We start from the raw sequence: 71,868 nt of genomic DNA on the forward strand, positions 1-71,868 counted from the left end.
ATAAGGTCAACAACCACAGGATATGCGCGGCGCACTTCACGGACCGAGCGACAAACAGGCCGGGAGAAGCTATTCAGCGCATTGGCCATTAGAGCAGTTAGAATAAATGTTTTTTACTTGTGCGTACATGAAACACCATCCGCGTTTTGTTGCGTTCTATGTATAATGGTTTCCACTGTCTGCTTCAATTCTGGTTTTCGCGAACGAACAACACAATAAAGTGAGTCCAAAGAACTGTTGTGTTGCAAGTGGAATTATTTTTTTAAATGTAACTTGGGCACGTGCTTGTGTGATAGTAATAATTAACGGGATTGCGTGTATGAAAAAGCAAAAAGAACCTACAGCACACAAGCACGGTCTCCTGTCCTGCCTGGCCCAGCCCGACTAGAAAGGAGCGCGCCGGGGGTGAGTCTGGTAACGCCAGTGGCAAAGAAAAATAAAAAAAAGATTGTGCCGTGGACACCTAAAGAAATAAAAAAGCACTGCACAAAGCATGAGGGGAGGGGAGACATGCGAGGAGGTATAGGAAAATCATGAGGGAAAGGAGAAGCGAGCAGAGCAACGTTATCATAAAAAAAGTAAGAAAAAAAGTGCTATAGCGAAAGAAAGTCAAAAATTATTGTGTCGCTTTTTTTTTCGCCGCCGTAGTACCGTCATCCGTTCGCTAGGTCCCAAGTGAAGTGAGCCTTGACGCTAGCGTCGACTGAGCGTCTGCTATACGTGAACCAATGCCTGGAGGTATAGGAAGATTCACCCCCTGATAATGTCACGTTGGGTGAGGAGACGCGCAGCGCCCCTTGCAGCGACACAACGAACACTACTTCCTCGTGGTCGGCGCGGATGGCCGTGGTGATGGAGAAAAAAAACCTCTCTGACTGTGTCCGGCGTCTGCTGCTGGCCGCTTGCGCTGACTTGTCAGATGCTGGAAAAAAAGTTTTGCGTCAGCTTGGTTTGCGCTTAAAGAATAAAATGCATGTAGACCATTCTGGTATAAATATTGTCGCATAAAAAGCATGTCATACTACATACAAATATTGAAACAAATAAGAGCAAGAAACTAGCACGCTTGAAATTTCAGGCGATCAGCAATCGTAGCCATGCGCGCATGGAAAGAGCAGACGATCTGCAACCATACCCATGCGTGCATAGAAAACAGTACTTGGTGCTTTTTCAAGTTCCTGGCATAACGTAAAACGAGAATTTGTTCCTTTTTATTTATTATCATGAGCCATAAAAAGTGCCGATCAGAGTATGCGATACATAGGTACCGTGCGAGGAAACAAAATGTAACTATATATTTTTTGCAGCACATTTGGACAGACGCAGACAGACGGAGTAAAGTCTGCCGCTTGCTTCGAGCAGTGAGAATCATCGCTTTGTCAGTTCTGCAGTTCGTCCACTGCTCGGATCCTCTACGATGCTAGTATTCACTTCCTAAGCGTTAACTGATTTTCGAAAATGGGGCGCCGATGCTTCGTTCCAAACTGCAAGAGCGGATATCAGTCCTGCACTGAAAAGGTTCGAACTTTCAAAGCCCCAAATGACCACGAACGCCTGCAAGAATGGGCAACAGCTATTGGAAGAGAGGACTGCGAACTGGCAGCACGCGATTATGTCTGCGAAAAGCATTTCCCCATTGAAATGGTCAGCAGGCGTAAATACTACGCTGAGCTTGGAGGCGCAGTCGTCCTTGACCAGCCGAAAAAGCTATTGCTGCTCCCTGGGGCGGTACCTTGTCTTCTTCCGGAGATTTCACCTGGCTTGTGCCCAGCAAGGAAACCAAAAGTGGATCGGAAGGTCACTAATATTACCAGTGAAAGCAGTACCAAACGTGTGAAGGTGGACAGTACTCTTTACGAGTCAGAAGTTGTCGTCGAAGACAGTAACAACCTCCAAACTGCTGCAGGTGAGCTCGGTCGCGAATGACGTGTGCATGTCTGAGCTGTCGAGTCATTTGCGCACGAACTCTCCACTGCAGCCAAGTTACGACGTACGTAATTCTGCTGCTGCAGATGTGCCATTGCAGAGAATAGAGGCATGCGCTTCGTCCACTGTAGCAAGCTGGCTGCAACATCTGTCCAGTGAAAATCAGATACTGATGCCGAGCCATGCATGGAACTACCACAACATCAGCGTGGAAGGTGTGGAATGCCTTTGTTTTGTTGAAATGACGAAATGTACCACTTTCGCACTCAAAATCATGGAATTGGTGGCGTGCCGAGAGGGATACCGAGCAACGAAACGTGTTCTCGGGCACGAAGTAAGCAGCGTAGTTGTTGGAGTACGGTGTGAAACCCAGCAGACAACAGATATTACGGTGTGCTTGGGGCATTCGATAAGCAAGTCATTTGTCGTGGAGGTCCTGCGCGAGAAAGGTTCCCAGGCATTCAGTTAATGTGTGCCGCGTGTGACATGCCAGGGTTCTGGAGACACAACAGGTGTCCTATACTTCTTGACGGTGCAAAAAGGCAATGCTCCTGATGTAAAACATTGTCCAACACACTACGCATTCACAAGAAGCGAAAGGAAAACAGAAGAGTCCAGAGGGCTGTTAGGTTACTTTTCAGTGGCCCCAGTGTGCCGTACAGGCTGAAATTAGATATATTTAAGAAATACCATGCTGCCTTGTACTGCAAAACAAAAAGCCTCATGAAAAGAAACAATACACTGAATGCCGCTCTTGAAGCGAGCAAGAAGAAAATCAAATCGCTTGCCGACTATCGAGTGCTGGAAGCAGCAAAAAAAGTTCCAGAGAATCACTGCGTGCTTTTTACGGAGTGCTTAGCAGCTGCAAAGGTCACGGCAAAGCAGTGAAGACGATAACACAGATGACTGGCTTCTGCTCTGCCTGCTTCTACATATCCACACGCAATGCGGATACCGATTTCTGAGAGACAACAACATCCTACCATTACCCTGCGTCAGGACAATCAGGAAATTTCCATTGTAGGAATGAAGTGTGGCTTTGTCACAGATTTTTTTCGCCACGCTAAAGGAAAAACTGGAACCCAAACCCAAATTTCAAAAGCATGGAATGCTCCTTTTCGATGAGATACAGGTCCGAGAAAGGAAGTGCGTCAATTCCAAAACGCTTACATACACCGGCCTTGTTGACCACTGTCACGGAGGAAACCAGGCCAAAAGTAGTGCTGATACTACCGGACTGGCCAATCATGCGCTTGTCTTCACGTTTATCCCCTTAGGGGAAAGCTACACTCAACCAGTCGGCGTGTTTGCCTCACGAGGACCAATGAAGAGAACAGTGCTAAGCCAGTTGGTGCTGCAGGCTATCATACTGCTAGAAAATGCAGATGCAATCGTCGATGACATTGTTTGCGATGGAGCGAGCACAAACAGGATGTGGACGGAACTCGACATTGATGGCAAACTCGGTGCTAAGAACTCCTATGATCACCCAATGATGCAAGGAAGGTGTATGTCTTCTCCGATGTACCGCACCTCGTAAAGTGCATTTGTAACAGGCTCCTGAAGCAGCATTCCGTGAAAGTGAACGGACAGTGAGTGCTCTAGTCTTGCTATGCCGCTGTCTACAAAGAGGACTGCAAGAATGCAGGATGCTTGAAGGTTCACCCTAAAGTAATGCATCATCATATTCACCGATCACATATAGAGCTCATGCGTGTCAAGCTAGCCACTCAGCTGTTAAGCCGTTGACCTTGGGGCTGCTGGAGTGGACTTTGACTTAGAAGAGCAACTGGCGACTCACCTGGTCTGTTTCGTCTTTCTAGGACTGTCTACCTACTGCAGGTATATTGGACATTTAGCTACTACTACCCGTGAGTGTCATGTGGACCTGAGCAGATAGTTTTTTTTTCAATCTCTCAAAGAAATATTAACCCCCGTATTCAGAAATGTGCCTTAACTTGAAGCCACGACTTGACTTGAACACGTCCGAGACAGGCATTGCGTTTCATAGACTCTCCGAGTGCCTTCCTTCATCAAGTCGTCGCCAAGTCACGGTGCGGCACATCTGGGAGCGAGATTACAATAGCAACTGAAATGAAATATCTTTCTTGTAGTCATAAATTATGCCAACCAAAAAGCACTAGAAGTACGCACTTTTGGTCATCCATAACATCGAAAAGAAAGAAATAATTTCAGAGAAACTGTAATCCAACGTGCGCAAATAGACACTACCATCCAAGCCAATCCACAGCAGCTTCCACAAGCAGAAAAGCAAACATGGAGTCTGGAGCCGCCGTTGCGTTGCCTACCTCTCGTAAACTGGTGCTGCGTTTCACAGCAGAAGTCATTGTTGATTAGTTTGGTAAATAAGTATAAAAAGAGATTGAATGCAAGAAAACAGACGTTGCATTACTGAGTGCGAAGACAGACGCATGGAAACGGCTGTGCACGAAGGACAAAGCCCAGCACGGCGCAACTGCTCACGACTTCAAGCAATTGAAGAAGTGCTGGGGAAACATCAAACAGGAATGGAAAGAAGAAAAATCAGAAGAGAAGCGGAAGATCTTGAAGACAGGTAAGCACTCTCAAAGCAATGTTTGCTTGTGTTGCGTGTGTGCTCTTTTTCTCATAAGTTTTGTGCGGTGACGGCATGGTGTGTATCAAAAGCTGGCATGCTGGCAACTCTGGGCTGCTCACCAAAACTAGCTTTTTCGTGTACCTAGAATGGAAGTCGAAATTCCCTAGTCAAGCCGACCAGTTTAACGGGCGAAGTGAAACTCGCTGTGCATATCTTTTTCGCTGCTGCCCATATGATTAATGATGGGCCCATGTATGCGCATTGTTCTGATCATATTTTCTTTGTTTATTTGTTTTAGCCAGGATTGCGTTATCTCGCGGGCGCTCACATGAATTCATCAGGAGATTGTTAGGACTGTCAACAATGTCATCTTCAGCGATGCCTTATGGACTCGTACGTGGCATGTGCAATCATTTGGATGAATCGTCTTGGTGGTGACGATTGTTGACCCTTATTGTGTAAGTGGTCGATTCTGCACGATTGAAATTAAAAAATTGAAATTATGGGGTTTTACGTGCCAAAACCAGTTCTGATTATGAGGCACGCCGTAGTGGGAGACTCCGGAAATTTGGACCACCTGGGGTTCTTTAACGTGCACCTAAATCTAAGTACATGGGTGTTTTCGCATTTCTCCCCCATCGAAATGCGGCCGCCGTGGCCGGGATTCGATCCCGCGACCTCGTGCTCAGCAGCCCAACGAGGTCGCAGGATCGAATCCCGGCCACGGCGGCCGCATTTCGATGGGGGAGAAATCTGTTATTCACATTAACCTGTGTGTGTGTTTATTTGACAACAAATTTAGTTCGCTCCACGGCCAAGCTTCAGGCTCTTTCTGTGTTCTCAAATTGCGCTATCTGTTCATATCTGTGCACCCACTAACTTCACGATTCCAAATAGTCATGTTAGAAACATGATCTTTCCGTTTTCATGAACCAGTGAGCTGTTGCCGGTTAGAGCTACGGGAAGTTCGTGTGGCAGGTTGAAGAAATAAGGTGACTTGCAATGCACCTGTACATTGCCATCACGTTTGTGAATGCAGGTTATAGGCTGACTTTATTTGAACTTGTGAATCGATAAGTCGCGCAATGTGTGCTGCTATGAGATGCAGGATATGCAAAGGCACAAACGAAACTGAGATCGAGTTTTCTCAGACGTGCAAAATTTTAAAAACAATCGGTTCAGGTCTGACTGCCTTGGTCATAGCTGGAACCATGCAGTGCTGATGACATGCTGATTGCAAAATTAACTGCACCACAATTAGTTTAGCAACTGCTTTGCGGAAAAGATAGCATTACATTTGCGAAATGTGTTGAGCATCGACAAGAAAGACCTACAGAACGGTGATTTGTGCACGGCAAGATATGTCAAGGACGATGATGATGATGTGCGGCAAGGGCCAGTTATGGCCAAAGAGCGCCATGCCAGTGTTTGTTGTGAGTGTGCAGTGGAGCGATGAATTCTGAGAAGTAGATGCAGTGTGGCTAGAAAGGGGCCTAAAAATAATCGCTGTAAAGTGTGTAAAATATACATGTACTAAAATCATGGCAATGACTAATGAGGTGTACTATGAAATGAAGAATGCATTGAGAAAGAATGAAACAATATTTAAAATATTTAAGATGCAGTAATTGGCAAGAAGCACTACTGCCTAAACAGAGCCCTTGAACCACAAGGGCCTGGAGGCATGTGTTATAAAAACTCACAGCGGCATCCTCTGGAAAGAGGATGTGCTATGAACTTATTGGACTAATTACATGTAGGAACACATCATTCAAGAAATCGACGACTGCTGTGGCGTTAAAAAGTGGTTCTTCACCAAGAAACATGATAGGATGAAGAGGGACATGATACCGGTACGCTTGAAGAAAATATTTCTTTCTCTCTGTTTCGGCTTCCCGACACTCCATGAGGACATGGAGGACGGTCAGCCTCTCACCACATCTACCACAGGTTGGTGGTTCATCACCAGTAAGCAGAAAATTGTGGGTGCCATATGTATGTCCTATTCTTGGATGACAAAACAGGACATCAGTTCGTCGTGCTTTAGCTACGGGGGCCAGAAACCTAACTGTGGTTTTATCAAGTATAGCTGATTATTTCTTTCTGCATCCCACAAGCGTTGCCAGTGGCTTAGCAGTTTCTTTTGCAGGAAAGGCTTCAAGTCTGTTGCAGGAACAGCACCTGTAGGGAGATGTAATGCCTGAGATGTAACTGATGTGGCCATTTGGTCTGCTTGAACATTGCCCTCGATGCCTCTATGGCCAGGCACCCAGCATATAATCACACGCTGGTTAGATATATACGCTTTGCATAGAGTGGAATACAGCTCAATTAGTACAGAATTTGTGTGTTTACAGAGTGTCATATATGCAGACTCCCAAAGTCTCATGAAAGCCTTGAAGTCAGTCTTTTGAAGTTTTGATTTCTTTATATGCTTTACAGCTGACAAAAGTGCATAGGCCTCAGCCGTAAAGATACTTGTTTCCGGGTGGAGTACACCGGGTTCCGAGAAGGATGGGCCGACGGCTGCATAAGAAACTCCGGCATTTGACTTAGAAGCGTCTGTGTAAAACTCTGTGCACAAGTACTTGGACTGAAGTTCTACGAAATGCATTTTAATGCGTGCCTCTGGTGCGTGTTTTGTGACTTCTATAAATGATGTGTCACAATGTATGAGCTGCCACTGCCACGGAGCTAACAGTTCCGCTGGAGCCATAGGGGACTGTTCAAGAATTGGAACACCCATTTCCTCACTAAGGTTTCTTACACGCAATGAGAACGGCTTTCTCGGATGGTCGGTTATGGAAGAGTGTGGCAGCGGTCACATCGTTTATTGTTGAATAAGAAGGATGTTCAATATTTGCTTGTACTTTCTCAGAAAATATGCAAAACTGCTGTATGACCGCTGCAGATGAAGTGACTACTGATTCAACTCAACGTAGAGGCTCTGAATTGGACTTGTCCTGAAAGCACCAGTCAGTCACGAGACGGATACCGAAGTGGTGAATGGGGTCTAGTATTTTTAATGCACTTGGCGTTGCAGAATTATAATTTATACACCCGTAATCAAGGCGTGAGAGGACCTTTTGTAGAAGTTAAGCAAACACTTTCAATCACTACCCCAAGTCGTACGCGACAGAAGCTTTAAAAGGTTCATTGTCTTCAGGCATTTTGCCCTCAGATGCTTAAGATGAGGAATAAATGTGAGTTTAGAATCTAAAATGATTCCTAAAAACTTGTGCTCGCTGCTCACAGAGACCGCATCTCCTTTGATTCCAATAATTGGGACTGGCGTTACGCCTCTCATGTTAGTAAAGAATACGCAAGTGCTCTTCTGGGCATTTACTTTAAAACCATTTTCATCTGCCCATCTGGACAATTTGTTTATTACAAGCTGCACTTGTCATTCGCAGATGGCAATATTGCATGACTTGAAGGCTATTTGCAAAATCGTCGACATAAACGGAATAAAACATTGTGTGTGGAATGACTGTGTGCAGGGAATTCATTTGTACAATAAATAGTGTGCAACAAAGCACGCCTCCCTGTGGCACACCGGATGAAGCAGCAACGCAAGCAGTAGCAGGCCGATCGCGACTCTACTGACCCTGAAGTCGTTACATCTGCAGATCGCTTACAAGATATGGCACGCGCCGCTGCGCAAACTACGCAGTTACTACCAGAGTACAAGTCGCCCACCTCCTCCTTCCCTGCCATGCTGCCTTCCCACTTACCTCCCTTGTACGCCATTTGACTCACCGTGGCACACCAATTTCATTCGCACATACAGCATACGGCGCGCAGGGCCGATCGTATCGCCCTTGGAATTTGTTTTTTCCGGCAAAACTGCCGTTTGGGGGGGGGGGGGGCGGTTCTGACTTATACAAAAGGTGCGACTGATAGACCAGAAAATACGGTACTGATAAATGAAGCCAATTTCCCTGTTCCCTTGAGGTTCCGTTTAAAGAGAGTCCACTATACGTGCAGTCTTTTTCCCTCCATAATTTCAGGTGCATCTGTGAGTCCTAGCCCTCTGTTCAGAAGAATTAGGCGATCCAAGGCCGAAAGTGTGCCGCCCTGACTTCATGCTCATGGATACTTTTTTTTGCATATGCCACTTTATAGAACTTGTTCAAGTATGCATTTGTACTTTCCAGGACAGTTACCTTGCATGCTGCTTGAGTGTTTTTTCTTTCAGGAGCTTGCAACGAGGGCAATAATGCATGGTGTCCCTTTCAATTTCCGAACCATCTGCCACTTCGTGAGTGTTACGAACAGATCCCCAATCGCTTGGTATGATGACGATGTTTGACCTCTCGTGGTTGCTCTGAGAGAAACAACTTTTATTGTGCCCTTGATAGGGTCAAAGGCGGCCAGAGTCGGCCAGAGTGGTGGGAGACAGCCCCACTCGCGGCCTCTCTTAGACGGCAGCCAGTCCTTGTAGTCTAGTGGTGTCGCGGCCATCCAGACGACCCAAAGCTGATCCTCCGGGTCGCTGCCGAGCAGCACAGCCTCCCACTGGTCAGCAGTGGTAAGTGTGATTGTAGGGTGGATGCCAAGTTCGTGATTGCGCATGATCTGTGGGCAGGCCCAGATAATGTGATGCAGGTCGGCAGGATGGTTAGAGCGGGGAGTAAATTTCGATGTATATGTGATGGTAGAGCTGAGGGTTAGGGAAGGTGTTTGTTTGAAGTAAGCGCCATGTGGTAGACTGTTTTTTGCTGAGTGAGTGGTGAGAGGGTGGGTATTTCAAGCGCGCCTTGCGATAGTATTGTAGGATCTCACCTGCGACTCCTGCAAGTTGGCTGATGCGGCCGCAAGGACCTGTCGAGGGCTGATTGCTGCTCTCCGCCAAAAATGGTGTGCGAGCCTGGTGGATGAATTCTTGGGCGGCGCTGTGACCAGCTTCGTTGCCAGTGAGACCGGAGTGGCCTGGGGCTCAGATCAACTGTACTGTGCGGTGCCGGTCGGGAGGGGTATGCTTAAGGATGTGAAGTGCTGGATGAGAAATGAAGCCTTTGAGAAAATTGCACACTGCTGTCTTCAAATCACTGATTATTATCTTGCATGCATGGAGGCGTATGCGTGTGCTATGGCAGCCTTTTCACTTTAACGGCGTGGTCATTTGGGCTGGTTGGCACATCTTGTCAAACACCAGGATTTTAGGGTGACACAGATAAGAGGCATATGAAATGCTGCCTAGGCTTGTATTGTGTCCTGTGCCACACTGTTCAACATTTTGCTGTTTGTAATGAGTGCTTTTTTTTGCCAGCATGCTTCTTCACTTTTTAAAGACACACACAATGCCAAAAGACGCAGTATGGCGGGCTTTAACGTGACTCGCAAATAGAATTATGAGGCACTGCTCACTTTCAATTGTTTTGTATAAGCATCGCAGATATGCTGACATAAGTGATCTTGATTTGAAAATATTTTTTGAACCTTTATGGAGAGGATATTGTCCACCCTTAATACAATCAAAGTTGTACAACAGACAAGCTCGCAGCTCGTGGAAGTACTTGCTGATGAAGTGTGCCCAGAGGGCCCAAACCTTCCTGGTCTGCCATTTTTTACCACAAGAGATGGTTGAATGGGATGCTTAACTCGGGGTCAACAAGGAGGCAGATCTTTGAATGGGGATGTAGCTGTCTGCCTTCATTTTCATAGTTTTCCGCAAAACAGGTTGCAGTGCGAGCTCAGACTTTTTCACTGAGCATTATCCACGTGCAGAACAATCCGTGGTGTGCTCGTGTGCACTTACACAATCTGCACTTAAAGATGTTTAATGTTAAGTGAATAATCCATAGCCGCGTTTACATGAATGCGACAGTGTCGCATCACATCGCATTTCTAGCGCATCGCATTCATGTAAACAGCGATAATGTGCTAGGAAGACGCATCGCATTAATGCACCAGGCGAGGGTAGATTTACAGGCGCGAGTCGACTCTTGTGAAGCATGTAAATGCAGGATCGTCGCATTAGGAATTATGGGAAGAAATTAGCTGCGGGACTGCCATGCTGGTGAAGCTGCGAGACAGCAGCGCCCGAAGCAGAAGCAAAACGGCGTCCCCAGTGACGTTGTCTCTCGCCGCAACATGCTCTGCACGAACGTATTTCACCGCCAAGGAAACAGCTGCTTTTCTTGCAATAATTTCAGAAATGAATATTGCGGAGCTGCTAGATTCCCACCGTCAGAGGAACCAAGTGCATTTTACGAGGGTCCATGAAGAGATGGTTAGTATTGGTTATGAAAGGACTTGGCAACAGCTGTGAACACATTGGAAGAATCTCAAAGGAAAATTCAACAAGGTGTCTTGCTGAGATATAAAAACGAGCGTATATCCAGGAATTTTGCCACCGATGGGTCTTAGCAGTCTTCACTGACTGGCCTTGCATTGGCTGAAAATGGGGCGCAGCTTCGGATAAAGCTATGGACGCCACAGTGCCAAGCTGCGAGAATGGAGCTCATTGATGTTGTGAAAGGCGCTGCCGGATTCACACTCATGTATCGAAAGAAAATTCTTTTCTCGCTAGGAAAGAGAGCTACAAATGTTGAGCGGCGCGGCACCATCTAAATGAAGATGGTTCAAAGAGATAAGCGCCATTCTGTGCCACCGTCCCATGGTTGAGGCCCACGACTATGGCATCGACAGCGATGCTGTCAGCGTCGCCGAGGAGGACAGCACAGGTAAAACAAGTGGAACGTTTTTTTTTTCGCGTGTCCATTCTCGCAGCTTGGCACTGTGGCGTCCATAGCTTTATCCGAAGCTGCACCCCATTTTCAGCCAGTGCAAGGCCAGTCAGTGAAGACTGCTAAGACCCATTGGTGGCAAAATTCCTGGATATACACTCGTTTTTATATATATATGTATATATTGTAAGCACATTTCACGTACTTCATCGTTCTCATTTGTATATAGCCATCATCATCCCTGTTTCTCTTCTTCGTGTTTGAGCCTCGGCCGTGCCGGTGGAATAAACGGGTCTGCCAGTGCTGCCTGTCCTGGTCGTCTTCCGTCTTTCAAAGTGGTGGAGGCGCGTCAAGATCCCGACGTCCTCCTGCGTTCCTGCCCTACCTGGAGCTACGTTCCGGTCGCCGCCTGCGCCCGGCCACCCCCACAGCTATGACCACCCCTGCGTCGGCCGCCGGCACTATCGCTACCCCTGACGCTCCTGCTCCTACGACATCGGCTGCACTGACATCGTGCACCATTACCACCCCTCATCGTGATCCACCAGTCTTTGCGGGTCTCCGCGGGGAAGATGTCGACGACTGGCTCGGCAACTACAACCGCGTGAGTTCGGCCAATGGGTGGACCGATAGACAGAAGTTGACTACCGTCGCGTTCTATCTGACCCACGTTGCGAAGACGTGGTATTTTAACCATGAAACTGACTTCACCGACTGGTCAGCGTTTACTACCAGCTTGCGGCAAATTTTCGTGTCTTCATCTGGCCGTTCAGAAGTCGCCAAACAGAAGCTCGCTGCGCGTGTTCAGCTTCCGCAAGTCATATACATCGTACATCGAAGATTTCCTGGCTCTATGCCGCCGCGCCAACGTTGGAATGACGGAAGCCGAACACATTCGCCATATTCTTAAAGGCATTGGTTCCATCGCATTCAACGCCTTAGCTGTCCAAAATCCTACCTCGGTTCAAGATATTACATCGACGTGCCAGCGCTTGGACGAGCTTCAGGCCCTCCGTCTTCACCGTGACAGCGACCTTCCCATGCCACCTCATTCTGATTTACGTGCTCTTATCCGTTCTATTATTCGCGAAGAACTTCAGGAGCAGCAACAGCGGCGATCCACTGTTGTTCCCGCCCCATCGCCAACGTTCGACTTGCGCAACCTTGTGAAGGAGGAGTTGGCAGCCATGACGACACCGACAACGTCTGTTGCCGCAGCAGCGTTCCCGATGCCCACATACGCGGAAGTCGCTGCAATGCCACCTGCTACTGTCCCTTCTGGGCCTCCTGACCTCACCTGCGGCCATTTGGCCTCTATGGGCGCCCGAGCACCTGCTGCACCTTCGTATACTCCGTGGTGTCCCCCTCGTCCGGTCTGCTTTTACTGCGGTATACGGGGCCACATATCGCGTTACTGCCGTCGCCGCCAGCTGGATGTAAGCCGAGGCTATGCCGATTTCGAGCGAGACGAGAACCGCCAACACGACGCTTACTGCCCAGGCCCGTCCGCTTTTACGCAGCGTCGTTCTCCATCTCCTCCAGCGTCTCCACGTCTGCCTCAGGGCTCCCGTTCGGCTAGACGACATTCTCCTTCTCCCTACCTCCGCTCTGCATCACCGCTTCGCCCCATCTCCCGCCTTGCTGACCAACACTCGGAAAACTAAGGATTGCAGTTTTTGGAGGGAAAACTGCGTCCTGTCGAACTTCGGAAATACCTCCTTGTCGCCCGGCCAATATGCTATCTGTAACTCTCGAAGGTGTTCCTGTGCAAGCTCTCGTCGATACTGGTGCCGCTGTTTCCGTTCTGCGTAGTGATTTGTGCTCACGGCTCCGTAAAGTCAGAACGCCTTATCTTGGACCCGTTTTACGCGGCGCTAATAACGTACCCATTCACCCCAACGGACAATGTACGGCTCGTGTTTTGATCGACGGCATTCGTCACCACATTGAGATGATTGTGCTACCCGCGTGCATCCATGAACTTATTCTCGGTTGGGACTTTCTGCATTCTGCCTCTGCTGTCATATCATGTAGGGAGAAAGTCGTCCACATCACAGATACCACGGATGTACCTATTTTGGAGTCTTCACCCTCCATCTTGAACTTGGCTGTCGCTGCAGATTACGTCCTGCACCCTGGTCACGAACACATTGTAGCTGTCACATCCGGCCAGCTAACCGATGGAGACGCACTGGTTACCCCCTCTTCACGCTGCACTTCACGAGGAATTCTAGTCGCCCCTTGTCTCGTCCGTTTTTTATGTGGCCAAGCTCTCCTGTACGCCTGCAACACAACCCCAGATCCTGTATTGTTGCCCAAAGGGATGACCGTGGCAACCTTCACCGACCCGCCACTGATCTCTGTCGCAGCGCTTTCCCCTTCTTCGTCACCAGTACCAACCTCAGGTTTGGATTCTTCTTCTCTCCGAGCCCTAATTGGTTCTGACCTAACCGCTGCCCAGTCGGATGCGTTACTCGCCCTTTTGGCTAAGCATAAATCCTGCTTTGATAGCTGTGCCACCGCATTGGGCCAGACTTCCGTAGCTGCACACCGCAACGAAACCGACGGTTCTGCAATTATACGCCGTCGCCCATATCGTGTTTCGCAGTCGGAACGGAAGATCATTGAAGACCAAGTTGATGACATGCTAGCACGAAATATTATACGACCTTCATCCAGTTCCTAGGCGTCTCCTGTCGTTCTGGTGAAGAAAAAGGATGGTTCCGTTCGCTTTTGCGTTGATTATCGAGCGCTCAATAAGATTACACGCAAGGATGTGTATCCCATGCCTCGAATTGACGACGCCTTAGATACACTACAAGGAGCGGAATATTTTTCCAGCCTTGATCTGCGGTCGGGATATTGGCAAATTCCCATGAACAAGGCTGACAAAGAGAAAACCGCTTTCGCCACGCCGGACGGACTTTATGAATTTAATGTAATGCCATTTGGCCTGTGCAACGCTCCAGCCACGTTTGAGCGTATGATTGACACTGTTCTTCGTGGCCTTAAGTGGAAGACCTGCCTCTGTTATCTGGATGACATCGTTGTTTTTTCTTCCAGCTTCAGCCAACACCTACAGAGATTAGACGAAGTCCTCCAATGCCTTTCAGATGCTGGTCTCCAGATTAATACTAAAAAGTGCACATTCGCCAGCAGAAGCATCAAAGTGCTGGGTCACGTCGTTTCAAAAGACGGCGTCCAACCTGACCCTGAGAAGATTGCTGCTGTGCTTCAACTCCCTTGCCCATCAAATCAAAAAACATTGCGCAGCTTTCTCGGCCTGGCGTCTTACTTTCGCCGTTTTATACGCAATTTTGCTACAATAGCAGCTCCTCTACATAAGCTCCTGGTCACCGGCGCCTCTTTCACATGGTCCGAAGACTGTGAGTCGGCATTTCAAGCCCTTAAGAAACATCTCACGTCCGGACCGGTGCTTCGCCATTTTGATGAGAGGGCACCCACTATACTCCACACTGACGCAAGTGCGCAAGGCATCGAAGCAGTGCTCCTGCAACGGGGTCCCGCGTCTAAAGAGCAGGTTGTGGCGTATGCTAGCCGGACCCTCTCGCCATCTGAACGGAACTACACGATCACAGAGCAGGAATGCCTGGCTATTGTTTGGTCCATTCAGAAGTTTCGCCCGTATCTCTATGGTCGCCACTTCACCATCGTAACCGACCATCATGCTCTGTGTTGGCTGTCATCTATGAAGAACATGTCAGGACGCCTGGGACGCTGGATACTGCGCTTACAAGAATATGATTTCACGATAACATACCGGTCTGGCAAATGTCATCATGATGTAGACGCACTGTCTCGATGCCCGCTTTCACCTTCTATCGATCGTGCACACTCCCCGTCTCTACCACGTCACTCTGACGCTACGCCTGCCGCCCACCAGCTCACGCTAATGTCACTGGATCAAGCTCAGCTTTCTTCACGCTCCGATTTAGCTTCCCTTCAGCACGCAGACTCCTACTGTCGAACTCTCATTGATCGCCTTCGCGGCCTAACTAAACCACCCAACAGCCGCTTGCGACGCCAGCTTCAGCAATTTCGCCTTCAAGATGGGGTGCTTCATCGTTATATTTATCATCCTACGGGTAACAAGTGGGTCCCAGTCATACGTCGCTGCCTTCGTCTTCGAGTTTTAGAAGCATTTCATGATGACGTTGCCGCCGGCCACTTAGGCTTACTCAAGACCTACGACCGCATCAAGACCCGCTGCTTCTGGCCTGGATTGTCCACAACGGTAGCCAAATACGTTGCCTCATGTGCGTTGTGTCAGCACCGCAAACGCTCCACATCCCCGCCTGCCGGTTTTCTTCAGCCTCTGCCATGTCCGACCGAACCTTTCGAGTGCGTTGGAATTGACTTATACGGTCCCTTGCCGTTGACGCCCTCCGGTCACCGCTGGATCGTCACAGCGGTAGACCACTTAACAAGATACGCCGAGACTGCGCCTCTTCGATCTGGTGCTGCTTCTGAGGTTGCTGACTTTTTCCTGCAATCCATAGTCTAGCGCCATGGTGCTCCTCGCGTTCTTTTGTCCGATCATGGCAAAGCCTTCATGTCCCACGTCCTCGAAGAAGTCTTGCGGCAGACTAATACGAAGCATAAAACCACTTCTACATATCACCCGCAAACCAACGGCCTTACTGAACGCTTCCACCGAACGCTCTCCGACATGATTTCTATGTACTTACGTCCTGACCACACAAACTGGGACAACATCCTTCCCTGTGTTACATTCGCTTATAATACTGCGACACAACGAACTACCGGTTACAGCCCTTTCTTCCTGGTGTATGGACGATCTGCCTCCTCCGTCTTCGACTCCAATATCTTTTTCTCTCCTGCTTCGCCTAACACCTCCCTCCCAGAAGAGTTTGCAGCTCGACTCGCGCATTGCCGTGAAATTGCTCGTCGCAACACCGCCGCTACCCAAGAAGAAAGAAAATGTCGCTGCGACAGTAAACGCCGCGACATCGCCTTCCATCCTGGAGACCAAGTCCTCCTATGGACGCCGGTTCGAACCCCTGGACTTTTCGAGAAATTCCTTCACCGGTACATTGGTGCCTACACAGTCCTAGAACAAACTTCTGCAGTGAACTATCTAGTCACTCCGCTTCACTCCGTCGAGGACCGCCGTCGTCGTAGTGCAGAAATTGTTCACGTCTCCCGCATGAAGCACTTTATTCCCCGTTCAGCCGATCTTTAGATTGCGGCCAGGTTGGCCGCTTCCACGAGGGGGGGAAATTAGTGTAAGCACATTTCACGTACTTCATCGTTCTCATTTGTATATAGCCATCATCATCCCTGTTTCTCTTCTTCTTCGTGTTTGAGCCTCGGCCGTGCCGGTGGAATAAACGGGTCTGCCAGTGCTGCCTGTCCTGGTCGTCTTCCGTCTTTCAATGCACATATATTCTTTTTTTTTTCAGATGCCTAATTGTGAGCGATGGTAAGCGGGCGACCTACTTCCGTGCTCATCACCTGTCACTTTAGCGACGAGTGACACTTTGACTGTGCAAATCTGTGTTGTCAACCAGTACCAGCAACGAGTAAAGCTGCATTCTCCGAATGAAGCTAGTTCACCTGATGCAATTGTGTTCTCCCATGATCTGGCATTTAAACATCTGAGACAAGCAACCTGATTTTTATGATTTCATTTATTGCAAACACTTAAGATATTTGCATCACTGGCAAACCGATGTTTTAGTGTGAAACTTAAAAGGGGCCACCTGTTAAAGAACAGGAGCTAACGGTCAGGCAGCAAAAGCAGTATGTGTGCATGCATACAATACATCTGTGCATATGCTATATTTATGTACATGAAAACAGGAACAGCAAAACAAGTAGTCTAGGGTTTGACGAAAACTGGCGAGGAAAGAACATGGCTGTATAAACGTACACTCACCAACTAAAGAACACAAAAACAACAGATTGACGTTTCGGTGCCCAGTACGGGTGTCTTGTTCACAATGAATGAATGGTGATCTTTATTATATATGCGGCGATAGACGTAAGGTGCTTGCGTACAACTCAGGGAGGGGGCCCCGTGTACGGTTTATTGTGTTAGTCGTGGATTGTATGCAAAATGATTCGAGAAGCAATCGCGATGATAATTTCTTCTCTCTTTCGATGATGGAAGCCGAATGCCAGTTAATACTGTGACCAGTCTTCTTGTGATGCTCTGCTAGGGCGCTGGAAACCGTGTGTCCTTTGGCTACATCATTGTGGTGCTGCTTTAGCCTTCTTTTAAAGTTTCCCGTCTCGCCTACGTAGCACGCCTCACAGTCCTGGCAAGGAATTTTGTAGACGACACCGGGAGATTTTTCTTTTTCGAGGCTGTCTTTGACTAGGACGAGTTGTTGTTTTAGTTTTCTTGAAGGGACGTGGCAGATTTGTACATCATAATCTTTGAAAATTCTTGATATTGACTCGCTCACGCCTCGTGCATAGGGGAGAGATGCCCATTTCCTTGTTCTCATCGGCCTGATAGGGGGTTCAGCAGCACGCTTTTCTTCAGTCACCAAGCTGGTGTTTGCAACTTGTCGTCACAGCACCTTGATACTGCCGAGCTTCATCTGCTAAGCCGCGGATTGAACTTCAATATTGCTACCACGCCAAGTATGCGGAAGATGGCTTGTGCAGTTGAAGAGGCAGTACGTCAAGTCGAGCCCTCTCTGCAAAGTGAAGCACGCACCCACGCTATTGTGGCTCTTTCAAAGCTTCGTAATGCTAGGACCTCAAGCATCAGCCAACCCAATAAAGCAGCCATGAAAAGACTGCAAAATAACAAAGCTATAGTCATCTTGCCTGCGGACAAGGGGAATGCCGCGGTTGTCATGAATCGGGATGACTACGTTTTGAAGATGACGGAGCATCTCCAGGACCTGATCACATATTCGAAGGTCAACCGGGACCCCACAAGAAAGACCGAGTCAGAACTTCAGAAGCTACTGACTGACGTTTTCAAGTTTGTGCCACCCGAAAAGAAGCACCTGTATAACAAGCTGCTGTGCCACAACGGCTCAGCTCCTGCAATATACGGCCTGCCCAAGGTTCACAAGCCCAATGTCCCGCTGCAGCCTATAGTAGACTACACTCGCTCTCCGTTGCACCGTCTCTCTGGCTATCTTCATGGTGTGCTCCGACCCCTCGTTGGACTTACGTTGACGTACGTAAAGGACTCCGCTGGTTTTCTCGACAAGGTCAGGAACGTGGCTTTAGACAGCGAAGACGTCATGGTCTCCTTTGACATTAAGTCTATGTTCACACGCATACCTGTGGATTATGCTGTGGACTGCTGCCGAAGAGCATTGCAAAACGACACATCTCTGCCCTCGCGCACCCCATTTGAAGTCGACGTGTGCCGCCTCTTGGGAGTTTTGCTTACGCAACACATACTTTTCATTTAATGGATCATTTTACAGGCAGGTGTTTGGAACGGCAATGGGAGCGTCGGTGTCAGTGTCTTGTGCCAACATTGCCTTGGAAGCCCTCGAAGATAAAGCCCTCATGACATTTCAGCCTGCTCCAAAATTGTTCCTGTGGTATGTCGACGATTGTTTTTACATTATCCGCCACGAAGACGTTACACCTTTTCTGCAGCACCTGAACTCTTTCCAAAGCGCAATAGAATTCACCGTTGAAGAAGAAGTTAATGGTCGCCTGGCTTTCCTTGACGTTCAAGTCATGCGTACTGCATCAGGCCTTTCAACAACCGTTTATCGGAAGCCTACCCACACAGAGAAATATCTGCACTTTGATTCGGCCCATCCCGTTGGACACAAACGATCTGTTGCCTCTACACTGTTCACCCGTGCATTCCGATTGTGTTCGACTACTGACGCACGCAGAGCTGAGTTGAAGGTGACGCAGGATTTGGTCAGCAATGGCTACCCCCACCAGTTTTAAAGACTGAAGAAAAGCGTGCTTTTCGGCAGCACACCTTGCGCGCTGCTGCCGCAGCGTGCAAGGTCAACATGTGACTAGAAAATAGAGGAGAAGGGTTCACTGCCATTTTATCCGCGTGGCTGAGACGTCGGCACTAGTGTGTGCTAGAATACGGTTGTCTAGAACACTCTAGTCGGCACGTACACGCTTGTTCCGGCACGATGCAGAAACGGCGACCTTGCAATTTGAGAGAGAAGGAAATTTCCGCCGCGGGTTCTTTTTTTTTTTTCCCGTTCCTTCGAGCGCGGCATTGAGGGGTCTCTCCTGAGCTTTTGCTCTATTGCGGTGTCGGAGCAATGCCGGTCGGAGGCGCCGCCGCGTTATTTGGCGCGCTGCTAAGAGCATTGTCGGTGCGCGGTATGTTCGAAATAAGCGTGTTCGAATTCGCTTGCTTCGCGTTGACGTTGAACGAAAGCACATTTTTCATGATAGACTCGCTGTGCAACAATTGTGCTCAGTGTTGACGTTGCGAGGCCTAGCTCCTTAGCCAACTCCGTCCGCTTCCTCTTGGGATCCTCAGCTACCTTTCGAAGAATGTCTAATTTCTCTTTAAAGGAGAGTGCTTTCCACTTGCGAGACATAGCTCGCTGCGACTAGGCAAAATGGCGCAAACACGAAGAACGCGGCCCAAAGCGCAGCAGCCACTCCATCTGACGGCTCACAGAAAAAGGAGGAAAAAGTACAAAAAGCACCAAAAAGCACCACCGCTTCAAACTCTTCGCGCCCAGTCCAACGCGGAGTCCGCGCTGTCTGGCGCCGCGCCTCCGCACCCAAAGAGAAGGAGAGAAAGCGCGTGACTGCGCGCTGTTGTCTTTCGCGGCCGTCGGTGGGGCGGCGTTTATTCGTATCAACCGACGCAGGCTGAAAATCAATTCGTAACAACCGTTCTCTAGCACGTTGCAAAGTAATGGGGCTCGGCCAGGACCACAGAAAAATTCGTATCATCCGGAAATTCGTATTAGCCGTGATCGTATCATCGAGCTTTTACTGTAGTAGTTAGGCTTGTAGCAAAGCAGAGCAAGAAATTGAAAAAATCAAGTGTGAGCAAAGCAGTTGTTTTACACATAAATGAAATCAGCAGATACATGTTATTATTAGTAGTGAGCTATGCAGTGACACCACCTTCTTTTTCAATTTAAGTTAGAGTGATGGCGAGAGGCTGTCCAACTTTGACAGCCTGGATTCTCCTGGTGGCAGCCAAACGGCTTCTGAAATGAGCTCAAGTCGTAAGTCTTGTTTTCTTAATGGTACAGTCTGTGTTCTTAGCAATGGAGTGGTGCAGTTCCTACAGGAATAAAGGGAAAAGATGACAAGCGAAGAATGTTTTTACATGTGCACACATGGAATGTTTGTATATTATGTACTATCAACCAAAAAAGTTTACAGACCACGGGATCTCAATAATGATGATGTATAGTGGTTACTGGCGCAAGGGCCAAGTATGGCCAAAGAGCGCCAATAAATGGTAAGGAGTGATTGATGGATGATTAGCACTGAGTAGGTGTGCACGGCTGTATAGGGTACCTAAAACGGGTAGCTGTATAGATGCGTAAAACATGTACTTGGGATAAAACTATGACAATGAGTATTGTGAGGTGTGCTATGTACCTAAATGACATAAATTTAATACACTCAGTTATAATTTCCAAGTAGCACTACTGCCTCACCAGGACCCTTGTGCACAAGGGCTTGGAGACGTGTGCTATACATACTAATGCCGCAACATAGGCCTCCATTGCGAGGCCATGCTACGGATCACATGGGTGTTTAACATTTAGTATACGAATATTATGTAAAAAGACTAGCAATGATTCTGTGTCAAAGAGCGGGCACGGGAGCTCAATAAACGCTAAATATCCGAGCAGCCTTTAAATGTAGCCAGTAAAACCATACATCACAATGTTGTTTGCATATACCAGTAGAGGCTGGAAATGGGAATACCAGGCTGCGTTTTGAGGCTGCAGAGATATTCAACTTTTGGTCAGATCCCTTGGTCCGTAAACTTTTTTGGTCGATAGTACATGTGATGGCATAACATGAAGTTGCTGATGATGGTGCATTCCATGTTTCTTTTTTCTTCGATAGTCTAGTATTCATGTGGAACCAAACAATAAACATTTCATAAGTTCGCGTCGAACAGCCAAAGTAGAATTGACGGCGGCGGCGTCTTGCTGCTGTGTTCACACACCACAGACTTGCGTAAGGCACATAGCTCTTCATCTTGCATAAACACATTGGTTCATCTGATTGTACTTCGCATAATCCCAAATAATGCTCGGTAGAAAGCCACCAACCAGCAAAATGGTTTTCGTAACCTCAGTGCCTGGGATCTACTTCATTTATTGTTTTTGATGCAACAAATTAAAATGGCTTTCCCGTGTGATATAAACAAAGGTTTTCCTATGTTCATGGTGATTGCTGTTGCGCGCTGTTTCTTGCATCATGCACTGCCTGTACCTTGCCACCATGAAAGCGGGCCAAGAAGAACAGCACCTTGACGCTGCCCCATTTATTGGAGCGGCAGCATCAGCACACAGCTGCACTCCTCAAAGAACAGAACGAGGTTCTGTTTGAGCAGCAAGAAGAGCTCCTACAAAAGGAGAACGACAACTTCAAAGAGGTTATGGCCGGAACTACGGCATCGTTTCTGCAGGGAATGCAAGCCATGATGGCACAATTGGCAAGGCAGCCTGTGCCAGCATTTGGCCCGCCTGCAGCACCATTTGGGCAGATGGCACAGAGTTTTTCTTTTGGCCATCCTCTGCAATATACTCAGCAAGAGGGAACGTATGTTTTTGCTGCACAGCCTCAGGGTCAAGGGAGCAGCCAGCCTAACTCTCAAAAACAGTAGTATAGGTCAACTATATATCTAACAAATAAACAGTTTTCAAAAACCATGCTTCAAACTCTTCATTGTTTCATTCGACTGTCTTCACAACTTTGCAAGATAAGATTCACCCCAATGCAGACCGAACTGGAATGTTCTCAGCCAAGAAATTGCATAGGAAATCTCGCACTTCATTAACAGAGCCTGTGTGCAGAGGTCTGGTTGACGGCTGCTGGTAAAGCTCGTCCTCAGATGACCTAACATCACCAATCTATGCATCACTTACTGTCTCTCCTCTCTCTTCAGAAAAATAGTGCAAAATGCATGCAGCTGCTATGACTGTCGGCATAAATTTGTAATTGATGTCGGCTCACTTCAATAGCACTCTCCATCGCCGCTTTGGCCTTCCAAAGGCATGCTCAACATTGCGGCCGCTACTGTGGTACACATTAAATCATCGTGCTCCTTTGAGAGCCTTCCTTGTGACGAGGTGTATCCCTTTAGGATCCAAGGCAAACCATGGTATGCAGGATCAACCAATAGCATGAGTGGGATTGAACAGCCATTCAACATGATTTCTTGTCTTGGCAACAGCTCCTCACTTCTTTGGAACAGTGATGACAGCCTCAACACACTCCTCGGGACATTGCAGGTAACATTGCGAAATCTGAAACATACACGTTCACTATAATTGAACAAACGATAAGAATGCGGTTTCCAGCAACAAAAACACTTCTGAGAACCTACAAGCTAACTGGCTGTGTGCAATCTATTTATTAACATTAATTGGCCAGCACTAATACAGTCCTTGCTACAGAAGAACAACCAACTATGGTGCAAGCAAACGAGCTTGTGTGAGGAAAGGCCACTGGCTCCCATGTTTGCCAGGAGAAAACTCCCAAGAGAAAAAGAAAGCTGAATATTTTGTGAAATAAAAATTACTGCCCTCGGTCGTCAACTACAGCCTGCACATTGTACGATGTCCACATTTTTCTGTTCACAAAGTCACGATATCCTTTCTTTGGTGCCATGAGAGGGATGTGGGTACCGTCGATTGCCCCAAATATTTGAGGGAGGTGGCACCTTTATTCAAAGTTCCTGGCAATGGCTTCAGCTTTTGTGGCAGTAGGAATGCTTATGTACTTCTTTAGGTAATGCTGTACAACCGATTGGCAGAACATGTAAACACAATTTTTGACGCTGCTCTTGTGAACACCAAATTGATTCGCTACCACTCTGTATTCACTGCAGCTGGCCACTTTGAAAAGGCCAATAGCCACTCTCTTTTGCATTGGTAGTGGTTGTAGCACACATAATATGTCTTTGGCGACATGAATGGTTCCAAAAGTAAAACAAGTTCATTGAATGAAGCTCGGCTCATTCTAAAGTTATCTTTCCAGTCCTCGTCGGTAGACTCTGTTGCCACAACGCGGTCTCACCAGTCATTAGAACGAGTCTTCATCCGGACACTTCTCTGCTTCCGTTTTTTCCCCAGCAAAGACCCTATAATAGAGGAGAGAAAGCATGAAATATTTTGAAAAAAAGCTGCCAATACAAAGTAGCACATAAATAATCTACTTATTAAAATGTACACAAATGCCACATGAAGTGTTGAATGTTGCTTCGAAGAGTAGTGCAACCAAATGCAACAGAAAACAGCATTGGGGTGCTGTGGGACGATGTGAGACAGCAGTCAAATTAAGAACTTTTGAAGCGTGAAAAACGTGCTGCTCCTACGGCAAAAGCTGTTGTGATAGGAATAAAGAAATCTTGATGTTTACCGCTAACCTACAGAGTTGACGCAATTATATTGGTCAGTTCGAATACATGTACAGGCCACAAAGATGACAACATTGTGTCTCCCCCACTAAGCAAGACTTCGCTCAAAGGCATGACATTTTTTTGTCAGCATGTGAACGAACAGCTCGAAGCGCTTCCCTATATTTTTGTGTCAAACTCAGGATCACGTAGTCAGAATTTCGCAGCCAGCTCACCTGATCCCCGGTGTCACATGGATGTTTTTGATCACGAATTTGCGCTAGAGCTCACTTACTCAATCATAATTTCTGGACCGTGTAGCAGCAATTGTTGCCGATTACGATGCGACCGCTATCTAAATTACTTCGTAACAAACTCCACTCGCCTTCGTACACTGCTTCGTTTTGGGAGTGCTAGCGGGCTTAAATGCTCTCATTACAAGTATAGCACAGTGTCTGTCTAAAAAGATCCTTTAGAGATGTTCTCACCTTGCATGACAACCAAATCGTTGACGGCAGAGCATGTTGCCAACCTTCTTGCGCGCAAAAGTGCTTTCATGTAGGCCGACCGTATCCGACGACATCACTGCTGATGCTGCATGCAGGCGACAGCGTACAAGATGATGTGAAAGTTAGTCCATACCAACAAAAGTAGCATAAGGTGGAGACGGAACGCTGCATTCCCAAGCATTTTGCACAAGCGTCAGGCTTTCCACAGTCGATATAGTCGGCCCTCAGCCACCAAGGTGCACTCGGCCCACTACCGGAAACCAGTTACACCGGAAGTCGGCTGCATTTCCCTTATACGACACCATGTGGCGTTACTTTCTCGCGAGAGTTAATGTGCTACATGTAAACGGCGTCGCATCACTTTTCCCAAATGCGCTTGGAAATGCGATGCGCCATTGTCGCATTCATGTAAACGGGGCTGCTAACACCTGATTTATTGTTTATTGCGGATCTAATTTTCTGCCAGAAAAAACGCTGAACCTTGCACTCGGCCGCGCAACGCTTGCAACAGCGAAGCTGGGCGATCGTAGCCCAGCATTTTCCGGAAATGTGCGCAAACTTTTCATCTTATTGCTCATGATGATATTAATTTCTTTTTGCGCGTCTTGGACTTACGGCCGTCAGTGCGTGTTGCATGATGCAGCTTGCAACACCGACACCACGTTCCAAAGCCGACACTGCGTTCCACCGCATTGCAATGCCGACGTGTTCCAGCAGACCCGCTCCATGAATACGTCTCTCTCTCCCGAGCATAGCGCGCAAGAACCTCTTCTTTACCTCGCAGAGCATTGGCATGAGCGCGCCAATTTACGTACGCGCCAGCTGTGCACGAAGAAAACGACGCTCGAACACAATCACATGATTCGCATAAATGCATGTTCTGCAAGCGTGGCTGTATAGCCTGGTGGTTACGATGCTTGCCTTGAGACCGTGGGTACGCTGGTTCGAAACCCACCTCTGCAAGAAAGTTTATTTTCTTTTATTTTTTTTCTTCATTGCTGATGATGATACTTTCTTGATACGAACCACAAATTACGGCTGGCTTAAACAGCTTCGCTGTTTTACATGGTTGTTCCAAGGTTGTAAAACTGCAGACTACACGCATTTTAAAGAGAGTGTGATGTCCTGGGATATGGCAAAACAATTCAGCGGATTTGGCACAAAAGACAAAAAAGTTTTGTGAGCTGAATGTTTGTAAGCTACTGTGCAGTATGTCTTCTGCTGCAACATTACCACTTTTGCTGTCTGCATTGTCCTACCTGATGTTCCTCGCCCCTTTGACATTTTTTTCTTATGCAGCCTGCATGATAGAAAATGTCAAGCAGAATCAGGATTAGGCTATATTAAAAACATTGAAAAAGCAGCCACGTCCTCGTTTTGTCATGCCGCAGAATGGGCAGCAGCAGGGCAACAAAGGCCACTGCCAACTTCAGGACAGGATGACGAAGCCCTCATTTCTTAAGGCAATGTGCCCCAATTACCACTACACTGTGCAATACAGCGAAACCTCGACAATATGCACCTGCTTAATATATAGTTATGGCTAAAATGTAGTTGCTACGGCTTGAACGGCTGCTACAGAACAGTTGCTACAGATTGAATGGTTAGCGCATACTATTTTCACTATCGCAATTCATCAAACAGCATGTTGCGCTGCAAATGTGTTTTCCTCACTTTTGAAAAAAAATTCTACGCAGAAACTGCAATTCAATCGGTACTCATAAGTTACGTTTCGCTCAGTCAAGCCTCTATACAAGAAGAACTTGATGCACAGAATGCTGCCAGCAGTGGAGTGCGACAAGCAATACTGCATCGACATGCTAGGTGCAATACGCCTCCTAGCCTACTCGTGGCAGCAGACGGATTCTGCTACAATCGAGAACAACTTTGCTCGTGCGTGTTAGCAATGCCGAAAATGAAGAGAATGCTGACGGCTGTGACAGCCTGCTCACAGAGGTGTTGGAGCAACAAGGTAATGCTGAGGCTCAGCAGTTTGAGTTGTTCCAAAATGTAATCGGAGACATAGCAACAACTCCTCACTTATCAGATAGGCAGATTGGTGCCACTGTTGCACCTTGTGAAGCTGAAGATGTAGAGAATGACGATGACGACGGTGACGATGTTGAAGCGTACGATCCAGGTACAACTATGACGGAAGTTGCTGATGCCGTGGCTCTGATGTGGGAATTTGTCGAGAAGAAAGTCCTCGTGGTGAAGTCAGGCCAAGGTCTCTCAGAATTCGAGGATGCTGTTGTCACCTCAAGGCCTCCGTGGTGACAAATGAAACTGACCGACTTTTGGTCCATTACTTTGGATTAAAGTAAGCTGCGTATTGTGAAAATTGCTATTCATGACTTTTCTTCACTTTGGAGAGAGGTAAGTCCATGACTAACTCAAGGTTTTCAGTTTAAGCATGCTACCAGTTAGTACGTATTTTTCCCACGTACCCACCAACGATGTATTAACGAGGTTGTACTGTAAATACTTTTGGTGATCACTTCATGTTGTATGCTTGTTTCTGGGTTTCAAGAGTGTTAGGGAGGTTTCACGTAATTGAGGTCCCATAAAAGTGTGAAGCAGCTAACACACAAAAAAAATTTATATCCCAATGACCTCTCAAAATTGCAGTCTGGGTCATCCCAATAACCTCCCAGGAAGATCCTAATAACCTCCCAGCCTGGGACATCCGTGAAAAGTCTCTTTTTGTTTCACTTGAGATGTTTTCAGGCTGGAAATGGTACATCCCTGGGATGTTCATATATATCAAGTCAGACATTCTTATGACATCCTTAGGGTGTCTTTGTGTCGTCTGATACCGTGACTCATTGGGGCTCGCCGACTGGCATTTGCGTTAAGGGTACAATTGACAAAATGTCAACAATCTTATCCCAAAAGATACAAGAGATCAGAAAGAGTCTGAAGAATGAGAAATGAAGCGGGAGCACAGCCAATGAATGTGCAGCCAAATACTATGTGTAATGCAACTAAACAGTACGCAAATGTCTGAATATTTTCACTTCAGTTTCGCATCGGCATACTCATCCAGACTACGAATAGGAATGACTGCCACTTGTAAACCTATGTGTTGCTGTGTATCGGCAATTATGAGTGCATCCCTTTTGATGCAGTGTCACTCTTCAGGAGTGCACTGCCATCGTTGGCAGTCTTCACTGCCCGAGCTGACTTGATGAGAATTTGAACGAGAGAACTAAGCTCTGCTTCAATGGCCTCAGTTGGAATATCCATGCAATGCTATGCATGCTTCTCATTAAAAGGCAAGTACACTGCAATTGACCCAGCTGAACCGCAATGAGCACAGCTATCTGTGTCACAGCTGCAAAATGTGCTATGAAATTATTTGAACCAAGGGCCCTGCAAGTCTTTATTGAGCTTCAAAAGAAACTCGCAGCACAAAGAAAGCTGAGAGCAAAACGCTCATGAACTAGAAACAGAACCCTGGGATACCCCATCCAAGATAGGAAATTTATGGACCTATTTCTAGGCTCATGAGCAAATAGAAAACAAAAAAATATCCATCTATAAAAAGAACAATTATCAAAGTAGCACAACCAACAGCCAATAGGTACAAAACAATTTTTTTAAATCATAAAGAGGTTTTTGTGGCTTTCAAATTACACTTCCTGTACACTGTCTGAAGATTGTATGTAGCCACAGCTCACTTCAAGGCCAACATCTTCAATGAAATGACAACAGTACACTCACGAGACTTCTGCAAGGCAGTAGCAGGATTCCTGCAAGCTACAAGCTATTGGCAATTAGATTCCTGCCTAGTAAGAAGCTCCTCTAGACATCCCTAATGGCATTTATTTATTTACTTCAATACCTTCAATGTCTGAAGGCATTACAGTACACTGGTTAGTACATACAGTAATCTTTAATGGAAGATTTAAATGTGGAGTATTGAGAATGACTGTTTCTACCACATTCCTCTCTATGACCAGCTTGCTGCTGGTCATACATAGCAATGTAGTACTAACACGGCTGCGCCATGCCACGTAAACACCGTCAGGACGAGTCTGGCAGCGGATCATGTTGGAAGGCGGCCTGCTCGAGATGGAGACAGTTTGCACGTTTCGGCGTGCGCCTTCCCTGCTGATGTCAACAACACGACCAACACAGTCACCTTTCGTGCTGTTTTGGGGAGGCTGTGGCCCGATTTCAGTAAACTCACTTTTTGCTAGACCTCGAAAGAGCAGTGCTTTGGTCTCTGCAACTGTTGTCCGACTGGTCCATTGTCACAGCAGGCTCCTTCACCAAGAGACAGTGAGACAGTGGAGACGAGAAAGCAAATAGGGCGCTGGGCATTGCATTGTTTGCAGAAGACACTAGAAATGTCGCACTCTGCTGGGTGGGTTCAATGTGGTGACATGCTGACAAGCTTGCACTGACAGGCCGGGTGCCAAGAATAGAGGTAGCATTAGGACTGGTCGCAGGTGAATGGGTAGTGGTGATGGGTTGCGGACACCTGTCTATCATTCTTGTCAAAGTCCCCATTGCGTTTTTCTTGAGAGCAGTATCAACGTGCTTGGGCATTGACCTGAGGTTCACTTCGGAGACTCCAGCGCTCGTAGCTTTCACAAGCTAACTTTTATTGGAAGACGAGAGAGTGGCAACAGCTTGGTCTCGTCGGGCATCCCCATGTGGCACCGCAATCTTGTCAAGATTTGCTCTGACCTCACCATTATCCGTTAAATGCTGGCCTCGACCCCTCGCAACATGTGAACGACTGGCACTTCCTGGCTCGTGCTGGGCTTTATTCAGACATTTACACGCGCTTGCGGATGCACGGCACGTCGGTGCATTTTCCTTGGCCACCTTTTCTCCAGAGAACACGTCAGACGAAACAGACAGCGAGCTGATGCATATTCAGAAGGCATCTCCAGTAGCGCCGGTACGTTTCAAATGTTTACAGCCAAGTTAGTCAAAAAGTAGAACATCTCAGTCGCAGTAGCCAGGTCCATCTTCTAAAGCAGCATTCCAGCTCCTCCTTGACACCGATGATGGCACTATGCTTGCCATTCTTGTTGGGCCCACAACTCGTTTGTCACTTCTTTCAGCGACAGGGCTTGCAAGATGCTGGTGAGCAATGCTATCTTTGCCAGTCAGGACACTGACAGGCAACGTACGAGCATTGAGGCACTTACTTTAAGCGCCCTTCATGCTCATGTTTGTGCTGCCTTTTGAAGGCATGGATCTTAAGGGCATTGCGCTCGAAGTCGCAGGTTCAATACGGTGCAGCTTCTCGTGTTGCACTGCCTTTGCTTTCAACATGTCGTTTTAAACCTGTGGATGTATTTTTTTTCTCTTTTCAAATGTACTGCTTGTGCATAGCTTCTTCCATTGTTTCCTCTATTCTTTACAGTGCTCTTCAGCTTTCCAACATAGGACCTGCGTAGCTATTCCGAACAGTCAAACTTGGTAATGGCTGTGGCAGCTAGGGATCCACTGGACGCAGCCCAGTGGGAGACGCGGGTGTGCAGGAAGAGGTCAGTAGTGAGTCCCTCGCTTGCCCGTGCCATGTGTGGTTGCTCTGCTTCCGCACGCACACCACGCTAGGCGAAATATGGTGCACCTTCAGCACAACATTTGGGAGGTCCCAATTCTTACGCCTTCCATTTGAAATTGCGCCACCACCTGAAGTCTTGCAGAAGGCGATAAATGAAGTTTTCGAAGGCCTGTCGGGCACGCACGTCTGGGGCTCATCGCAAGAAAAGCACAATAAACGCCTATGCGCAGCGCTGGCTGCAGCGAGCAATGCTGACACTAAACAAAGAGAAATGCATTTTTGCCACAACCGAAGCAAGATTCTTGAAGTACCGAATTAGAAAAATTGAGATAAAGCCCGTTGCAGGTCTAATCGAATGTGATGCTACCGTATTTACACGATTGTAGGTCGACCCATTTCTTCAAATTTGACAATCCCATGTTGGGGGGTCGACTTAGAATCGAAACCGAACCGTGTACCACTAGTAGCGGCAAGAGAAACGAGAAATCAGGGGTGCTACAGCGTGGTTACAACATTGCACCTACGTCTCCGTGGTTTCGGTAGAAGCGGAGCGTACCGTATTTACCGTATTGCATACATTTCGATGGCGCGCACCACGAGCGCACGGCTCTTGTGGGAGCATCGATCATGGCAGAGCTGCCGTTTGGGGGGTATTGATAGTTGGCGGAAGAGCCGTCGTTTGGGGGGTATGGTAGTTGGCGGAAGAGCCGTCGTTTGGGGGGTATTAGTAGCTGGCGGAAGAGCTTTTCTTTGAGATACGTTTGTTTTCGACGGCCGCGCGCATCTGCCACTTCTGCTGTTGTGCTGAATCGTCGCGCCTGCCATGAGTGGCAAGAACTTTCAGTGGTCGTTCAGCATTCAAACGGGCTGCTATCCTCCATGCCGAGGAAACTAACAACTGCGCAGCGGGACGCAAGTTTGGAGTCAGTGAACGTGTGGTGCGGCAGTGGCGGCTTCAGCACGAGGAAATTTGGCCTCCCTGGTTACTATGTGCGCGTGGGTCCTCTCTGCGTGGGCGGCTGTACCGCGCGATGTCGTGGTGCAGTCGTTCGCGAAGTGTGGACTCGCACTTGATGACGACGTGCTGTGGGACCGCACAGCTATGACGGCAGCAGTGCCAGTGAGGTCGACTCTAGTGACGATGAGTAGTCTTAGCAACCCCATCAATAAATTTCCCTTGTGAGAATGCACTCGCGTGGTTTTTCTCCACCCCCCCCCCCCTCCTTATTTTTGAGACATGCAATTTTGGGGGGGTCGACCTACATTCGAGTCGACTTACAATCGTGTAAATACGGTAACATGCCATGGCCATCATGCAAGCAGGAAGTCCAAAAGGTCTCAGGTGTTGCGAACTACCATGGCAAATTCATACTCCATCTCTCAAGGAGAACTGAGGCTCTAAGGTGCTTGATCAAGAATGATGTTGCATTTGTATGGCAGGCTAATCATGACAAGGAATGGAAGGAGCTTATTTGGGCTTCGACGTCAGCTCCTATGTTTGCAATGTTCAACCTATCGAAGCAAATTAACCTGTCAGCTGATGCGTCAAGCTTTGCTGTAGGTGCTGCACTGTTTAACCTTCATGGTCAAGATTGCCGTCCAGTGGCTTATGCATCAAGGGTGCCCTCAAATGCTCAAACAAGATATGCACAAATTGAAAAGGAACTCCTGGCAGTAACTTTGCATTTGAGCACTTTAGGGAGTTCGTTGTCAGGTTCCCAGTGATTGTCGAAATGGACCACCGACCTTTGCTTGCCTTTTCACTGAAGAACTTGAGTGAAATGCCTTAAATTAGCCTCAATTAGTCTCAAAAACCGCTTGCATTTTTTGAGACTAATGCCCTTTGATATCACTTTACAGTATGTTCCTGGGAGGCAGCTGCTCTTGGTATACACTATCAAGGATCTAGAGGACTGAACCTTGCAGCGCAGAGGATGAACAAGACGTATCTATCCATTCAACCAGAGTACTGGCCAATACAGTCTGCACTGGCTTGTGCCACCCAAGATGATCCATACCTCAGCCAAGTAGTGGAGTCACTTCAGAAAGGGAGACCGGTCTTGGGAGAACTTTCACCGCTCTCACCGAAACCGTCACATGTTGACGGTGTGCTTCTACGAGGAAGCAGGGTGGTTATCCCAAAGAGTGTGCGAAGAAATAGAGAATCAACAGCTTTGATCATAGAACACAGTCAAGCTCTAATGTGGTTTGAGCATAGAGGTCAGTTATCACTAAAAGTATTTCAAAAAATTATTACATAAGTAGGTGTTTTGGTGTTCATACAGACACATTGTTCACACAGATTTGGCAGTAAAGGAAACAACTTATAAATGCTTGAGTATTGGTAAGAGGTATTTGGCATAGATATGATAATTCTTTTTGATTCTGGTAAAGACATTCGCACTTGACTGAATAGTCAAGGTTTCTAAATGTAGAAGTCTGATTTTACTCCACTGCCACAAATTTGACATGGCTAGTTGTTGAGCTTGTTGGTTCATAATTTCTTGCAGTGGAAAAGGGCGTGAAAGCACTGAATGAAACCACTGCATAAGAAAGAGTTGTAAGTGATGTTCCTTCCTATCGGTTTCTTTCGTTGCTTTCACGTCTTTTTCCGCCACAAGAAATGTTAAAATCATCCAAGTAATTCCTATGTTTGGTGTTTTATGCATGTTCACCAGTGGCATATCCTAGAATGCATGCCTTGTAGACATTGTTCCTGTGCTGCCTAACTAAACTGTTTAGATTCCCTATTGCCCCAGTATAAACAAATTTAGAATCATTACATGAAACTTTGTAGATGATTCCAGAAAACTTGGTGCACAGCAAGCAGCTACACTCACAAGTGACCCTTGCTTCATACAGGAAAAAACAGCGAATTCCAATGCGTTCGTCCTCAAATAGAGTAATATCCCTTCGTCATGCATGGGAAAGGTAAGACCTTCTCCAAAAGCAAAATGGAGGGGTGTTAGTTTGCATAAAGTACACTTTCCACCTCTCCTTTCATTGGGCCAGGTGGCAGCAGGTGGGCCAGGTGGCTATTCACATTCTTGCAAAGGTGTTCCACCATATGAAACACCTTTCATATTGTGAAACTGTTCTTCACTGTCACGTGGTAGTGACAGTCAAGAACACAGTAGCAAAACTGTGAATGATGAAACTCTTTTGGGGGACCTGTGCCCAGAAAAGCAGGCTACACTCGGAGCATGACTATAGGAGGGTTGCACTCTACGTCATCCGCGTGGGGCGCTAGCGGCGTCCGCGGCTGCCGCCATCTTGGAGGTCGGCATCCCGTCTGCCCTTTCGCGACGGCGAGCGGCGGCGAGCGATTGTGTTCGTGGTATGTCTCGACGGGCAGAACAATGAGGCTTAGTGCCTACGCGCATGACCTCCGGGGTCCGGAGAAACGTCGTTACGAGGAGAAAGTTCATCTTTGCAGTGGCGTCGACCCATATGACTACGACGGCGACGAAGCTGTGTGCGACGTGAACCTTCTTCCGCGTGTGGAGTTCACGGACATAAAAGACTACCTCGTTCACGGCACAAGTTTCGTGACCAGGGAGGACCTAAAGGCCTACAAGTCGATGGAGGCCCACAACTATGTAACAAGTGGATGGGTGCAACAGCCACGGGTGAGGGACCTCGGAGACGGCCGCTGCGTCGTCGTCGGAAATGTAAGTAGCGATCACCTTCCCGCTGCTTGGTCAAAGTACGCGAACAGATCGGTCTTGTCGCCGGTCACTTCGCTTGACGTATTCTTCGTGTACGTAAATGCTTAGCCGTTTGCAAGTACCTCTGCGCGGTGACACAAATGGCATCCTGGGACCTGTGACTTATTACATGCGTAAGTTAGATTGTGGTTGAGCCCATTATCCGCTTGCAGTGCTGTTTCATTTTTTTTTCTACTTTTGTGCCATTTGCATGACAGAGCGGACACTAACAAGATTGCTCTACTTTTTTAGGTACGACACTCGCAGGCATTTTGTGACAAGCCATTCGAGCCTTGGCTCTTAGCAAAAGAAGACGGCGAGATCGTGAATGCTCACTGCACTTGCAAGGCGGGCCTCGGGGAGGCTTGTTCACACATTGCAGCCCTGTTGTTTTACATAGAGGTTGTGGTGAGAATGAGAGATGGCAAAGCATGCACCGATGAAGAGAATGCCTGGCTGCCACCCTATGTGCGGCACCTTGAAGGCAAGCGGTGCTCTGATGTGGATTTTGCTTCAGCACGAGCCAAGAAAGTACGCATGGATGCAGGAGAAGCAAGCCGTGTTTACAGACGGCAGGGCAAGACCGTTAAAAGTACCACAGACGAAGAGTGGTCATCGTTTTTGTCGGCCTGTCATGGGAGCAGGAACCGGCCAGTTCTCTTATCTGTACACGAACCATATGCACAAGATTTTGTTCCAGTTGCCGTGAAATTCCTGCAGGCCATCCTGACAAACTTGCACAAAGACGAAGCTCCAGGAACCGATGCCGCTCTGAGAGAGCACTGCACAGAAGTAATGAGGACCCTTACCATTGAGCCACAGGTATGGTCACTGGACTTTAATTTGTGTTCAGAACGTGGGCCTCTTGTAAAACAGTTAAGATTATTTATCCAAATATGCATGCATGTTATTCTGATTGCAGGTTGCTACCTTGGTTGAAGCAGAGACGAAAGAGCAAGCGAAGTCCACCAAGTGGTTCGCATTTCGAGCAGGCCGCATCACAGCATCAAATGCCAAAGTAGTATGTAGGACTTCCATAACCAGCCCCTCTCTCTCGCTGCGGAAGAAGATTTGCTACCCTCAAGACACAAGGTTCTGGTCCCCGCAGACAGCATGGGGTAGGGACCGTGAAGAAGTAGCACGAAGAGCATACACAAGTGCCTCGGCCAGTATTCACGTGAACTTCAAGTGCGTTGTTTCAGGTCTGCAGATATCCCAAGAGCAGCCATTCTTGGCTGCTACGCCTGATGGCCTCATCAGTTGCACCTGCTGTGGTGATGGGGTGCTTGAGATCAAGTGCCCATACAATGGCCGCGATAAAACCGTGGGGGAGCTGGCAATGACTCAATCAGCTTGCATAGTTTTGCAGGGAGGAAAGCTGAGGCTTCGGACAGATCATGCCTACTATTACCAGGTACAGCTGCAAATGTTTGTGTGCAAGAAGACGTATTGTGATGTCGTTGTGTGGACAACAAAAGATTTTGTCACGCTGAGAGTCTACAAAGTTTCTAGCCTGTGCAAATCAATGGTGCAAAGATGTCAGCTTTACTTTGAGTGTGTTGTGCTCCCTGAACTCTGCTTCAGTCATTGGACCAACAGAGGCAGCTGTGACACATCAGAAGAGGAGGCTCAGGACTCTGAACCACCTACTGATGTCCTGTATTGTGTGTGCCGAAAGCCAGAGTCTGGCAAAATGATAAGGTGCGACAGTGGTTCGTGCAAGTTCAAGTGGTTTCATTTCGACTGTGTGAACTTGCAAAGGGCACCTCGAGCAAAGAAGTGGTATTGTGCTGAATGCAAGGAGCTTATGAGTAAGGTGTAATTGTCATTGCATAGTTGTGAACTACTTAGTGACGTCCTGTATTGTGTGTGCCAAAAGTCAGTCTAGCAAAATGTTAAGGCGTGACAGTAGTTCGTTCAAGTGGTTTCATTTTGAGTGTGTGTCAACTTAAAGAGGGCACGTCGATCAAAGTAGTACTGCGCTGAATGGAAACAGCTGTGAGGTGTAATTTTCATTGTCTAGTCATGTTATTTGCAAGGGAGAGAGTGTCTAGTCATGGGTGAGAGAGTGTGTCTAGTCATGTTATTTGCAAGTGTGAGAGAGACTTGCACATGGTTACACTGTCTTGAATTGAATTGTTGCAAAATAAATTACAATTTGTGTTGCAGAGTTGTGGTGATTGCAAATGAACACTGAAGTTTTGGATTGTATCAGTCTTCGCAATAGCTCGCCCGCCCTTCAATGGATTATTATTGGTCAATGCACAAAATATACACAGAAGAGGGTCACAGAGCACAAGCAGTTAAAGGGACCTCCCGGTATGTAGTAAAGAAAACAATATGAAGTATCACAGTGAAGTACACAGAAAAAAAGAATTTTTATTACAGAATAGTAATACAAAACCATGCTGGTAATGTAAGTAAAAAAAATGTAGATATAATCATTGCTGAGGAGCACGATGTTGCCTTCCAATCGTAAGCTACTGAAATATTTCCCGTTAATCTTGATTCCTACTCTTCCCAATCCAGTCATTTGAAAATACTTCACACATCTAGCCAAAAGGGACCAGGGAATCGCAGAGGTTAGCTAGAGCTGCACACACAAATGTTATTTTGTCGAGCACTGTTGGGCCGTCTTCATCTGCAGTGAGCACTTCGACGGGTAGTGTGTGCTTTAGTATGCGAAACTTGTTCCGTAGCAAACCGATCACCCTTTACACATGTATGCGCACATTAGCGACCCTGCGTGTTTTCTCTACCTGGAAAGCCGAAAGTTGTGGCTTGCCTTTTGTGAATGCAGGCATCACCAACCTAGCGGAACGTATTCCCACGGAGTCCGATATCGTGAAGCCTCTGTCCGCTAGAACCATGTCGCCAGGTAGAAGATTGTCAAGCACTTTGCAGCCTTCAGTTATAGCCTTGTCACTAGTGCGGCCACACCAGCCACGTGATATGAAGGTTATATTTCCCTGAGGGGCAATGCCAATGAGATATTTAACTGTATTGTGGTTTTTATAGGTAGACCATGTCTGTGATCGAAACAGCATTGATGAAGGTCGTTCTATAAACACCTCAAAGCAGTCGAGTATGACAACTACGTCTGTCCCAAATGATTTCCTAAATACCATTGGCATTGTTTTACGCAAGACCTCACGTTTTGGCCATACTACTGCTCGTTCAAGACGAACGAAAGCGACGTCTAGCCACTTGTTGATCACTCGCGAGATTGTGGCCCGGGACACATGGAACCTGTAAGCAATATGTACAGTTAACTTCACAGAATGAAAACAAAGTCCAGAGTAATGTAAAAAATAAGCACCTGTAAGCCAAATCTTGCAATGGCACGTTGAGGCGGAGACGAATGAGGAAGACAAGCATTTCCTGGAACTTTGTCAAGCAGTTCTGGCTTGTATGAGATACACTTCCTTCTAAAAGCAGGAAAAGTGCCCACAACAGATCAAAGCTTGGCAACCCAGTGTAAAACTGCAGCATGTCTGGTTTCTCTTTGAGGCAGTCTTCAGTCAGCATGTGAGTGCCAAGCTTGCTTTTGGTGTCAACCAATTCCGAGAGGAGACGGTTATTTTCATCCTCAAGCAGCTTTATTTGAAGCATTGTTAGCTCTGTGTTTTGCCCAAAGTCTCTCTTCTCTGAAAAGATGTAAATAGCAGACAAGACATTCAACAAACAGCACTGCTTGGGTTTATGTTTATCATGTGAATGAAATTGCGTAACACATACCAGTACCGCTGCATTCTTCCTGGATGGTTATCTCAGGCTCTTCAACTTCTGCATTATCGTTTTCGCATTGCAGTGGCATGGGAAGCGCGCTGTCATCATCTAAGCAGGGTTGCAGTGGCTGGAGCGGCTTGTGCTTTTTTTGCAGCCTTTTTAGATGCCTGGTGTGTCTGTGAAGAGTAGAATTTAGTAAGTAATGTGTAAATGAACAAGTATCAAGAGATAAGGCTGCACCGTTTCTACGTAGATTCGAAACTCCGCTAGCGATCATACCGGGATAGTGAACTGTCGCTGCTCCTTGGCTTTCCGTGTCCAAGATGCAGAGACGGCGCCCAGTCCGGATCAGTTTCAGCCATTGCGTACGAAGGGCGTCCTGCGAAACGCAGCCAGCAGCGATGTCATTGCTAATATGCTTAGCGGACTGCTTCCTCAACAAACCAGCGACGTAGCCCGCGCTCGTCTACCGATGCGTAAACAGTCCGTAACACGCCGCAGATTTACACAGTACCTACCTAGAGCAAAGTCGCTCCGTCAAATCTTGCATATGTTCTGCAAGCTTAACGAAAATAAATTATTTGCCACACAAGCGATAGTGATTTATCGAAATGTCCAAGTCTTTAGTTTTTACTTTACTGCTAATGCGTTTAACCGACTGTTTCTTGAGCATGCAGCAGCCCGCGACGTAGCGCGCGCCCGTCTCCAGCTGCGTAAACAAAGGTGTTTAACACGCCGCGAAAACTGCGCGTTTCAAGGCAGCTTAAAGCAAAAGCCGACCGCTTTGACATTGCTCGAAAACTTACCGGAAATGAAGTGTTTACCGCACACGCGGTAGTGGGTTGCAGAGTTGTCCAGGTCTTTCCGATTGATACGCCGGAGCCACTCCGCTCTTCGTCGCTCCGTGACATCTTTCGTATGCTTGCACTGATTTACGATGACTTTTGGGATGCAGAAAAAGCCGACATCGGATGCGTTCTCATCTCCGGGCTTCTTTTTGGTGTGGTTGTTGCAACCAAACACGGCACAGTTCACCATTTTCACTGAAGCACTCCCGCGCTATCGTACCTCGCTTTCCCCGCGCATACGTTCGTCCGGCTGGGCGACCCGAATCATGGCGGAGCAGTCGTTTCGACGCTGGCGCCATCTCGGGGGCGCCGCCCTGTGAAACCCTCCTATAGCGGCGAACACAGTCAGTGATCATTAAAAATGTGACCTGTGAGTCAAGCATGTCGGCGTTTATAAATGAGTCATCGAAGGTTTCAGAGTTAGAGGCCCTAGCTTTCCGCGAATCCGCGAAAAATCACGGAATTGATGTTTTTTCGCGGAAATGCGATTTTTTTTAAATTGATTTTTGAGGCAGTAGTGAAACGCTGTTTCTCGCAGTTTTCACAAGATGGCGCTACAGTAGCCGACCGAATTTCCGGACTTCGCGGGGACTGAAAAATAGTCCGAAAAACCGAACAGTCAAAAAAAAACTACCCCCCCCCCCCCGATTAAAAAAAAAATTGAGGCTGAGAGCGGCTTAAGAAAAGTGTCGCAGTTTCGCCCAAAAGGCGAAGCATCGATTGCAATTGCAAATTAATAGACAGCGATACGAAGTACGGATGTTAGTTTTATCGGCCGTATAAAGTTGTAAATATGCGCTTAGTAACTAAATAAGCACGGTGTCACGCGCGCACAGATTAAACCGATGACCGCGGGCAAATTGACCTTCGCGCTGTCTATTCTCTCGCTTCAATGCGAAAAAAAAAAAAAAAAAAAAAAACAGCGCATACGAAGCTACTGGCACTCGGCGCACGCCCGTTGTACGCATCGCAGATCGCTTTCAAGATACGGTGCCTGCGCGGCAGCTCCGTCGGCAGCAGCCGCAAGAGCTGAACGCAACTCTCCACCGTCACCGTCGCCTTCCCCCCGTGCCCCGCGAGCGAAGTCCGCGCACCTCCGGCCGCCTTCCTCTCTCGCATGCGCGAGATTAAATTGCGCTTGCCGGCTGACCCTCGCAAGCTTTCACCCGCACACAGCGTATGGCGCAACCGAAACATAAAAAAAAAAGAAAAACGGATTCCACTTAAGTGATTATGACGATAGTGCTGAGCTGACCGAAAGAAAAAAAAAAAAAGCAAGTGCCGCTTTTTGGCACGTTTTGTCGGCCAAGGAAGAGTGGGCATGGCCTCGGAGATGGGAGATAGCGTGTGTCTACTAATCTTGAAGGCTATACAAGGGGGCCAAGCGAGCGGAAAATCCAACATGGCGGCTGTTACATATACCTTATGTCTGTTCAATGTTGCCGCGGAATTTTGCAGATTTCTCTACCTTGATTTGCAGAATTTCAAATTTTCCACCGCAGAAAGGGGCTCTATTCAGAGTAATCACTGGTGCCAGCATGTCTTCCAGAAAGTACTACACAATTCGCGTCGCACATGCAATCAGATTACACAAAGTTCAGTGACAATGAACAGAACAATGAAAAATATTCGAGAAACTTCTGATACATGCAGGCACGTCCTGCGCTGAACGATAACGTTCGTTAGCCAGTGAAAAGCAGTCACCTGAGAAAGAAACAAGCACATGTGTCAATATGATACGGCGCATAGCGCTTACTTATTTGGAGGATATTAATACCCAGCAAATAATGCAAGCTGCACAATATTTAGAATTTTGATAATAGCAGACGATCTCCATTATGTGGACTTTCCCATTTCTTAACAGTGTTTCCAGTTGATACTGCAAAACCTTGAATCTGCTTGTTGGTTTTTACAGCACATGGTAGCGAGTTTCATTCTGTGAGAGCTTTATTAAAACGTACCAACATGCAAAAGAGTATCTGACTTGCCACGATAGCTTCGGTCTTCTGCTGCTGAATGCGAGTTTGGTTTCTGGCCACAGTGGCTGCATTGTGATTGGGACAGAATGCAAAAGTGCTCATGTGCTATGCTTCGAGTGCTGGTTAGACAAACCACAGATGTTTGAAATGAATTCACAGCCCTCCACTAAGGCAGCTCTGTAGCCCGTCATTTCCTCTGGGATGCAACTTCAAGTTTTCAGTTTAAATATGCAAACTAATTATTAGTAATGCAACTGCCTTGATTGGTATAAAAGGCTTTCGAGATAGTGCAATGCTACAACTGCAAGCGACCCATTTCACCTCAATGAAGGTCATGTAAGAACATAACATGAGTCAACATGAGTCAACCTGACTTGTTGTGAAGTCGTCCGTTGAGGCCATTCTGTTATCAGAGTCAAGGGACACCGAAAGTCTGTTTGTGAAACTGAATATTTATGGTCATGTTTTTGTTTTATGTGCGGTGTACAGGCCACCAGAATAATACCAAATAATACCAGAAGAGCTTGCACACTGTGTTGCTACTGTCTGTCATAAAAAGTAGGCTGGAGCAGCACCTGAAGCCTTTTCGCGATAGACTGTCAGTTTTGTAATTTAGGACCAATATGTGTGTCAATGTTGTGTTTCATTCTTTCTCGCATATGCAGGTGCAGTTTTTTTACAACGATATCCAAGATCATGGAGAGAGCCTCGCTCGCGATATCTGAGCGGAGAGAAGAGTTCGCGAAAATGTGTTGTAGGTGAAGTTTAAACATGCTCCATGTTACGAGATCGAGCTCATGGTTGGAAAACCAAGTTTTTGCGACGCCGGTGAGATAGAAGGCAACGCGCCGCAGTTTTGCAGATTCGTCCCAGTGATTAAAGTCACTCACGTGGTCGTATTGGTCGAACCAGTCTTCAACGTCGTCACTGCGAAGTCCAGCAAACACCGGTGATAATGATGATGATTAATGGGGTTTTATGGCGCAAGGGCCACGGAAGGCCAAAGAGCGCCAGACAGTGGTATGATGTAGTTGATGTTGTGGTTAATTTCAGGTGGTATATGCAACACTGCTGTATAGAGGCGTAAAAACTTTCGCTGTAGAGTGCATAAAATGTATACTTAAATAAAATTATGACAGTGATACTTATAATGTACCGTGACATGTTGGGCGAAAATAAAAGGTGTACTACGAAGAAGTGATATACTAAAATATGTGACTGTCAGAAGCACTACTGCCTCATCAGGGCCCTTCGAGATTAAGGGCCTGGAGGCATGCGCTACACAAAGCGCTACCGTCGCAACAGCGACTTCTCAAGAGACGCCGCGTTACGAATTTTTGGGGCTGATAACATGCAATAAGTGGACTTCATTGAAAAAGTCTAGTACTGATTTCATGTTAAAATAGCGGTTCATTACCAAAGAACATTGCTGGGTGAAGAGGAATAGATTGTCTGTACGCAAGAGGACAGTGTTTTTTCCTTTCAGCATCTGCTTCCCGACACTCCAGTAGTACATGAATGACGGTCAACCTCTCACTATATTTCCCACAGATTGGAGGTTCATCACCGGTCAACAAGTGGTTGTGCGTGCCGTAACAAAGTTCGGACAATTAGACAATGTCACCACTATTGCAAGTGTGTCAATCCCAGTCCAAGACGACATCTCTGTGATACGGCAAGTAATTAAAGAAGAGCTCGCACACCTTAAAGTTGTCGACAACGCTCATGTCTGCCATCAGTGTGCATTTGACGAGCGCTCTCATGTGCTACCGGCCACCTGGACACGTCAGGGTTACCGGGAGCCTCGCAGGCCCTATGCTGATCGTGTGGACAGCAGCAACTGGCGACCGCAACCGACAAGTCTGGAACGCCGACATGATGCACCACAACGATTTGTTCCGCGGGCGCCTCCCTCCTACAACCAGCCTGCGAGTTCCTTTTCACCCATGCCACCCATGTCGCCCGTGACAAGCCGCGACTCCCACATTTGCTACAGCTGTGGTGTGCCTGGACAAATTGCTAGGTATTGCCACCGTCGCCAGCACCGTGCTCCTTGGTTTAATACCTATACCCCCCGAGTGCCCGCTGACGAGCCCTGGCAGTTTCCCAGTTCCTTCCAACGGCTGCAGCAGGGACGCACGAACCACAGTTACTCTCCTGTCTCCGAGCGCAGCCTCACACCACCACCAACACGACAACGGCGCTCTCCGTTACCTTGTCATCGCTCGTTGTCACTGTCGCCGCTGGGAAACTAGCTGGTGCGACCGACGGGGGTGAGGCCGCAATAGATTCATTTTCATCAAGACCCCCTTGTGCGATCATGTTTAAAAACAAAGTGTGTGTTTCAGTGGACAATGTGACTACTTTTGCTTTAATTGACACCGGGGCTGCAGTTTCTGTTATGAGTCTGGCCTTCAAAAATCGTCTCGGACAAAAAGTTATGTTTTCGTGGGATCGGAACGCTACCTTTCGCGGAGTTGGCGGGGAAGTGTTACGCCCTCTTGGTGTTTGTTCTGCTACAATTACGGTAGGGGACCAGTCATTTCGGAGTGAATTTACTATGCATGCACCCGCAACGCATGACATTATATTAGGAATTGATTTCTTACGTGAGTGGGGGGCAACTTTGGATTGTGGCACTGGCACGATTTCTCTTCGCCGCAACGCGCGAACCCCCATAACAGATAGCACCAGTGATGCCGCGGACGTTCTCTCTGTGTCGCAAGATGTGTGCTTACCCCCTCAGAGAGCAATGTTTGTACCCGTGAACTCTTCTCGCCCTCGTACGGGTTCATGCTGTGGTTTAGCCGAGCCCGATTACAATAACGCACTCGAGAAAAACGTGAGTCCCCCGCTCCCTCGTGGTCACCACTGATGGTTGTACTCGTTTGTGGACAGTGAAAGTTTCAACGCAATCGATAACTTTGCCGCTCAGACTTAAATTAGCGAGCTTTGAGGAACAAGCCATTGTCAGCGTCGGAATGATCGAAATGACTACTGGAACGAAATCCAATCCTGATTCCAGTCATGATTATTCTAATGACTTTAAGCGCATGATTAACAAGTCGTTGTCTTCTAGTGTTAATTGTCGGAGTCATGAGGGAGGTTAGTGGCCGATTACTGCACCAGGGAGGCCAATTCCTGTTCTGGTGAGGGAGTGACTTTGATGAAACTTAGTGGGCCTGCCTAGTTTGGTTGCACCTGAACTAGTATAGCCCCACTAGCTCTCGGCAATATGTATTTTTTTTCTTTGCCGGTGTCAGGCACCACTCCATGCCTGAAAATCTGGTGGAATGGAGCAGGATTCGAACTTACGACCTTCAGATTTGAAGTCGGGTGTTCTACCTCTACTCCACGCCACCACTAAACATTCATCAATCAACATTCATCAATCAGGTAATCGAGAAATCTGCGGAGTACAATCAACCTCTCTATATGGCTTTCATAGATTATGAAAAGGCATTCGATTCAGTAGAGATATCAGCAGTCATAGAGGCATTGCGTAATCAAGGAGTGGAGGAGGCATACGTGAATATCTTGGCAAATATCTACAAGGATTCCACAGCTACCTTGGTTCTCCACAAGAAAAGTAGAAAGATACATATCAAGAAAGGGGTCAGACAAGGAGACACAATCTCTCCAATGCTATTCATTGCATGCTTAGAAGAAGTATTCAAGCTCTTAGACTGGGAAGGGTTAGGAGTGAGGATCGATGGCGAATATCTCAGCAACCTTCGGTTTGCAGATGACATTGTCCTATTGAGCAACAATGGAGAGGAATTACAACAAATGACTGAGGACCTTCATCGAGAAAGTGCAAGAATTGGGTTGAAGATGAATATGCAGAAGACAAAGATAATGTTCAACAGCCTGGCAAGGGAACAAGAATTCAGGATCGCCAGTCAGCCTCTAGAGTCTGTAAAGGAATATGTTTATCTAGGTCAATTACTCACAGAGGACCTTGATCATGAGAAAGAAATTTACAGAAGAATAAAATTGGGTTGGAGTGCATACGGCAGGCATTGACAAATCCTGACAGGGAGCTTACCACTGTCGTTGAAAAGAAAAGTGTACAATCATTGCATTCTACCGGTGCTAACATACGGGGCAGAAACTTGGAGGTTAACAAAGAAGCTCGAGAACAAGTTAAAGACCGCACAAAGAGCAATGGAACGAAAAATCTTAGGAGTAACGTTAAGAGACAGGAAGAGAGTGGTGTGGATCAGAGAACAAACGGGGGTAGACGATATTCTAGTTGACATTAAGCGGAAGAAATGGAGCTGGGCAGGCCATGTAATGCGTAGGATGGATAACCGGTGGACCATTAGGGTTACAGAATGGATACCAAGAGAAGGGAAGCGCAGTCGAGGACGGCAGAAAGTCAGGTGGGATGATGAGGTTAGGAAATTCGCAGGCGCAAGTTGGAATACGCTAGCGCAAGACAGGGGTAATTGGAGATCGCAGGGAGAGGCCTTCGTCCTGCAGTGGACATAAATATAGGCTGATGATGATGATGATGTCTTCTAGTGAGCAGTGTCTACTTGAAGGAGTGCTGGCTCGCTACGCCACGGTGTTTGATTTTGCTCAGGCCCAACGAGCATCCCATACACCACCGGTGTCTCGTATGCAACACCGCATCCATACAGGACAAGCAACGCCAATTCGCCAGAAGCCTTGTCGCGTTTCACCTTCAGAGAGAAAAATCATCGCGGAGCAGGTCGAAGAAATGTTACGGAAGCGAGTGATCCAGGAATCATGTAGCCCCTGGGCTGCTCCTGTAATCCTAGTCAAGAAAAAAGACAACTCGTGGAGATTCTGTCTGGACTATCGCCGCCTAAACACCATCACAAAGAAAGACATGTAGCCCCTACCACAAATAGACGACGCCGTTGACTGCCTCCATTCCACGTCGTATTTCTCTTCTGTTGATTTAGGGTCAGGGTTTTGGCAAATTCCAATGCACCCCTCAGACAAGGAGAAGACAGCCTTTGTAACACCTGATGGCCTCTTCGAGTTCAACGTTATGCCCTTTGGCTTATGCAACGCTCCAGCGACATTTGAGCGATTTATGGATACGGTGCTCCGTGGACTCAAATGGGAAATTTGCATGTGCTATTTAGATGACGTCATTATATATGGCAGGACATTTCACGAGAACAATCAGCGCCTGTCGGTCTTTCTTGACTGTATCCAGCAAGCGGGCCTTATTTTGAACTCTAAAAAGTGTCATTTCGGTGAGCGTCAAGCGCTTCTACTACGTTTTCCGGTCAACAAAGACGGCATACGACCAGACCCTGAAAAGATAGCAGCGGTTCGTGACTTCCAACAGCCACAGACGGTGAAAGACCTGCGAAGTTTTAGGGGCGTAGCTCCTCTTAGTCTAACCTTGTCACGTCTCCGTTAACCGGCGTATCTCCCGTTGAACGGCAGTATCTCTCGTATAATGCAATAGATGGCGCTGTCTCATAGAAGTACATACAAACTGCAGTTCAGGGACGATATTCTAGGTGGCGCTGTACACAATCTGTCGTCATCACCATTTCTCGTCTTATTTCCTAGATGGCGTTGGTCCAATAGAATTGTGTGCAATATGGCGCTTGTGTGAATCGACACTAGATGGCGCTGGAAGCGAGCGCCTCTCATTTCTTGGATCGTCGCCGTACGTGTCGGATCGTTGGTGGAGCATGGACGATGCGCAGCGGCGGGCGCGGATGGCCGCTGCGGCTCGTGCTCGTCGGCAGGATCCCGCGGTGCGAGCTTGAGAAGCTGCCGCCAAGCGAGCACGGCGCCTGGCAGATCCCGAGACGGTGCGCGCCAATGACGCCGCGGCGAAACGTGCACTGCGATCAGCGGACTCCGGAATGCGAGAGCGGGAAGCGGCGGCTCAGCGAGTCGCTCTTGATCGCAAGACGGGCGTCGCGTGTAAGCGAGTCCAGTTTCCGCTGGTGGAGGCGAGTGATATAACCGTGCACAAGTCACAAGGGGGTACCTACTCCTCCAATGTTTATGGGTACGATAAAACGCACCCGCAAAAACTCGTTTACGTTGCAATCAGTCGATGTACCAAAATCAATAACCTGTATCTCACTAATGCAAAAGGCGACCACTGCTTCTACCACAAACGCAAGAACGAAGACACCACAATGCTCAGCGAGTTCAGGCGACTCGAGCAACAGAAACTCTCCACAGTCACTGGAAGATTCCTTCGTGCGCGCGAAGAGGTTGATGCGGCAAACGAGTTTACCTTGGCCCTGCTCAACGTTAGATCCCTCAACGCGCACGCGCGGGACGTCGAAAGGGACCCTGTGCTCACAGAGGTGGACGTGCTCTGCTTCACCGAGACGTGGAACGCAGCCAGGCCTTTCGTGAGCGGATACATACCCGTGACATGCACCGAAGACGCAGAACGTACAGCCGGTGGGGTGGCCGTCTACGTCAAGCAAAAGATCCCTGCTGTGAACCTACAAGTGCCGCTCACCAGCCAGAGTCATCAAGGTGAATATGCTGCGGTCGAATTTGGTGACTCGGGTATCGTCGTCATGGTCATGTACCTAGCGCCCAACCTATCCAACGGGGACGTAAAGTTCTTCGTGGACACCGCGTGCAAAGACTAGCGCCAAATACAGAAACAGACCGTTCGTGCTCGTGAGTGACTTTAATGTCGACATATCGGACTGCTCCACCAACGATTGGCTCGTTCAGCACATGGCCATCAGATACTTGCTCAGGTGCATCTCCCTAGACCACCTTGCACCTACTTCCGTGCGGGGGTCGTGCATAGACATTGTGTTTGCTAACATTCCCCTTAAACCGGTACTCGAACCCCTAGCTGTGCACTTCTCCGACCACAAGTGCGTAATATATAAAGGTAACTTGAAATCTCAATAAAAGTTTTCTTCACCGTACCTCACGTGTTTGCATGGTGATTTTATCGGGCGAACTTCTCGGAGGATTAACGGTATCACCAATAACCTCCGGAGCTTCGCCCACCTCACCATCATTCACCTCGTGGATATGTTGTGATTTTTTTTGGCCTTTGCTTGTATTTCCGACGGTTTATCAAGTATTTCGCACAGCTTGCCTCTCCCCTGACGTCTCTCCTTCACAAAGACACGCCGTACTTGTGGACTGCTGATTGCGACTCTGCATTTCGACAGCTGAAATTTTTGCTGACTTCTGGGCCTGTTTTGCAGCATTTCGATCCGGAGGCTTCTACTGAGTTGCACACTTACGCCAGCGGGGTGGGTGTTGGTGCTGTGCTTGTTCAGAACTGCGGTGGTCGCCAGCATATCATTGCCTATGCTAGTCGGACACTGACAAAAGCAGAGCGAAACTACACCGTCACTGAACTCGAGTGTCTCGCAGTCGTCTTCACCATTCAGAAGTTTAATCCGTATTTGCACGGCCACACATTCACGATAGTGACTGACCATCATTCACTCTGCTGGCTCGTTGGGCTGCGCGACCCATCTGGTCGGTTGGCCCGCTGGGCGTTGCGCCTTCAAGAGTACAGCTTTTCCGTCGCCTACAAGAGCGGACGATGTCACACGGATGCTGACTGCCTGTCCTGTCTCCCTTCGCCGCACACTAAGGCTGACGACGATGACTTCGATGACTATCTCGTTTCCATCTCCTCCGAGTTTCCCGACCTCAGTAAATTTGAGAGCGAGCAACGTTGCGACCCTACATTGCAATCTCTGTGGGCAGCTGCACGCGAGTCTGCAGGAACACCGTTTACTTTTCGTAATGGTTTGCTATACAAAAAAAATTACTCAGCTGATGGTCCTCCATTGCTTCTTGTGGTCCCGGAAAACCTACGCCCTGCTGTCCTTCGTTCCATGCACGACGATATCACGTCCGGGCACCTTGGCTTTGCACGCACACTACATCGACTTCGCCAGAGATTTTTCTGGCCTAAGCTCTGGAAAACAACGAAACAGTACGTCGCCAGCTGTACTGTTTGTCAGCGCCACAAGCAAACGACGACGGCTCCAGCAGGCTATTTACAACCAGTTAAACCACTGACATTGCCCTTTGAAAAAGTCGGCATCGACTTGCTCGGCCCGCTTCCAAAGACGTCAACTGGCTACCGCTGGATTATAGTATGTGTCGATTATCTGACTCGTTACACAGAAACGGCGGCACTTCCATCTGCGACTGCAGCAGATCTCTCTTCCTTTTTTTTGCGTCACGTCATACTGCGTCACGGTGCTCCACGGGTTGCCATCAGCGACCGTCATAGGTCGGCGCACTCACTCATGAGTGCACTCACTCACACTCACTCGCACTCATTTCAAAGGCGTGAGTGCGAGTGCGAGTGAGTGCCAGTGAGTGTGAGTGAAGGTGAGTGCGAGTGAGTGCCAGTGAATGTGAGTGCCAGTGAGTGTGAGTGAGTGCCACTGAGTGTGAGTGAAGATGAGTGTGAGTGGAGGTGAGTGCGAGTGAGTGCCAGTGAGTGCGAGTGGAAGTGAGTGCGAGTGCAAGTGAGTGCCAGTGAGTGTGAGTGCGAGTGAGTGCCAGTGAGTGTGAGTGGAAATGAGTGCCAGTGAGTGCCAGTGAGTGTGAATGTGAGTGAGTGCCTGTGAGTGTGAGTGGAAGCGAGTGTGAACGTGACTGAGTGCCTGTGAGTGTCAGTGGAGCTGAGTGTGAACGTGACTGAGTGCTGTGAGTGTGAATGGGGTGAGTGCTTCTGGGTGTGTAGAGGTGAGTGTGAACGTGAGTGTGAGTGCAGGTCAGTGTGAACATAAGTGAGTGGTTGTGAGTGGAAGTGAGTGTGAATGTGGTGAGTGCTTGAACGATAAGCAGAGGTGATATCGGTTCACCCTGCTTGCGGAAAAATGGAGGCACATTGTTTGTACAACCTCACTCGCGGTGATGACTTATCGCACTAGCAGATTGTGCATGCCAAGATAGAAACCACTCACTAAGGTCATTATAATCCAAGGATCAGGCATGAGTGAGACAACGTATAATGAGATGAGCGGATATATTATATTGCGACAGCAATTATATGGACACTCCAAGCGAACTTCTGCCGTGGTCGTGGACGTCGTTGTGAGGTTCCGTATGAAGTCCAAACATGGTAAAATCGTCGCAGCGTGCCGCCGGCACGCTGCATGTGCGAGTGCAAGCTTGCGAGAGTCAGCCGACACTTGCTGCTCAATCTCGCGTGCGCGAGGGAAAAGGTGGGGCGGAAGCGCGCTGCTTCTGTCGTGCGTCAGGCATTGAAGGGGGGGGAGGGGGGGGGGGTTGTCTTGCTCTGGCGGCGGCCGCGTGTCGTATCTCGAAAGCGATTTGCGACGTGGAAAAAGGGGTGTGCGCACACGCGCCTCCTCTTCAAAGTGATTTGCGACGTGAACAATGTTCAACTAGAGCCGGTAACTTCGTATGCGCCGTGTTTTCGACGTTTAGTTCGCTTTGAAGCGACAGGCGGCACGAAGCTCAATTCACTCGCAGCTATAGCTGCGCCTTCTTACTCCAGCGTTCTGACAGCAAGTTTCCGCGGTCATCGAGCCAGATGCGATCATGTTTACCTGTTCGCGTGTGACACCGTGCTTGTCTATTTAGTTAGTAGGCGAATCTTTACAAGTTTATACGGCCCACTAAACCACTATCCTTGCTTCCTATAGCTCTCTACTAATTTGCTATCGCAATCGAAGCTTCGCCTTTCGGGCAGAACTGCGACATTTTCTTTAATACACCAGGGAATATATATGGGCTGGAGCGCTGATGGCAGACATATCCAAATCTTGACTGGCAAATTTTGCCATGACTTCCACTGAGTGAAGACGTTAACGTGTGATTTGCTACAGCTTCGCTGGTCATCCGCCTTCAGAGGGTGTAATGGCTCCTCATTTTCTTCCTGCTTCCCTCTTAAACGTACACGTACAGGCTCCTTATATAAACAGGCAGAGCGGAAGAGGGACTAGCCAAGTTAGCACAGAGTAGCAGACACGCACGCTCGCATACATAGAGAAAAAGCGAAGATGCAATGATAGATACCGCTTTGTTCTCCCTTTTGTGTTTGTTTCGGCGTTAAGTGGCTGACTATACGGACCAGTCAATCTCTCCCTCTATTTCCCGCTCTCTTGGCTCAATCTGACCGAAGGGGAGCTTAGCGAGCATGGGCGGCAAGCATGCACACGTCAAATGTCAATGACAGAGAGATGGACAGAGAGAGTTTGGGGCTGACGTAAATGTTTGTCACCATGAATAAAATGAAACGAAAACTTTAGTCGTGCTAGTTTTGCTCTACTTTGCAGTGTTAACAAACCAGCTCTCTTTAATAATTTAGTCAATGAATCCGTTAATTTGTATTTATTAAAACAACCTTATTGCCTTCTTCTGCACCCATTTATACAATGCAATGAGTTATTTTGTGTACGGAAACCAAACAATATTGGCGTGCTCCAGCACTGTTCGAACAAGCATTTTGTAGGCCAGCAAATTTTATCTGGCGGCGAAAGACGAAGGTGTCTTCTCAGAAAGAAGAGTCGGTTTAGTGCTCAGCATGTACATTGATTTCCACTTGAGGTTATTTTGTTAACATGGCTTTCCCATCGGAGAGCGTATGTTAAAGTGAGACCTAAATATTTACGCTGAAATGCACAAGTGAGAGGTGTGTCATTAATAATGTAAGTAAACTCAGATATCTGTTTCTTTCTTACTGTTAGCGTTACAGATTTGTCGACATTTAGAGTCATCTGTCACTCCTGACACCAAAGAAAAGGCAGAGCTTTGTATATGGCGATTATCACTGTGATTAATTTCGCGGTACAAAATACAATAGTCAGCGAATAGACGGATGTTACCATATAATCGGGAAGGCAAATTTTTTATGTATATTAAAAATAAACCTGGGTCCAAAACACTGCCTTGGTGCACTCCCGATGCAACAGATGCTAAATTGGAAGCTTAGTTATGAATCTACACGAATTGTGAGCGGTATAGATCGGCACAGTGACTCATGAGTGCACTCCACTCACACTCGCACTCATTTCAAAGGGGTGAGTGCGAGTGAGTGCCAGTGATTGTGAGTGCAGGTGAGTGTGAGTGAGTGCCAGTGAGTGGGAGTGCAGGTGAGTGCGAGTGAGTGCCAGTGAGTGTGAATGCAGGTGAGTGCGAGTGAGTGCCAGTGAATGTGAGTGTAAGTGAATGCGAGTGCGAGCGAGTACCAGTGAGTGAGAGCAGGTGAGTGCGAGTGAGTGTGAGTGCAGGTGAGTGCGAGTGGGTGTGAGTGCAGGTGAGTGCGAGTGCGAGTGAGTGCCAGTGAGTGTGAGTGCAGGTGAGTGCGAGTGTGAGTGAGTGCCTGTGAGTGTGAGTGGAGATGAGTGCGAGTGAGTGTCTGTCAGTATGAGTTTAGGTGAGTGCGAGTGCGAGTGAGCGCCAGTGAGTGTGAGTGGAAGTGAGTGCGAGTGAGTGCTGTGAGTGTGAGTGGAGGTGAGTGCGAGTGAGCGCCAGTGAGTGTATGTGGAAGTGAGTGCGAGTGCGAGTGAGTGCTGTGAGTGTGAACGTGAGTGAGTGCGGGGCCTGGAAAAAATTATGGTGAGTTAGTGTGAGTGAGTGTTCTCCCACACTGCCGACCTATGGTGACCGTGGACGGCAATTCACCGCTAACGTCGTTGAAAAGCTGTGGTTCTGCCTACCGTCATTCCACTCCTTACCTCCCGCAAACCAATGGCCTCACAGAGCGGACGAATCGAACGCTTACCAACATGCTGTATGTCACCGCTGACCACAAAAATTGGGACGCCGTGTTACCTTTTGTAACGTACGCGTACGATACCGCCAAGCATGAAGCTACTGGATATGTGCTGTTCTTTCTGCTGTATGCACGCACGCCCCAGAGCTTTCTTGACACTATTCTACCTTTATCGTGTCAACAAGATCCTTCAATTGCCCAAACTCAGTGTCGTGCTGAAGAAGCTCATCGACTGGCGCATCTTAGGACGTTGTCCTCCCAAGGCCACAGCAAGACTCGTTACGATGCCCGGCATATTCCTGTCAACTTTACTCCCGGTGACTACGTCTCGCTGTGGACACCTGTTCGCAAAAGGGATTGTACCGCAAGTTTCTCGCCAGTTACGCGGGACCATTCGTTATACTCACTCGCTTGAGTGATGTGAACTATGTTATTGCCAAAGTGACGGCAAGTAATCGGCGTTCACGCACGACGCAAGTTGTTCATGTGGCCAGACTTAAGCAGTACCACGACAGGTCTCCTAAGATTGTTCAGTGAGCTTCGTCTGCACCCCGGGGAAATGTCGCAGCGCTGCGCGTCTGAGCCCGAGAAAGAAGAAGCAGAGGGGGGGCGCGTGAGCTCTTCTGTACTCCGCACGAGCTGGCTTTTCCCTGCGGCCTTCCTCCCGTACCTCGTTTCAATTTTCTAAATAAACATCTTTCGAAACAGTATGTCCGATTCTCATCCTAGTTAAGAGGACACTGGCTGCCCGTGATTTCGTTGTTGATGGCCAAAACCCTAATTGAGGTTTAATTAGGTGAAGCTTATTAGACGTTTCAGCATCCCAAAGGTGTTGCCAATAGCTTCTTAGTTTTCGTCGCAGGAAAGGTTTCAAATCTATAGCTGTGACAGCCATAGGAGCGTTGCGAGGTTTCGTTGCTGTAGATGTAGCGAGTTCATCAGCATGCACATTCCCTTGAATGCCTCTGTGGCCAGAAACCCAGCATATTATGATACGTTGTTCAGCTGCATAACTAGTGCACAGAAGCGAATAGAGTTCATCTACTACAGGATTTCTGTGCTTTTGTAGCGACATTAAATCCTTAACTACGCTTAATAAATCTGTGAACATAATTGCCTTCTCTAAATTTATATGCATGATATGCTTTACAGCCGACAATAATGCTAGGCCTCAGCCGTGAAGATGCTCGTTAGTGGGTGTAGAACATTCGATTCCAAAAATAATGGTCCAACTGCTGCATAGGACCCGCCCGCATGCGATTTTGATGCATCTGTGTAAAATTCCATGCAGGAGTATTTCGTTTCTAGTTCTAGAAAGTGCATACGAATGTGTTCTTGTGGACCGTGCTTTGAGACTTGCACAAATGACGTGTCACATTCTATGATTTCCCAGTGCCACGACTGTAAGAACTTTGCTGGGGTCTTTAGACTGTGTTCTAGGAGCGAGACACCCATTTCTTCACTAAGCCTTCTAACACGCAGCGAGAAGGGTTCTCTGAACGTTGGGCAATTATGAAACAGTGTAGCACACATCATGTCATTTACAGTTGCATAACAAGGATGTTCTGGGTTTGAAAGAACTTTGAGGAAGTACGTAAAACTAGTGTATGACCTTTGCAGGTTAAGTGACCACTCATTAGATTCCACGTATAGACTTGGTACAGGACTTGTCCTGAAGGCACCTATGGCCAGGCGGAGGCCTGAGTGATGTACGGCATCCAGTATCTTTAATGCGCTGGGTGTGGCAGAGTGATAGACTACAGCGCCATAATCCAAACTGGATAGTATGAGGCTCTTATACAGGTTTATTAGACACTTCCTATCACTACCCCATGTTGTTTGTATGTGACAAAACTTTAAGAATATTCATTGTTTTTAAGCATGTATTCTTCATATTGTAACGGATACGAAAGGCAGGCACAAAAAGAGAGAAGAGAAGACGAAGAGAACAAAGAGCTCGGGAGGCCGGACTGCGCTACGTACACGCTCCGATCATCGCCCATCTCTTGCAAAATAAAACCATTTCTTCACAACTCTTCGTAACAGTTGTAGTGGAGGTGCGGGGTAATAGACACCCGAAGACGGAGGCTGAACCACAAGTTCTTCGACGGAGCCGTTGCCTTGCTGGACTCCCATCGAATACACCGAAGTTGAACATGTCCTACGACGCAGACGAACAATGGCCTATTCCAACTGCTGCGCCGACCAGTTCCGTTCAGCAACTGAGAGATGCGCGTCCCTTCGCCGGAAGACCGAACGAAGACGTCGAGGAATGGCTCAACCATTATCACCGGGTGAGTGCCGCCAACAAGTGGAACAGTGCTTCTCAGCTATCGAACGTCGTGTTCTTTCTAACGGATACTGCGTTGATGTGGTTCGACAATCACGAGGAAACGTTAACGACATGGGGCAGATTTGTTTCTGAAATCAAAGAGTGATTCGGTGACTCCGCGACGAAAAAGAAAAGGGCAGAACAGACGCTACTGCAATGCGCGCAAGTGCCAGGCGAAACCTGCATGACCTACATTGAGGCAGTAATAAAACTGTGTAGGATGGTAGATTCTGGAATGTCTGAGGAAGACAAAGTCGGGCACATCCTAAAAAGAATTGCTGAGGATGTTTACAGTTTCCTCATCGCAAAAGACACCCTGGCTTCCGTCGCCAACATCATTCGGCACTGTCACACTTTCGAGCAACTGAAGGCATCACGCCGAAGTTTGGCAGGCTAGCCAATGTGACGACAGTTGCAAGCGTAGAGAGCAACCAGCCCCTCGATCTTGCAGCAACGATCTGACAAATAGTTCGGGAGGAACTCAGCCTGCACGGGCAAATGACACACCCAGGCACTCATAGCTTCCGCTTACCACCAGATTTCGAGCCAAACGTGGCATCCTTCTCCCCGTATACTGCGGCAAGGGGCATTGAGGATTATGAACTCGCACCCCGACAGCAGCCACGTCTCTATGACAGAGGCCCTACTTATGACGCTCAGCCACGAGAACAGCCGCGTTTTTACCCCCAAAGCCCTGTGACTTCTGTGAGGCCGCACCAAGAACAGCAACGACCCTACTACCACGACGTGGCTTATAATCGATATAACGGATTTCAGCGAGCAGCAGAGACACATTATTCACATGACAACGAACTTTCTCGCCGCCCGCAGCAGGCTAGCATTCGCTTCGAGGAAGATGCTATCAACCGCGACCCTCCCGTGTGCTACAACTGCGGTTCCACAGGCCATATTGCTCGGTATTGTCGCCAAGGCCATCAATCACGAAGGGCACCACCGATGTTTTCGCCACCCAGAACCCGTACTTCATATGACTTGCGGACGACCGATTTGCTTCCAATCGACCGCTTCTCACGCGCAACCAGACGCAGCGATTCGCCAGCATCTGAGCGCAGATTGACGCCACCAAATAACCGTCCCCGTCGCTCTCCGTCCCCTCGGCGCCGTTCTTCCTCACCACCGCCGGGAAACTAGCATCCGCGGCCAATGGAGGTGAGGTCGCCGGATGGTCTTTGGAAGAAATACCTCTGCCTGTTGTGATGCACAAAAACAAAGTGAATGTGTTGATTGACGGAATACCGACCACGGCGTTAGTTGATACTGGAGCAACTGTGTCTGTGATGAGCCTCGCTTTCAAAAACCGTCTAGGCCACAAAGTTATGTTTTCTTGGAATGACGGTATTACGTTTCGTGGAGTAGGCGGTGAGTGGCTTCATCGCCTTGGCGTTTGTGGTGCGAGTGTTTTGTTGGCTGGGAAAGTGTTTGTGTCGGAATTCCTTGATCTTTCTCGTTGTTCACACGATGTTATTCTTGGTATCGATTTTCTTAAACAATGCGGTGCTTCCGTGGACTGTGGTTGTGGCGAAATATCGTTAAACAAGTTATTTATATCAGCATGTACCGAACAAAGCTCGTGTGGCGAAGACAGGGACACAGACACGCTCAATGTTCTTGATGAATTGATTGCACCATCGTGGTGCCTGACGCCCGTTCGTGTTTTTGCAAATACTGTTGACGCTGATTGTGTTGACCTTGTAGTTAGGCCTCTCCGCATAAACTGTGCTAAAAAAGTATACTTGTGCCCTGCTCTGTTGTGTGCATGACGAAAGGAGTCGCCACATTGTGGGCGCTGAATTGTTCATCCACGCCGGTTGTCCTCCCTCGTAGTACGAAAATCGCTCTATTCGATGAAGCCGCATGTAGTTCAATAGCGGCACTAACTGCGGATGTCTCTACAGCTTGCTCTTGGAGGAATTAACGTGACGGCGGCGAATGAGCCGTGCCATCGTTCCTACTAAGAAGGCGGCGAGCCGAGCGGAGGATGCGACGACCAGTGTCTCAAGCTCCTGGAACAACACTGCGCGTGCCGAGCTTGCGCTTCGAGCACGCGCTGCATTTCTTTTATTGTTTACTTCTTTGACAGTCGGCGCGAAGGCACCGGTTGGGAGCGCCGACCAAAGCGCCCCGCGTTGCGTCGGTGGTCGCTACAGGGCTCCTCGCCCAGACGGAACGTCGATGAAGGAAGTGAGAGCGGCTAATTTGGATCTTTGTACTCCACCCTGCATCTTAGGTGTACCTGTGGCTGGCGCACGCACAGACGTCCTTGAGGCAAGCGGCTCCGGCAGTGTGGCATTCGCTGTTGGCCTTGCAGGGCTGTCCAATACGTTTCCGGCGGTGGTCTGTAGCTTGTCGCAGGTCTTGCGGTCCAGCAAGCGGACAAACTCGAGAGCACAGTCGCTGATCAGATGGTCCGTGCAGACGCCGTTCAGCTGGGCGAAGACGCATTGCTCGGAGTAGTCGCAGGGCTAGCCGAGGCCGGCGGCCGCTCGGCAGGTCAGTGCTTGGACTTGAGACTCACGGGCTGGGATGGCTTGTGAGGTAGCAGTCCTCGTTGCACGAGGCCCGGCTCGGCTCGCACTGGGCATTGCTCATGCAGGTGTCCTCGAAGATGGAACCAAGCGCGATGGTTGCCTTGGTGACCTGCGCGTCGATAGGGCCGTGCATTCAAAGACGAACTTGCCGTTGTCGGAGGGAAGCGTGTCCAGCTGGTTGATGGCGATCTTGGAGACCTTAACGGGGCCGTCGTTCCTCACAGTGCTTAGGGCGGAACGGTCGATGAGGTTCTTCAGGAGACGGCCGTTGACGGTCCAGGTGATTGTGGCGTAGTCCTTGTACAGGCGCGAGAGCTGTGGGCCCCTGGGTGGGGGTTACCAGTGTGCGGGAATGCGCGCGCAGTGAGCTGCGCATCGATGCATCACTCGAGTTTGAGCCGCACAGGCCGGGTTGTATGTCACCACCTTTGCAGGCTGAAGGGTTGTTCGAAAGTAATCCCCCGAGGGAGACGGCGGGGTTAGCGGAGCTTCTCCCAAGCGAGCACCCCTGAAGAAAGCCGGGCGCCTGGCCGGGGGTCGATTGTGCTCGATTTGTATTCCGGTTGGTAACCGGTGGCCGCCTGGTTTCGAACCCGCGACCTTCCGTAGCCAAGGCGGACACTCAACGACGAGGCCACGGCTGTGGTGACTTACGGCGCTGTAGCTTGCCAATATCGAACACGGCGCCGGATCGTTAATAGGACTAGTGAGGCTTAGCTGCTGCACGGGCACCCGGTGGAAAGGTCCCTCGAGCAGAGCCCGCTTACGGTCCACATCGTAAGCGGCCGTGGGCCGTAGGCTGCCGGCGTCCCTGAGCCGAACGAAACTGGTCCTCGTAAAAGTCGCTTGAACCATCAGGGCCAGGGTCAGGGTCAGGCCAGTCAGCGCTAGGCGCTGGGCCATGATCCGAGGAGTGAGAGTAGCTGACATTTCACCGCTCCGCGTGGCCGGCGTGCTCGTACCGTGACTGGCGTGCTCGTACCGTGGCCAGGGTGCTCGTACCGTGGCCGGCGTGCTCGCACCGTCACTCTCGTACCGTGGCCTGGTGGGCGCCGTGGCCGGTGAGCGCCGTGGCTTGGTGAGCGCTGTGGCCGGTGCGTCGTGGCCGATCACGTCCGGGTCACCATTGTAGGAATTAACGTGGCGGCGGCGAACGAGCCGTGCCGTCGTTCCTACTACGAAGGCGGCGAGCCGAGCGGAGGATGCGACGACCAGCGTCTCAAGCTCCTGGAACAACACTGCGCGTGCCGAGTTTGCGCTTCGAGCAAGCGCTGCATTTATTTTATTGTTTACTTCCTTGACAGTCGGCGCGAAGGCACCGGTTGGGAGCGCCGACCAAAGTGCCCCGCGTTGCAGCGTCGGTGGTCGCTACACTCTCCTTGCAATAATCGCCATTCTGAAGAGTTAATGCTTGGCATGATCAGCAAGGCTCTCTGTACATCGGAACGGCAAGCACTGGTACAGGTCCTTGCCAGGCATGAGGGTGCATTCGACTTCACGCATGGAGATACACCCCTTCATTTACCGTCGTCCCGCGCTCGTCACTGAATAGATATCGGCTCAGCACACCCCATCCGCCAGAAGTCCTACCGAGTGTCATCCTCTGAGCGCAAAGTTATTGCAGAGCAAGTCAAGGAGATGATGAACAAAGGTGTCGTTCAAGAGTCGTATAGCCCATGGGCAGCCCCAGTAATCCAGGTCAGGAAAAAAAGATGGCTCCTGGAGATTCTGCGTAGATTACAGACGTCTAAACGCAGTGACAAAGGATGTCTGTCCGCTACCACGAATCGATGACGTCATTGATTGCTTGCATGCTGCTTCGTACTTCTCAACACTTGATTTGCGATCGGGGTATTGGCAAATACCTATGGACCCTGCCGACAAGGAAAAGACCGCTTTCGTGATTACAGACGGCCTATTCGAATTTAATGTTATGCCTTTTGGCCTTTGCAATGCTCCTGCCACCTTCGAAAGATTCATGGACAGAGTACTACGTGGTCTAAAGTGGGAGATATGCATGTGTTACCTCGATGATGATGTAATATTTGGCCGCACGTTTGAAGAACACAATGAACGCCTCAGCCTTGTTCTCGACTGCATCGAAAAAAAGCTGGACTGGTTCTGAACTCAAAAAAATGTAGGTTTGGCGAACGCCAAACACTGGTTCTGGGACACTTAGTTGACAAGGATGGCGTCAGACCCAATCCTCGTAAGATTGAAGTGGTGAGCGACTTGAAGCCACCACAGTCAGCACGAGAACTTCGCTCATTCATTGGCCTATGTTCGTATTTCCGTCGTTTTGTTCCTCGGTTTGCCGACATCGTTTACCCATTGACAAGTATTTTGCGACAAGATGCGGCCTTCCATTGGACACCAGAGTGTGATGCTTCATTCTCTCAATTGAAGTTTACACTAATGTCAGCACCCCTCTTACGTCCCTTCGATCCATCTTGCCTGACTGAAGTTCACACTGATGCTAGTGGAATCGGGATAGGCGCGGTGCTTGTACAAGGTCACAGTGGCACAGAACATGTCGCATATGACAGCCGTTGCCTGAGCAAATCTGAACGCAATTATACGATTACGGAACAAGAATGCCTGGCAGCTGTTTTCGCTGTACAGAAGTTTCGGTGTTATCTTTACGGTAGACCATTCAAGATTATCACCGACCATCATTCTTTATGCTGGCTGGTCGGTTTGCGTGATCCCTCTGGTCGCCTCGCACGTTGGGCGCTGCGCCTCCAGGAATACGACTTTGTGGTGTCGTACAAGAGTGGCCGTCGTCACGCTGACGCAGACTGCCTCTCTCGGATTCCTCTTGCAACTACCGACTGCGATGCTGAGAATTTTGACGACTGCCTCGCTGATGTTACTTGTACGTTCCCTGATGCGGCAGACTTTCAGCAAGAACAACGGAATGATCTTACCCTCGATCTGCCTTTTTTTGCCGCCCGTACTTCTCAAGGCAGTGGTTGCTTTACTGTCCGTGATGAGTTGCTCTACAAAACTAATTACTTCGGGCATGGAGCGCATTTTCTGCTTGTTGTCCCCGAGAGTCTCCGCTCCGACGTTCTACGCGCCATGCATGACGATGCGACATCCGGACATTTCAGCTTCGTACGAACGCTACACCGCACGCAGGAGCGCTTTTACTGGCCCAAGATGTACGAAACAACCAAGCGCTATGTCGCTAGTTGTGAAACGTTCCAAAGTCACAAGGGACTGACCACCGCAGCCCCGGGTCCCCTTCGGCCATTGACACCGCCTAGTACGCCGTTCGAGCAAGTAGGTATTGACCTTTTGGGTTCATTCCCGTTATCCAACAACAAGAACCGTTGGATAATTGTAAGGTGGTGTCGGTAAGGTGTCGGTAAGGTGTAAGGTGGTGTCGACCACCTTACACGGTATGCCGAAACTGCAGCCATACCCTCTTCCTCCGCTGCTCATCATCAGCGACCGCGGTCGCCAGTTCACTGCTGATGCCATTGAAGAGTTACTTCGTTTGTGCACTTCACAGTTCCGGCATTCCACGCCGTATCATCCACAGACCAATGGCCTCGTTGAAAGGACAAACAGAACTCTGACCAACATGCTTGCCATGTACGTCTCCTCCAATCACAAGAACTGGGACGACATGCTACCCTTCATCACTTACGCATATAACACGGCAAAACACGAACTATAGCCCATTTTATCTCCTGTATGCAAGGTTACCGCGAAGCCCTCTGGACACTTTCTTACCCTTCGTTCTGCACAATGACGATTCTGTATCGAAGACTTTATGTCTTGCCGAAGAAGCCCGTCGAATAGCTCGTCTTCGTACTCTGGCCTCGAGAAGTCGTTCGAAAGAGCGATACGACGACCGTCACGTACAAGTATCGTTTGAAAAAGGTGACTTGGTCCTTCTTTGGACACTGCAACGCAAGCGTGGGTTGTGCCAGAAGCTCTTGTCACAATAATCAGGCCCATTTGTAGTTGTGGACCGCCTGAGCGAACTCACTTACGTAATAGCTCGCCTCCTGTGCAATGGTCGGCGATCAAGCAGAACTCAGCTCACTCACATTGCTCGCCTGAAGCCTTTCTACCCTGCTTGTCCATCCTGACTCGCCCCATGGGCTTCGTCTGCTTGTGGGGAAATGTAACGGATACAAAAGGCAGGCACAAAAAGAGAGAAGAGAAGACGAAGAGAACGAAGAGCTCGAGAGGCCGGACTGCGCTCCGATCACGCTCCGATCATCGCCCATCTCCTGTAAAATAAAACCATTTCTTCACAACTTTTCGTAACAATATATTTAATGTGGGCTATGAAGGATAGCTTGGAGCCAAGCATAACAACCAAAAATTTGTGCTCCGTGTGCAGAGGTATGCAGTGTCCATCAAGTTCAATATCAACATCTGGGACCAGGCCTCTCCACTTTGTAAAAAGGATGCAGGAGCTTTTCTGAGGATTTAGCTTAAACCCATTTTCATTAGCCCATTTTGATACCCTGTTCAGGCCAAGCTGAACCTGTCACTCGCAAATTGCGAGATTACATGATTTGTAACCTATTTGCACATCATCAACATATACTGAATAAAACATGGTAGGTGGAATTGATGAGCGTAAAGAATTCATTTTTACTATAAAAAGAGTACAGCTCAGTACACCACCTTGTGGCAACCCAGTTTCCTGGAGAAATGGCCTGGAGAGAGCATTTACAATTTTCACCCGGAATATGCGGTTTGATAAATAGCTTGCTATAACGTTAAGCATGTTTCCGTGAATACCCATTTCCAACAAATCTCGCAATATCCCGTAGTGCCACGCCGTGTCGTACGCATTTTCCATGTCGAGAAATATGGACAAGTACTGCTTATGAATGAGGGCATCACGTATCTGTGACTCTATGCGTACTAGATGGTCGGTTGTAGAGCGACTTTTTCTGAAACCACATTGATAAGGGTCAAGCATTTTGTTAAGACTCGAGGAAATGTAACAAACACCAATTTATCATCTTCTCAAATAGCTTGCAAAGACAACTTGTAAGCGCTATCGGACGGTAACTTTAAACTGAAAATGGATCTTTACCTTGCTTCAATATCGGAATTACAATAGCCTCTCTCCATGTTGAAGGTATGTATCCAGAAGCCCAAATGGTGTTAAAAAGTCCAAGAAGTGTTATTTGTGTGTCTTGGTGCAAGTTTTTTATCATGTCATATACAATCCTGTCAGCTCCGGGTGCGGAGCTCTGACGTGTGTTTATTGAGGCTTTCAGCTCGGCAACGCTGAAAGGTCAGTTATAGGATTCATTCGGTCGACATTTCTGATCTAGTGTTTTACGTTCCGCTATTTCTTTATATCTAAAGAATGACCTAGAATAATTACTTGCGCTAGAGACGGCCTCGAAGTGCTCCCCAAAGGCGTCTGCCTGCTTTTTCAAGGTATTCCCTCGATCATCGACCAAGGGTCTGTTGGGTCTGTTGCCCGTTAAATCTCCATAGCCTATTCCAAACTTTCGCCGCCCGTGTGTAGGAATTTATACCTGAGAGGAATCTCTCCCAGCTCGTTCTCCTGGCCTGTCGCCTTGTCCGCTTTCCCTGCGATTTGATGTGTTTAAATTCTACTATATTTTCTGCAGTTGGTGATCACGTAGTGTGTTCCATGCCTTATTTTGCTTCTTTCGTGCCTGTCTGCACTGTTCATTCCACCATGGAACGCGTCGTTTACATGAACGGCCATTTGTTTGAGGTATGCACTTTTCTGCTGCATTGATAATAAAAGCTGTAAAATACCATACTGCATCATCAATACTAAAATCGTTGATAAAATCTTGTGTTCAATGAGTTGATTCATTAAACTGCTTCCAATCAGCCGTTGCAAGCTTCCATCGAGGCGTATGTCGTGAACGGTCATGTTGCTCTACTAGTTTAAGTATTATAGAGAAATGGTCACTCTCTAGTGGATTTTTGATTACCTCCCATTTCAGGTCAGGAATTAGTGAAGCAGAGCCAATGGGAAGATCAATGGATGCGTATGAGTTATGCGTGAAGTTAAAATATGTGGGTTCTTTTTTATTAAATTAAATTATGGGGTTTTACGTGCCAAAACCAGTTGTGATTATGAGGCACGCCGTAGTGGGGGACTCCGGAAATTTGGACCACCTGGGGTTCTTTAACGTGCACCTAAATATAAGTACACGGGTGTTTTCGCATTTCGCCCCCATCGAAATGCAGCCGCCGTGGCCGGGATTCGATCCCACGGCCTCGTGCTCAGCAGCCCAACACCATAGCCACTGAGCAACCACGGCGGGTTTTCTTTTTTATTAAAAAGGCATGCACCAGAGCTTACAAGAAAATTTTCGACGAGTCGCCCTCTAGCGTAACACCTGGAATCTCCTCACAGACTTTTGTGGGTATTGAAATCACCTACGATCATGTAGGGTTCAGGAAGCTGGTCCACTAGGCAACAGAAATCTGTTTTTTTGAGCTGTTGATTGGGATGATGATGATGATATATGTTGTTTTGTGGCGCAAGGGCCAGCTATGGCCAAAGAGCGCCAAGACGTGGTGTACTGAGTGAGCAATGGTATGATCAATGACAGTGGATAGGTGTAGGGTGGCTGTAAAGGGGCCTAAAATCCTGCGCACTAAAGGTGCGTAAAAGACAAAATACTAAGATCATGACAATGACGTGATAGGGGCGCAATGAATATAATATAGTATAAAAAAGTTGCAAGAGATACAAGGCACTACTGCCTCACAGGGACCCTTGGAAGCAAGGGCCTGGAGGAGAGTGCATTTCAAATATGCTGTCGCAGCGGCGTCCTCTGAAAGAGGATGCCACTACGAATCTCTCGGGCGAAAAACTTGCAAAATGTCGAGGTCGTTTAAAAAGGCTAAAACTGAATCGTGCGGAAATATCGGGTCATTATGTAAAAACATAGCTGGGTGAAGGGGTATATTCTCTTTATAGGCTTGAACAAAGTGCTTTTTTCTTTCAGGTTCTATTAATGGACACTGTACTAGGATGTGAAGTACAGTAAGTGCTTCCCCGCATCTAGTACAGGTTGGTGGTTCGCCTCCAGACAGCAGGTAATTATGCGTGCTGTGTGTCCTATTCTGAGCCTACAGAATAGGACATCATTTCTTCTAGATTTCGTGGTTGATGGCCAGTTTCCTAAATGGGGCTTAATTAAATGGAGCTTGTTATGAGTCTGGCCGTCCCACAAACTCTGCCAATGGACCCGAAGTCTCTTGCGTAGATATGGCTTCATATCATGAACAGTGACGGGCATAGATGTGTTGCCAGCTTTTGCCTCGATGGATGTGGCAAGCTGGTCTGCCAGTACATTTCCCTCGATGTCTCGGTGTCCTGGCACCCAGCACACCACAACATGCTGCCCAGACGCATAAATACTACATATGAATGAATAAAGCGATACTATTACGGGATTTTTGTGCCTTTTAAGAGATTTTAAAGCTTTTACTACGCTCAGCGAGTCTGTGTAAATGATTGCTTTGGGTATTTTAGAGTCCTTGATATGTTTAAGAGCCGACAGTATTGCATAAGCCTCTGCTGTAAAAATGCTCGTTTGTGGGTGCAGGGCGTCGGCATCTGAAAATGATGGGCCAACCGCTGCATAAGAGACGCCAGCATGAGACTTTGATGCATCGGTGTAAAATTCCGGACAGGAGTATTTATGCTGCAGTTCGAGGAAATGCATTCGAATGTGTGCAACCGGGGCGTGCTTCGTAACATGTAAAAATGACAAATCACAGTCGACAATCTGCCACTGCCACGGTGAGACCTGTATAGTGGGTGTCATTAGACGATGTTCAAAGAGTGGGACATCCATTTCCTCAGCCAGACTTCTCACACGCAAGGAGAAGGGCTTTCTTACTGCAGGTCGGTTATGAAAGAGGTGGGAGCTGGACAAATCATTTACGGTGGAATATGAGGGATGTTCACTGTTTGCATTCACTCTAAGAAAATACATGAAAGCTGTGTAGGTCCTCTGCAAGTGGAGGGACCACTCATTGGATTCCACGTAAAGGCTTTCCACAGGGCTTGTCCTAAAGGCACCTGTAGACAATCGAATACCTAGATGGTGGATGGGGTCCAGCATCTTCAACGCGGTTGGGGTGGCTGACTGATAAATTATGGCCCCGTAGTCTAGGCGTGTTCGTATGAGGCTTTTATACAAATTTAACAGACACTTTCTGTCACTACCCCATGTAGTGCGTGACAACACTTTTAAAATATTCATTGTTTTCATGCATTTGTTTTTTAGATGTTTTAGGTGTGGTATGAATGTTAGCTTTGTGTCAAGAATTATGCCTAAGAATTTGTGTTCCGTTTTTACAGGTAGACTCTGTCCTTGCAGGTCAATGTCGGGGTCAGGGTACAGTCCTCTCTTTCGAGAAAAAAGGACGCAGGTGCTCTTTTGTGGATTTAGGCAGAGCCCATTCTCGTCTGCCCATTTAGCCACCCTGTTGAGACCAAGCTGAACCTGCCGCTCACAGATTGCAAGGTTGCATGATTTAAATCCAATCTGTACATCATCGACGTACGTTGAATAAAACATGTTGCGTGGGATGTATAGGCGCAAGGAATTCATTTTTATAATGAAGAGAGTGCAACTGAGCACCCCACCCTGTGGGACTCCAGTTTCCTGCACAAAAGGTCGTGATAAAGCGCTGCCAACCCGAACACGGAATGTGCGATTCAGCAGGTAACTTTCAATGACATTTAACATATTACCACGTATACCAAAGTGGGAAAGGTCTCTCAATATACCAAACCGCCATGTGGTGTCGTAGGCCTTTTCCATGTCTAGGAACACAGATAAAAAGAATTGTTTGTGAACAAAAGCTTCACGTATCTGTGCCTCAATACGTATCAGATGGTCAGTGGTGGATCGACCTTCGCGAAAACCGCACTGGTATGGGTCAAGGAGCTTGTTTGATTCTAGGAAATGTATCAGACGGCGGTTTATCATCTTCTCGAAGACCTTGCAGAGGCAGCTTGTTAGAGCTATGGGCCTGTAACTCGATACGGACGATGGATCCTTGCCCTGCTTCAGGATGGGGATCACTATGGCCTCTTTTCAGGCAGAGGGGATCTCGCCGGAGGTCCATATAGAATTATAGAGACAGAGAAGGGTTTTCTTCGTTTCAGAGGGTAGGTTCTTCAACATGTCATATAGTATACGGTCAGGGCCTGGGGCAGATTGCTTGCAACAGGTGAGTGATGCATGCAGCTCTGCTAGGGAGAAAGGTAGGTTATATGGCTCGTTCCCAGTGCTCTTTCGGTCTATTTTTTTGTTTTTCTATAGCTGTTTTATATCTTATAAATGCTGGTGAATAGTGTGAGGAACTGGACACATGTTGAAAATGTGCACCCAGATGGTTCGCTTGGTCCTCAAGGCTGTCTCCCTGCGTGTGTACCAGGGGAGGTGGATGTGTTTGTCGTCCTCTTACTCTATTGACCCTGCTCCAAACCTTGGCCTCATCCGTGTACGAGTTGATACTTGATAAAAATGTTTTCCAGCTGTCTCTCCTGGCTTGTCTGCGTGTTCTCCTACCTTGGGACTTGATTTTCTTGAAATTTACAAGGTTTTCAGCAGTAGGATAATCGCGAAGCTGCCTCCATGCTTTGTTCTGCTGCCTACGTGCATTCCGGCATTGTTCATTCCACCACGGAACACGACGTTTGCTAGAAAGTCCACTTGTTTGGGGAATACACTTAGAGGCTGCATCAATTATGAATTTAGTAAAATACTCGACGGCACCATCAATTCCGAGCGATGAAATGTCAGCCCACGAGAGTTTACTGGTAAGAGTTTGGAATTTATCCCAGACCGCTGCATCAACCTTCCACCGGGGGGCATGTGGTGGTGACTCATATTGTCTTGTTGCTCTCAGCAGTACTGGGAAATGGTCGCTCCCGTAAGGGTTTTTTATAACTTCCCATTCAAGTTCTGAAAATAGAGACGGGGAAGCTATGCTAAGATCAATAGAAGAAAAGGTTCTATTTGCGATACAGTAAAATGTAGGTTCCTTCTTATTCAGGAGACACGCACCAGAGGAAAAAAGAAATTGTTCAACAAGACGGCCTCGCGCATCGATACGAGAGTCGCCCCACAGACTGCTGTGTGCATTGAAATCGCCAAGAACAAGATAAGGTTCTGGCAATTCGTCTATAAAGGACTGAAATTCATGTTTGTGTAAGTGGTAATGTGGGGGTATGTAAAGCGAGCAAATGGTGATGAGTTTGTTCAGAAGGACAAGTCGAACTGCCACTGCTTCAAGGGGCGTTTGTAGCTGCAAACGTTGACATGCTATGCTTTTGTGAATTACAATGGCAACACCGCCTGATGATGCGAGAGCATCATCGCGATCTTTACGAAACGTAACATACTGTCGGAGAAAATTTGTATGTTTCGATTTTAAGTGCGTTTCCTGTACACACAGCACTTTTGGATTGTGTTGGTAAAGAAGTTCTTGGACATCGTCGAGGTTCCTAATAAGGCCTCTGACGTTCCATTGAATGATTTGTGTATCCATAATGAAAGTAAATTGGTGCTGTGTGGACAAAAAGGAAGTGTTGCCTTAGATTACAGAGCCGTTTGCGGCCCTGTAATTTTGGTTTTGTCTTTTCTAGAGCGGTCCAAAGAATTTGGCCGCTCTTTAGGTGCTGGTTGCACCACCTTGCTTGGGGTAGTGTCCATAGCCTCTTGTGAAGCGCTGGACACTCGCTCTAACGAGCGATGTGTACGTCGTGTAGCCTTCGCCTCGAGGGACGAAGGCTGTGGCCTCACCAGCCCGGAGGCCGATGGAACCTCCTTAGCCTCTGAGCTGCGATGGCTGCTGCCAGCGCTAGTAGAGGCCTCTGGTGTGGCCGATTTCGAGGGAGGCAGGGCAGCCTCAGCTGCTCCCACCATGGGGGCGGGTGGAAGTCGCCTCAATACGCTGCGCGTGCCTTGGGCGACCGCCGGGGTCCGTCGTGGTGCTGCCCCCTGTTGCACCACTTCGGCAAAAGAAGTTTTCATCGAAAATGCAGGTGAAAGACGCTGTCGTGCTTCCCGGAAACTGATATTTTCTTTGACTTTGATAGTAATGATCTCCTTTTCTTTCTTCCAGGCTACGCAAGATCTGGAATATGCAGGGTGGCTGCCATCGCAGTTCGCGCAATGGGCCTCAGCAGTACAGTCATCAGCAGAGTGATCTTTTGTAGCACATTTCGCACAAGTTAGTCGTCCTCGGCAGCTTTGAGAGGCATGACCAAACCTCTGACACTTGTAGCAGCGTCGTGGATTTGGGATGTAGGGTCTAACACGCAGTTTGAGGTAGCCTGTTTCGATTGCATCCGGGAGTGTGCTAGAGCCAAAAGTAAGTACTATGTGTTTGGTTGGTAGTTCTTTGTTATCGCGCCTGATTTTTATGCGTTGTACATTTATAACATTTTCTTCTTTCCATCCATTCAGGAGTTCTTCATCAGTCAAATCCATGAGGTCGTCGTCTGAAACCACACCCTTGACGGTGTTCATTGTTCGGTGTGGACTAACAGATATGGTTTTATCGCCAAATGCCACCAGGTTTGTTAGTTTCTCGCACTGCATCTTGTCTTTTACTTCAATGAGAAGGTCCCCAGTTGCCATCTTGGTGGCTTTGTAGCCACTTCCAATTACCTCCGTGAGACATTTTGACACCAAGAAGGGTGAAATGTTTGTTGCTTTTTTATCAGTGCTTTCACAGTGAATCACATGATACTTTGGGAATGTGTCTCGTTTCTTCAAAAAGAATTCAAAGGTTGCATCGGTGCGCCCCCTTTTTGGGGGACGATCAGGTGAGAAGGGTTTCGAGGGTCCCATGGAATGAGTTGTTTGTTCGGTATCAATGCCAGTCACCCACCACCGAGCCCAACGAGGGGACACGGCAGAGATTGTTATGAAGCAAGCACTGCCATGCCAACTGTACATTGTTACTATAACCGCATATGTTATAATCAAGGTAGATCATAACACACAAGGTTAACCCTTGCTGCCAGGAATGTTGGAAGTAAATGGAAGAGAGAAGAAGACAGGAAAGATTGAAGGTGAGAGGGATAGGCGAAGATTGGAGAGAGAGAGACAGGAAAAGGCAACTACCGTTTTCCCCCGGGTGGGTCAGTCCGGGGGTGCCGTCTACGTGAAGCGGAGGCCAAAGAGGTGTGTTGCCTCCACCGAGGGGCCATAAAGGTCCAAGCACTCAGCATTGGCTCAACCCCCAGGATCCCCTTTTCCCCGGACACGGCTAAGCCACGCACGGTTAAGCGTGGGAGGGTCCGACCCCCATGTGCTCGGGTCCGTGGTGTCGCAACCCACCAAACGCCTCCTTACGCAGGCGCCCCTGCGGGGGCTGTTGATTGGGAAGCAAGTATAATGAGCAGATTGTAACTAACATGTTAAATAAGATTGCTTGTGCGGCGACTGCCTCAAGAGGCGTCCGAAGTTCAAAAGAGCGACATGTAAACATTTATCAACTATGATGGTTACACCACTGGACGAGGCGTTAGCATTGTCGCGATCTCTCCGAAAAATGGTGTATTGTTGGAGAAAATTTGTATGTGTGGGCCTCAAGTGAGTCTCTTGAACACACAGCACCTTTGGATTGTATCTATGGAGTTCTTTGATATCGTCTAGGTTATGGAGAAGTCCTCTAACGTTTAATTGGAGTATTTGTGTTTGCACAATAAGAAACGTGTTAATTGTGCTGTGTGTTGGAGAAACGAAAATTAGCTCATGGGGCCTTTCCCAAGTGCCATGACACGAAGTTTGTCTTTTTTGGAGCGGTCGATAGAATCGCGCCGCTTCTTAGGTGCTGAATGCGCCGTCACGGTCGGTGTTACGTCCATCGCTTCTTGAGAACTGCTGGAAATATGCTCTTGCGAGCGCTGTGTTTGACGAGAGGGCTTTGTCTCAAGAGACGAAAGCCTTGAGGCCACCAGCCCAGAGGTCGATGGCCCCTTCTGGGGCGGCGGAGCAGCGCTGGCTGCAGCCGCCAAGAAGGCAGGTGGCGTCACCACCGGCTCACTGCGTGGGCCGGACAGCCGCCGGGAGCCGTTGTGGCGCTGCCCACTGACGCGCCACTTCGGTAAAGCTGTTCTTTGGCAGGTAGGATACACGCCTGCATGCTTCTTTAAATGAAATATTCTCTTTCAATTTGATGGTTATTATTTCTTTTTCTTTTTTCCATGATGGGCACGACCGCAAGTATGCGGCGCGCTCTCCATCACAGTTCACACATTGGAGGGTGTTTTCACATGACTCAGCAAGGTGTTCAATAGCACTATTTCGCACAAGTTTTCCGACCTCGGTAGTTCTGTGAACTGTGCCCGAATCGCTGGCACTTAAAGCATCGCAGAGGGTTCGGTACGCATGGTCTGACCCGGATCTTGACATATCCTGCCTCGATTGTCTTGGGGAGCATGCTTGAGCCGAAGGTGACAATAAGGTGCTTTGTTTGAATTTCTTTGCCGTCGCACCTTATCCTAATCCGTTTCACATTGATCACATTTTGCTCTTTCCATCCTTCCAAAAGTTCGGCCTCGGTTAGCTCCATCATATCTTCATCTGAAATTACACCGCGGATAGTGTTCATAGTTCGGTGTAGGGTCACGGTCACTGGAATGTTCCCAAAAGAGACAACGTTCTGTATATTTTCATATTGCTTCTTATCATAGACTTCCAAAAGGAGGTCACCACTAGCTAGCTTCGTAGCTTTGTAACCGAGCCTATAGAATCGCACAGACATTTCGCTACAAGGAAAGGTGAGATGACTCTCACGCTCTTCTCTGGTCTTTCAGAATGTATCACATGATACTTTGGAAAGTTTTCACGTTGAAGGTCATAAAACTGGAATACTTCGGTGCACCCTTGCTTATGAGGGCGATCAGGGAGTTAGGGGAAACAATTCTCCATTGAAAATTGTCAGTTTTCGGCAGCATCGCCAGTCGCCCACCGTGGAGCCTAACAAGGGGATGCCGCAGGTCTTATAAGAAAAAGCCCAGCGGTCGCCAACTGTACGTTGCCGCTATAACCAAATATGTACAGCCAAGGTTGGTTGTATCATACAAGGTTAACCCTCGCTGCCAAGAATACTGGAAGTAAAAGAAGTGAGGAGGTGACAGGAAAGATTGAAAGTGACAGGGAAAGACTATATTTATATATACATATATATGGTGTGCATTATTAGCGAATACTGCACATAAAACTCATATGTATACGTATATACATATACAGTGAAAGCTCGTTAATTCGCACCTCATTAATTCGAACTTTCGGGTTAATTTGAACTGATGGTCATGGTCCGGCCACAATATATAGGCGTCTATGGGTTAACCAACTCGTTAGTTCATGCGCGCATCGGCTTCCCTATCAATAATTCGAACTGCGTGCCGCTGCGTGGTGGTATTTTATACTGCCGCCGCAAGCTTTTAAGGCTCAACGATAGATGGTGCGAGCGCAGCGCCCGGATACGTGGCGTCACTGGCGTCATTGCGCTCACTCTTCGCATCGTGTGGTGGTTCGTGCCGGACGTGTCGGTTAGTCTCCGTGTCCCATGTGTGCCACACATTCGGTCGCTAGGCCTCGTGTACGTCAGAGCTACGAAGTCATTCGTAGCTCTGACGTACCAATGGACCAGGGGGTCATTAAGAACTTAAAGTGCTTTTACAGGTGCCACATGTTGCAGCGTTTGGTGTTGTGTGCTGCCGGTACGAAAGGCTACGATGTGACGCTGCTCACGGCCTTGCATATGTTGGTGCGGGCCTGGGATCAGGTCACGGCAACAAGTGTTGCCAATTGCTTCTGCCACAGTGGCTTTTGTGTGACCAATGAGGGCACAGCGTGCGAGCCCGACGAGCGTGAGGCCATGGTCATTCCTGCCGGATTGCAGGATGCGCTGGAGGACGTGACCTTCGACGACTACGTCGATGCAGATCGCTGTGCAGCGGTCTGCGGCACAATCACCGACAATGATATCATCGCGCAGGTGACTGGTGGAGAAGCGCCCGTCGTCTATGTAGGTGCGGATGACGAAGAGGCACCCACACGGCCCTCAGCTTTGGAGCTAATGGAGGCTATGCGTATCGCGCGTCTATTCTACAGCGTCGAGGAAGGCGCAGAGGATGCTTTCTGCCACGTTCGCGCGTTGGAAAACAAGGCTATGGCGATCGCATTCAAAGAAGAAAAACAGACAGTGATCACGGATTATTTTTGCAAAT

The 71,868-nt window shown here is 48.2% G+C and overlaps 2 protein-coding genes across 2 annotated transcripts; one reads left to right on the forward strand and one right to left on the reverse strand.

Annotated features, from left to right (window-relative positions):
- The first annotated feature begins 33,138 nt into the window (after positions 1-33,138).
- On the forward strand, positions 33,139-35,097 carry LOC125944013 (uncharacterized). The gene is made up of 4 exons (XM_049663735.1): positions 33,139-33,450; positions 33,754-34,308; positions 34,409-34,900; positions 35,071-35,097. The coding sequence occupies exons 1-4, from the start codon at positions 33,139-33,141 to the stop codon at positions 35,095-35,097; spliced, it is 1,386 nt and encodes a 461-aa protein (XP_049519692.1).
- A 692-nt stretch (positions 35,098-35,789) lies between these two features.
- On the reverse strand, positions 35,790-38,387 carry LOC125943710 (uncharacterized). The gene is made up of 5 exons (XM_049663177.1): positions 38,022-38,387; positions 37,495-37,594; positions 37,225-37,391; positions 36,806-37,133; positions 35,790-36,735 (listed from the first exon to the last, which is right to left on the reverse strand). The coding sequence occupies exons 1-5, from the start codon at positions 38,251-38,253 to the stop codon at positions 36,201-36,203; spliced, it is 1,362 nt and encodes a 453-aa protein (XP_049519134.1). The 5' UTR covers positions 38,254-38,387; the 3' UTR covers positions 35,790-36,200.
- Positions 38,388-71,868: the final 33,481 nt, after the last annotated feature.

This window comes from Dermacentor silvarum, chromosome 3 (assembly GCF_013339745.2).
Source record: "Dermacentor silvarum isolate Dsil-2018 chromosome 3, BIME_Dsil_1.4, whole genome shotgun sequence".
NCBI lineage: Eukaryota > Metazoa > Arthropoda > Arachnida > Ixodida > Ixodidae > Dermacentor > Dermacentor silvarum.

Bases quoted from the DNA above. Each gene is read 5' to 3' on its own strand.
- LOC125943710 (XM_049663177.1), bottom strand. From the start codon at position 38,253: ATGGTGAACTGTGCCGTGTTTGGTTGCAACAACCACACCAAAAAGAAG. The intron at 37,134-37,224 runs GTATGTGTTACG...ACATCTTTTCAG, and splicing joins GGAAGAATGCAGCGGTACTG to AGAAGAGAGACTTTGGGCAA. The intron at 36,736-36,805 runs GTGCTTATTTTT...TATTGCTTACAG, and splicing joins TTGCAAGATTTGGCTTACAG to GTTCCATGTGTCCCGGGCCA.
- LOC125944013 (XM_049663735.1), top strand. From the start codon at position 33,139: ATGAGGCTTAGTGCCTACGCGCATGACCTCCGGGGTCCGGAGAAACGT. The intron at 33,451-33,753 runs GTAAGTAGCGAT...CGACACTCGCAG, and splicing joins GCTGCGTCGTCGTCGGAAAT to GCATTTTGTGACAAGCCATT. The intron at 34,901-35,070 runs GTACAGCTGCAA...ACTCTGCTTCAG, and splicing joins ATCATGCCTACTATTACCAG to TCATTGGACCAACAGAGGCA.